The following is a 72,089-nucleotide window of genomic DNA, read 5'->3' on the forward strand; positions in this document are numbered from 1 at the left end:
GATTTATTAATAAAATTGTACAATTTGTTAATTTTAATTACCGTTATGGGCTCTAATTTTATTAAATTAATTAAGTAAGACTTAATTTTAGCCCTCAAAACCGACAAATTTTTATATGAATGTTAGAACTGATTCCATTTAATTTAAAATACCTAATCAATTTCCTTTAATTAAATAATTCGTTTCAATTTAACTAATTTTCTGAGAATTAAAGATAAAGAATCCGGAAAGACAACGGAAATGCAGATTTTACATTAAACTTCAAATAAAATAATTAAGTGCAATTATTGCCATTGGTTCTAATTTTACAAAAGTAATTAATTGCTACTTTATTCTAATAAATTCGTAAATTCTACAATCAATTAGATTTTACATTTTTTAAGTCTTTAATTCTTTTAGATTTGGTATTTAAATTTATTTAAGATCTTTCTTAGAATTTTTAAATTCTTTTTGAGGTATATTTTTTAAGATTTTTCTTAAATTCCCCCTCAATTCTGTTGGATTCAAAAATTTCTTTTTAAATTTTTCTTAGATTGTCTGCAGATTTGCTGAATTTCTTAAGATTTGGTCTAATTCTCCTTAGATTTTCTTCAATCTATTAAAATTTAGTAGGATTTTACATTAATTTTCTCTATCTTCCAATTCTTTTTAGATCTTCTTGAGTCTGTTTAGATTTTGATCTCTATTTTATTATTATTTTTAGATTATTTTTTAAGTCTCTATAATTTTTTTTACTTTGTAGATTCTGTTTGTATTGTCTTTAAATTCTTAGAGCTTTTTTAAATTTTCTTTCAATAATAATTGTTCTCAAATTCTATTTTTTCTTAATTTTTTTCTATATTCGTTCCAGATTGTCTAAATAAATAATCTTCCAATTGGTGTAAAAATTTTATAGATTTTGCTTGGATTTCCTAAATTTTTTTAGTTTTTAATGTTTTTTTAGAACCTCTTAAGTCTGCTTAGATTTTTCTAAACTTCTCAAATTGTGTGTATTTTTCGTCTTTTTGTGGTTTCTTTCTACGTAGATTTTTTTTAGATCTTCTACATTTCTTAGAATTTGTCCTGAAATTCTTCTTTAATTCTTCTTTATATTCTCTGCATTTTTTCTAGATCTTCTTTAGTTTTGGTAGATTTTTTTAAAACTTTTCTTATATTTTTTTTTATTCTTTTTTAATATTAAAATTCAAAATTTTAATAATTTTATTAAATTTTTTAATATTAAGTTTTGTAATTTCAGGTTTTACGTTTCTTCATTTTTGGTTTTTATTTCAAAATATTTAAGTAAAACTTTTGATTGATTTTAAAATTCTAACTTTCCAAATTCTTAGCTAATAACTTTCGAAGACAGAAAAATACTCCAAAAAACGAAGGGAAAATGAGTGAAAACAGAAAGATATAAGAAGAAAAAGAAAATTGCGCCAACATGTTTAAAGAAAAAATGAAAACCTCTTCATAAAGACAACCAGAAGCAGTATAGAAGCAAATAAAAGGACGTAATAGGAAAAATTGGAAAGAAAAGTTCTTCGTGTACTTAATTTTAAATTCTTTTTTGGAAGTCTTTTTAGATACTTTTTAAATTTTTTTAAATAGTTTTTTAGCTTCCTCTTTGTCTTCCTTTTTTATTTTCTTTTTTTTTTCGGAACTCTTTCAATTTATTAATTTTTGCTTAAATTTCTCTTTCAAGTCGTCAAAAAACTGCCAAAAAAAACTTAGAATTAGAAATAATTTGATTTGAATCACAAGGCATAAGTGTTGTCTCCGACTCAACGGATAAAATAAATCGCTTCTGCCTCTTGTTTCATAAATAACTATTTTAGATTATTCTTTAGATTTATTAGGTACGTTGGAGCGATGGGCAAAGGAGTGGCAGCGCCTCGACAAACTCTTCCTTTTTCAGTAGATCTCCAACCTCGAACTGTCAAAAGTGCACTGGTTTTCAAAGCCTACTTTGACGTCGTTTAACTTACCTTTGATCCTTCGCCAACTTTTGATTGTTTTTGGTAAAACGGTAAATGAAAGAAGACGTTCAAATTGCATGTTTTATTAATAATATAATTACATTTAAAAAAGTACAAATATACAGATTAAATATCATTGCATTACACCAAATTTATACACACCATTTCGTTGGCCCCAATATGTACAATTGTAACAAATTGACTAAAATGGCCGCTTCGTGCGAACAATTTCTCAAAAAACTTGGTAACCATCATTGACTAAAAACTCTAATTAAAAGAAAAACATTTCGTTAAAATTTATGGCTTATTACAGTTTGAACTCATTCAAGTCTTGTATAGAATTGTACAAAAAAAAAAAACAAATAATTTACAAATCGTTCGACTAAACTAGTTTACAACTAAAGGTAACTAAAACGCAATTGCACTTAAATAAAACTTCTCTATATAGGAACACAACAATAAAAAAAAATGCAGAAATAGGAAAAAATTAGTTTCAACTTATTCTTAGGTTAGGATCTGTGCAGTTACATTAGTTGGGTGCACACTAACGATGATACATTGCTACAAGAATAAAAGTAACATAAAAAGGAACAAATTGTTGTTAAATACTGATTCGAAAAACGAGAGATCACGACAATCACTGAAAATTTCCGCGAGGGAGCAACTCGTACGAAATAAACCCATAAAAATAATAATAAAGATAAATCTGGTACGTCGCAGCCATGTACGTCCGTTTCTCAGTAGGCGTGAATGTGTTTCCTTATGACCTTATTTGCATCACAAAAGCCGTGTTAAGAAAAATTGAGAAATTTGCGAGACGTTTCGACTCTCGCATGCGATCTTCATTTCGATAACTCGCCGCCGTCTAGATCACTGTTAAATAAAAGTTATTTAATCCGGTCGGCGCTTATCGCACCATCGCATTCTGCATTCGCCTACGAAGATTGATCTCGGTAGGCATGTGTTATCTGACATTTGCGCATCGGAGGCCCATCCCTCGCAGGAATGTGTAATTTTAAACGGTGGGCCTTCGAGTTCAAGGATTGACAACGCCTAAATGTCAAACGGGGATTCGTTGGCGCGTGCGGTACAACCAAAATGTCAACGACGTTGTTTATTCATGAAATCATCAATTAAATAAAAGTGTGATCGCACAGATTGAGGACGAATTCAGTATGCTAGTGCCGGCGCCGTCGTTTCACCGAATCTCCCCGGAGATTTTAACGGTAGATTAGACGGCGAAACGTCCAGGAACAAGATCGCAGATACCGCTGAAACAAATGGCAGATTAAATATTAATTCCGCGATAAGCTCTTAAAGTTAATCTGCGTGAAATAGCTACAACACATTTATGTTAATTCGAACCGAACATAACCATTGTTGAAGATTTATGAGCTCTTGTAGCACAAAAACTCGTTTAGGAGGAATTGAATTTCTCGACGTTAAAAGTGAAACTGTCACTTAATTACAAGAAAAATTCATAAAATTATTATTTATAGCGAAAGAAAGTCGCTCCAATTTGATGAAAGTGCGATCTCTAAACGGTCTAAAAAGACAAAAGATGGTTTCATGGGCGTCGCCCGCTATGCAAATCGCACCCGCTCGCGGCGATTTTTTTCAATTAATTTCGAATTCTTCAAGGACTACCGTGTTAGAACCAGTGGCGTGCCGTTACCGTTTTTCCCCGAAGATGAGTCCTGAGAGAAAGTGTGCTTTCACGACGAAATTTCATTAAAACAGGAAGCATCAATCAGGCACTTAACAAGTTTTCGGTGCAGTTCTTGTTGATGACCGCACGTCGAAACTTTATGGTAATGACAGATGATGCGGAGAAATCAAGTTAAAAGAACATTAGTGATGAATGATGGCATTGTGCGAAAACAACTTGGACAATTAGGATTTTTCGAAGCATCGATGGCATGTAATCGAAGATGACATGGATTGGTGTCGTGGGGAAAGGCTGAATAAATAATGGATTGTTATGTGGTGTCATTAGTAGCGTCTAGAAGCAATTACAGAGATGATGAGGTGTTGGGATACTGAAGAAGCGGATAATACGTTGATGAGGACATTAAAGTCGCAACTGAGGCTTATTATGCGCGTGTTTTAACGAGAGGGAAGATGAGAAGGCGGCGTACAAAGAGAAACTTATGAAATAAAACAGCAAGGAAAAATTGTTGAAAAACAGATCAGATATAGTTGAGGTTTGTCTTTAGGTTTGGCATCGAAGACTCCGTATTGCATACAGAACAAAAATCTTTAGGTTTACATTAGGTTTCTCACCTAGGTAGGTATTCAATTTTTTGAGTTGACTTTAGGTTTTTAAAATACTTCATTTTTACATTAGGCTTTCTAGGTTTGTCAAATTTCAAACACTTAAAATAAAATAGATGATCAAAGTTCTTGGCTTTTAGTTTGACGCGATGTCAGATACACAAAATCTCAAAACAAATTTCATAAAGTTTTACAGAAATTGGTCAATTTTTACAAGTTGGCTTTAAGTTTTCACCTTAATAATCCATTGTTCTTTATATTTACATTAGGCTTTTTAGGTTTGTCAAATTTCATACAGTAAAATAGTATTTTTAACAAAATTCTGGACTATAGTTTTGACATAATAACAGATTTACGAAATCTCAAAATAATTGTCAGGTTTACATTAGGTTTTGCAGTTATATTGATCAATTTCTTTGAGTTGGTTTAAGTTTTCACCATAGCTCTTCATTTTTACATTAGGTTTTCTAGGTTTGTGTAATTTCATACACCTATAATTAAATAGTACGTCAAACTTCTAGGTTTTTGGAGTCTCAGATTCACAAAATTTCAATACAAACATCAGGTTTACATTAGGTTGTGCAGTTATTTGTCAATACCTTTTAGTTGGAATTAGGTTTTTGCCATATTTACATTAGGTTTTCTGGGTTTGTCCAATTTTATACAATTTTAGTATTTTAGTGTCACGCAATGTCAGGTTTTCATTAGGTTTTCCAGTTTCGGTTTTAGGTGATCACACAGTTTTTGATTTTTTACATTAGACTTTCAAAGCTTGGCTAATTTTATTCATTTTTTATAATAATATGTTTAATTTCTAGGTTTTTGTATTTTCATATATTAGACTTCCATTTCTATCAAATTCAAGCAATGTCAGGTTTACATTAGGTTTTGCAACTACCAATTTCACCCAGTTTACTTCAAGTTTATGTTCAGTTAAATCATATTTCTTACATCAGGCTTTTAGGGTCGGTTCGATTTTATCAATTTTAAGATTCAGTTTGTGCACAACCCTAATGTAAAAAATGTGTTGAATGGAATGTAAACAAAAGCTGGTAGAAACTTCATTATAAGCCTGTAATTTTTGTAGAATGTCTGAAATTGCAAACCTAATGTAAAACACCTCAACCGACAACCTGAAACCTTTTGTAATAATTAATTAAATTAAAACTGGGAATTGACATTTTCCAAAAAGTTTGACATTACAAATTTAGTGCTTGAGGTTAACTTGACGAATTTTGGAATCCTAGTGTAAGCCTACTTGTTGTCTAATTCACTTTGTGGTTAATTTAAAATAACATTTCAAACCTAATAAGCCTTATTTCGTTGTACGATTTTTAGGTTTTGCTACTGCATTTTCAGGTATTCTAGGTTTTAATACGTAGCTCAATGCAAAATAAAAAGAAAATATTTAAGTCTGATAAAGTATAATTGAAGAAAAAAGGAAAAATAAGAATTAAAAGAAAGATACAGAAAAGAGTTAAGAAAAGATATATGAAGAAAAAGAATGAAAAGGAATAAATTGAAATTAAAATTGAAAAAAAACATCTAAAGAAAAAAGTAGAAAAGCTCTGAAATAAAGTGAAAAAAATAAGATAGAAGTAATAGAAAAATATGACAGTAAAGAAGAATTAAAAAAGAAAAAACTAAAAGGAAAGGAAAAAGTAGAAACAACAGATAAGAAAACAATAGCGGGTGCTTCTAGGTTTTCACTTTCTAGGCTTTAGGCTTATCATCCATTATAAGGCTTTATTTTTTCAATTTTTTATGGTTTAGAATTGTTATTTTTACTTTGTTTAAAATTCAATGGTTTTCAAAATTTTCTAGAATTTTTAGAAACTTTTTTTGTATTTAGATTTTGGAGTTTTCCATTGCTATTTTTGCGATTGCACCTTTAGATGAAGGTAATTGAAAAGAAATTGAAAGGAAAATAAAATAGAAGAAAGTAGAAAGGAAAAAATTGAAGTAGAAAGAGTAAATGAGTGAAATAAGAACACAAGAGAATCAAAATATGTGTAGAGAAAAAAAAAAGAAAAATTCTTAAAGAAAAGCGCATAGAGTTAAATAGAAAGAACAGAAACAAAAGGAAAATAGAAGTGTCTTGCTAAATAAGAATGAAAGAAGGAAAATAGAAAACTAAAGATAATAGTGCGTACATTGAAATGACAATAGGTACAGAATAAAGAAGGAACATGGTGAAAATAGCAATAGAAAGAACAGAAAGAAAAAAGTATAAAAAGAACAAGAATATTATGAATTCTAAGAACAGAGATGAAAATGTGTGGAAAAAAATGTGAGGTTGAAACAGGAAAAGAGAAATTATAAAAGAAGTTAAGAAATTTAAGTCAAATAGCTTCAAAATTGGTCTCTATTTAACTACTTTTCTAGGAAGAGAAGCTAAAAGTGAAAATGAGCGGATAAAAAGTGAAACAGAATGAAAAAGTTGCGATAAGAACTAGCATCGGGAAAGTGATGTGAGCGAACAGATAGAATAAGTAGAGATTAGAGAAAGTAATTAATATTAGGTGCAACTAGATAAAGATTACTAAAAAAACCGACACTTGACAAGAAGTAAACGAAAGTAATTACGCTCAAGCGAACTAAGAAAAGTGCAACCCGAAAAGCTTCTCCCATTTTTCCATTGAACCGTTCTTCGTTATTTATCGCCGAGTGTAAAGCAGCCTGTTATTCTTTCAAAATAGATTTATCTATGTGGAATCTCTGCAAGCGTATCGTTTACGAAGTGAGTTAAAGAGATGCCTGGAGGCTTGGACGCTGTTAGTTCCACCCACTTCCTCGCCGAGCAGAAACTGAACTAGTTTGAATTTTATTCCACTCATCTCGTGAGATGACCTCATGGAAAATGCAGAAGCAGATGGTCGCGAAAAACTATCGAAAGAGAGAAAGTTAAGACGAGAGGGTAACGATGCGGAAAATGAACAGGGCGTGACAACTTGAGGGAAAGAAAAATATTCAGAAAGAACGAAAAAATCAGCCCGAGGCAAGATCGGGCGAGCACCTTGCCCCCATTTTCCAGTTCCGCCACTGAGGGTTTGGAAGAAGAACCGTTGAAAGAACATGTTTTCGCTCAAAGCTATAAATATAGACATTTATTTGATTAAAGCCATTATCTCGATTCGGAATTGTTGTAGCAACACGAGGAACATGTCTTAGATTATTGGAGATTAGAGCCGCTCCAGGGCCGTATTAAAATGACCGTCATTGTAACGTTACTTCCATGGCTTGCCCATAACTCCATATTTTCCGAGTCATAAATCGACGCAAAAAAACTCAAAATTTATGGAATATATGAAACGCTTTTACATTGTGAAGCGTTCTTGACATCCGTTCCCATCCGATACGCATCTTTCCAATAACTGGTTTACGAAAAAAAAATTGAGCGCGACAGAACCGATTTTCCGCGTCAAAACTTTCTCGCTCGAATCAATCAATTAGGAAAATGACGTGATTTACTTTAAAATATTCAGAGAGTGGTAATTTGTGTCTCAACTATCGCGTTTAATTGCTTACGTTTATGGCTAATTCTCGTGTTAATTTCCGTTCTTAATTAAGACTGGTTGTGGATTGAAGGGACGTTTCCTGATGGCTTTTCCGAAAATCGAGGACGTCTGCCGCCTTCGGATATGCTTAGATTACATTAGGCTTTCTAGGCTTGTCCATGTTTATACAGTTTTAGTTTCACGCGATGTCAGGTTTACATTAGGTGTCGCTGTTTTACATTCAGGCTTTTACCATGGTAATACACAATTCCTGACATTTTACATTAGGTTTTCAAGGCTTGTCGAATTTCATTCGTGTTTCTAGGTTTGAGGTTTACTTATATTGGACTTCTACTTCCAAGAAGTCCAAACGATGTCGGATCTATACATTTGCAAAACAGGTTTACATTAGGTTTACCAACTATCAGATTTTCTCACTTTACTTTAAGTTTTCATTCAGTTAATTCAGGCTTTCTAGGTTTGTCAAATTTCTAGTACGTCAAACATACATTACATTAGGTTTTGCAGTTATTTGTCAACAGCGTTCAGTTGGCTTTAGGTTTTTGCCACTTTTACATTAGGCTTTCTAGGTTTGTCTAATATACAGTTTTAGTTTCAGTTTAGGTTTACATTACGTTTCGCAGTTTCGGATTTAGGTTTTCGCCATAGTAACGCACAGATTTAGGTTTTTACATTAGGCTTTCAAGATTCGTACAAATTTATTTTAATTTTCATTCGACAAGTTGTATGTAACGATGTACAGATTTTCAAAACAGGGCATTTTTACAGCTTTCTAAGCTTATCTAATTTGTTACAGTTGTAAGGAAATATACGTCAAATTTCTAGGTTTTGAATAAAAGGAAATGTCAGATTTACTTAACCACAAAATAAATTTTATTAGGTTTATGCTAGGTTGTACAGCTATTTGTCGATTTCTACAACTTTTCTTTAGGTTCTCACGATGGATTTTCATATTTACATTTGGCGGTTCAGATTTGTTTAAGTTCATACAATTATAATAAAATAGTAATTATATCAAACTTTCAGGCTTGTTAGGTTTGGCGCGATATCAGATTCATAGAATCTCAAAACAAGTGTCAGGTTTACGTTAGGTTTGACAGTTATTGATTGGTTTTAGGCTTTCACCTTAGTTATGTATCGTTCTTCATTTACATTAGGCCTTTTAGGTTTGTCTAATTTCATACAGTAAAATAGTAATTTAGTCAAACTTCTAGGCTTTAGGTTTGACACAAAAACAAATTTACAAAATCTCAAAATAAATAACAGGTTTACATTAGGTTTTGTAGTTATTGATCAATTTATATGAGTCGGCTTTAGGTTTTCACCATAACTCTTCATTTTTACATTAGGTTTTCTAGGTTTGTCTAATTTCATACACCTATAATAAAATAATAAGTCAAACTTTTACGTTTTTGGTTTGACTGGGTCATATATTAAAAAAATTTCAATACGAACATTAGGTTTTGCAGTTATTTGTCAAAAACTTTTAGTTAACTTTAGATTTTTGCCATTTTTACATTAGGTTTTCTGGGTTTGTCCAATTTTTTACAATTTTAGTGTCACGCAATGTCAGGTTTTTATTAGCACTCCCAGTTTCGGTTTTAGGTGATCTCACAGTTCTTGATTTTTTACATTAGGCTTTCAAAGCTTGCGTAATTTTATTCATTTTTTATAATAATATGTCAAATTTCTAGATTTTTTTTGATTTTCTTATATTAGACTTCTACTTTCAGCAAGTTCAAACGATAGCAGGTTTATATTAGGTTTTAAATCGTCCAATTTCTCCTAGTTTACTTTAAGGTTTTATTTAGTTAATTCACATTTCTTACATCAGGCTTTCAAGATTTGTTCCATTTTATCTATTTCAAGTTTTAGTTTGGGCGAAGCCTAATGTAAAGTCTAATGTAAAAAAGTGTTTAGCGGGATGTGACAAAAGCTTGTAGAAACTTCACTTTCGCCTGACATTTCTGCAGAATGCAAACCTAATGCAAAATACCTCAATTAGCATCCTAAAACCTCGTGTAAAAATTTTAAAACTTGAATTAAAAACCGGACATTTTTCTAAAGGTTTGACATTACAAAATTAGTGTTTTAGGTTAAATTGGCTAATTAAGGAAACCTAGTTTAAAGAACGGCCTTTATTGAAGCCTGGTTGATATACTTTACATTAGGTTTAGCAACTGCCAATTTCTCTGTTGTTTTCAATTCAGTTAATCAATATTTCTCACATTAGGCTTCCATGGTTTGTTTTATTTGTTCGGACCTGTCAGGTTTAAATTGTTTCAGGTTTCACACGCCTATTTTGTGCACAAGCCTAAAATAAAAATGCATTTTGTGGAATGTCTAAAATTGTAAACCTAATGTAAAGCCCGCAATTGCAACCTAAAACCTTTTGTAAGAAGTTTAGGTTGTGAATTGCGGGCCGTTCCCTCCTCGCTTTTCGGAAAATCGAGGACGTCTGCCGCCTTCGGGTCGACGAGTTTCGTGTTTCTGATGGATATCGCGTAGATTAATGGTTCGGTGAAGACAAGGACGAAAGAAAAATGGTTTGTTGGATGATTAATCGTTGATAGGAAAGATTAGCGAAGCGACGATCCAAGCCCACGAAGAAGCGGACGTAAGTCAACAACACCTTCAATAACGTCAATAATTTATTCGTTTCCCGAAACATTGTTGTGACACGCATTGCGTGTCCAACTTCTCCAATAAATTTCGAAACGTCCAAAGCTGCTCCCAAACAAATTAGGATATAAAAGTCCGCCTAAAATACGGCGTCATCTTTTGATTTAATTGGTCTCTCTGGCTAAATTGCGTCAGTGTGAGCAAGATGAACAACAATTTGGTTTTGTAACACGTATAATCACAATCTGAGTGGAGTACCACGTGAGCTTTCGATAAATAACAATCAGATTTGTACCAAGTTCACCACCTTTATCACAATTTACCTCAAGTGTTGTTGTTGGCGTCTTCATCCGTCTTACCACTCTCCTCGTTCTTCTCCTGGTTCTTCTCCTCCTCGTCCTTCTCCGAGCTGCTCGACGAGAAGTTGTCTTTGTCGGAGAAGTACGACGAGTCTCGTTTCGCGTCATCCGGAGTTTTGTCTTGGTTGGGACCGTCGAAGAGTTTCGGGAGATTAATTGGGAAGTTGGGCTTGGGAGGTTGGAGGTGCTGGAGCAGCCTCCCGTCGGTCACCTTCCCCATAAAGGAACGGATCTCCTCGAAGTAGGACTCTTCGCTCATGTTCCTGGGCATGGTGCGTCGCTGGAGGTTCCGTTCGTCGAGTATCGTCGGACCATCAGCCTCGTGCTTCTTCAGGTGTCTGTCTAGGTTGGTCTGTTGGCCGAAGCAGCGCTCGCACAATGGACATTTGAAGGGTTTTTCTTTGTTGTGGATGTTCCTCACGTGTCGCTGGAGGTTACTCGAGATGCTAAAGGAGCGTTCACAGTACCGGCACTTGTAGGGTTGTTCTCCCGTGTGTGTCCGCAAGTGTCTCGTCAAGTTCGCAGAGCGCGGAAACACTTTACCACAGAATTTACAAGCGTATCTATCCTTCATTTTACCACCGGCAGCGTCGAAGACTTTGGGAGTTTGCGGCGATTGGTTTCTCAACATGTCGAAAGGAACTTGAGGGATTGGAGGACTGAGGAAGGGGTACCGTTGCGGATACCCCGGAGGAGAACTGGGGTAAGGCAACGGCAACCTCACTTTATCCCCTTGTGCTCTGTACATCGCCTCCAACATCATGGGGTGGATGGGCTGCGGAGGAAACAACATCCCCGGATACCCCGGAATTTGCGGACTAAACCCTTTAGGTCCCTCATCAACCACCACATCATCCTTATCACTATTTACACTAACAGCAGGCGAGATCAAGTTCCTATTCTCATCCTCCACCTGTCGCCGGATGATCATCAACGACAACTTCTTATGCTCCACTCGCAGATCCAGCGGCTGCTCGTCCGCGTCTTGGGGTCCCGGAGGAGGGCGTCCGGCCGGAGACATATGGGGACCCGGAGAACGCGTGTTTCTGGATAAATCAAACGGCATCTCGTCACCTGGAGGAACTCGCACGGAAAGGGGATAAACGGCCGCTTGCTTCGGCGAACTGTGACCTCCAGATGCCACCAACATCTTGCGGGGGGATGAATCCTTTTCGCGCATGGTGAGGGGGAGGGTGAGGGGCAGCGGGGGCAAATACCGGAGCCAAGGGAGGCCCGTGTCTACCACACTCATGGGAAGTCGGGAGTTCGATCTGCAAAAAAACAGAGTAAAAATTGCGGACTTTTGCAGGGGCGCCGCCGGCGGCCATCACGTCCTCCGTCATAATTAATGGACGATGGGCATCGATACGAACGCCGCATCCATCAAGTTAGCGGTGCTACCAACGAGCGATCCATGTCTTTACTTATGGACGAGGAAATTTGAAGAGAACTTGTTCCCTGTTTATTTCTTCTTGTTGCGACTGATTATATCGTTAGCGCAAGTAATTATGCGGATAGAAAGCTCCAATTGACGGAAAAAAGAACGTAAATTAGTTCACATTTGTACGAAGATTAATTAATTCGAGAATTTTATGTTTTTTTTGATGGCCGTTGAAAACAAATCGCCGATGATTTATCGAAGGTTTGACAGTGAAATCGAGAACTGAAGAGATTTACGACCGCCATAAATTAACGAAATTCGAGCGGCCGTGAAGACTTTTCGGACTGTTCTAAAAAAACTGATGACTTTATCCAGCGTCTGTAAAAGACATGTAAACGCGCTGTTCCAGAGACACTATAGTGTTGTTATCTGGCACATTATGTCTTCTGTGTCACGTCCGAGAGATATGTTCGCCGCAAGAAGCTTTATTTTATTGTGCTGCCGCGACTAAATCTCTGATAATAACGGAAAAGTCTTGGGAACAAAGCTGTCAGATAACGTTTATTGTCTCTTCACACTAGTCGCAGTTTCCTCAAGAACAGCAATTTAAAAATTTTCAGTTTTTTCAACAAAATTTTACAACTTTCGTAATTTTTATCCTAAAGCAGTTACATTTAGAGTCGTTATTACTTTCGATTAGTTTAATAACCGTGCCAAATTACAAAATTTTAGAAAAATAAATGGAATTTTTAGAATTTTTTTTTTCGAAACGATCTAAACATTTTTAATGTTTGCATCAAAATTTCATAACTTTAGCAATTTTGATCTTAAAACAGTAAAATTTGCAGACGTTCAAGTAGTTACTCACTGTGCTTAATTACTAAATTTTAGAACAAGAATTCGAATTTTTTGCATTTTTTTCCTTTGAAACAATCTAAAAATTTTCAGTTTTTTTCACAAAACTATATACCTAACTTTGACAATGTTCTTCCTGAAACAATAAAAAATAAACAGAAGAATTTAGAGTTGTTATTACTTTCGAGTAGTTTAATAACTGTGCCAAATTACAAAATTTTAGAACAAGAAATGAAATTTTTAGATTTTTTTTTTCGGAACGATCTAAAAATTTTCAATTTTTGCATCAAAATTTCATAACTTTGGCAATTTTAATCCTAAAATGGTAAAATTGGCAGACCTTATTACTTTCAAGTAGAATACTCACTGTGCTTAATTAGAAAATTTTAGAAAAAGGAATTTGAATTTTTTGAATTTTTTTCTTTGAAACAATCTAAAAATTTACAGTTTTTTTCACAAAACTATATAACTTTGAGAATTTTCTTCCTAAAACAGTAAAATTCGGAGACGTTATTACTTTCGAGTAGTTTAATATCTGTGCTAAGTTGCAATATTTTAGAACACAAATGTCAATTTTTAGAAATTTTTTATTTGTTAAACGAACAAAAATGATCAACCATTGTATAATTAATTTTGTAACTTTGGCAGTTTCGGTTCTAAAACGGTAAAATTTGGTGGAATTGCTACTTTAGATTTGCTTATTTACTGTGCTAAATTACAAACTTAGCACCATTAGGAGGATTTTTATAATTTTATTTCAGAACCATCTACCTTATAACTTTAGTAATTTTTATCCTAAAACAATTGAATTTAGAGTTGATATTACTTTCGAGTAGTTTAATAACTGTGCCAAATTACAAAATTTTAGAACAAGAAATGGAATTTTTAGATTTTTTTTTCGGAACGATCTAAAAATTTTCAGTTATTTTCACAAAACTATACAACTTTGAGAATTTTCGTCCTAAAACAGTAAAATTCGGAGACGTTATTACTTCCGAGTAGTTTAATAACTGTGCCAAATTATAACATTTGAGAACAAGAAATCGAATTTTTAGAATTTTTTTTTTGAACGATCTAAAAATTTTTAATTTTTGCATCAAAATTTCATAACTTTGGCAATTTTAATCCTAAAACAGTAAAATTTGCAGACGTTATTACCTTCAAGTAGTATACTCACTGTGCTTAATTACAAAATTTTAGAAGAATTCGAATTTTTTGAATTTTTTCCTTTGAAACAATCTAAAAATTTTCAGTTTTTTTCACAAAACTATATAACTTTGACAATGTTCTTCCTGAAACAATAAAAAATAAACAGTTGAATTTAGAGTTGTTATTACTTTCGAGTAGTTTAATAACTGTGCCAAATTACAAAATTTTAGAACAAGAAATGGAATTTTTAGATTTTTTTTCGGAACGATCTAAAAATTTTCAATTTTTGCATCAAAATTTCATAACTTTGGCAATTTTAATCCTAAAACGGTAAAATTGGCAGACGTTATTTCTTTCAGGTAGAATACTCACTGTGCTTAATTAGAAAATTTTAGAAAAAGAAATTTGAATTTTTTGAATTTTTTTCTTTGGAACAATCTAAAAATTTTCAGTTTTTTTCACAAAACTATATAACATTGACAATTTTCTTCCTAAAACAGTAAAATTCGGAGACGTTATTACTTCCGAGTAGTTTAATATCTGTGCCAAGTTGCCGAACAAAAATCATCAACAACCCCATTGTCTAATTAATTTTGTAACTTTGGCAGTTTCGGTTCTAAAACGGTAAAATTTGGTGGAATTACTACTTTAGATTTGCTTATTTACTGTGCTAAATTACAAACTTAGCACCATTAGGAGGATTTTTATAATTTTATTTCAGAACCATCTACCTTATAACTTTAGTAATTTTTATCCTAAAACAATTGAATTTAGAGTTGTTATTACTTTCGAGTAGTTTAATAACTGTGCCAAATTACAAAATTTTAGAACAAGAAATGGAATTTTTAGAATTTTTTTTTCGGAACGATCTAAAAATTTTCAGTTTTTTTCACAAAACTATATAACTTTGAGAATTTTCGTCCTAAAACAGTAAAATTCGGAGACGTTACTACTTTCAGGTAGAATACTCACTGTGCTTAATTAGAAAATTTTAGAAAAAGAAATTTGAATTTTTTGAATTTATTTCTTTGAAACAATCTAAAAATTTTCAGCTTTTTATACAAAACTATATAACATTAACAATTTTCTTCCTAAAACAGTAAAATTCGGAGACGTTATTACTTCCGAGTAGTTTAATATCTGTGCCAAGTTGCAATATTTTAGAACACGAATGTTAATTATTAGAAATTTTTATTTGTTAAACGAACAAAAATCATCAACCATTGTCTAATTAATTTTGTAACTTTGGCAGTTTCGGTTCTAAAACGGTAAAATTTGGTGGAATTACTACTTTATATTTGCTTATTTACTGTGCTAAATTACAAACGTATGGCACCACTAGGAGGATTTTTATAATTTTATTTCAGAACCATCTAACTTCTCTAAAAGTTTTGGAAATTCTAAGATTTCTTGATATTGTCTACTTCGATTTTGTGAGGATTCCTTGATGTTCCTGCATGTCATCGGGATCTGTAAAAGACAAGTAAACGCGCTGTTCCAGAGACACTATAGTGTTGTTATCTGGCACATTATGTCTTCTGTGTCACGTCCGAGAAGAAGCTTTATTTTATTGTGCTGCCGCGACTAAATCTCTGATAATAACGGAAAAGTCTTGGGAACAAAGCTGTCAGATAACGTTTATTGTCTCTTCACACTAGTCGCAGTTTCCTTAAGAACTCATCATTTCTTTGTGTAACACACGGAAGTCCTCCATAAATCGTCTTGTCAAAGCACCCACACCCATCGCTGGTGGCTGAACGACCAATAGACCGAAGTCGTGACTACCACAGACCTACATAGACAAATTGTCGAGGCCCGTTATTATAGACGCGCGTCCCTGATCTTAAGATAACACCCAAAGACAAAAAACGCGAATCATATGTAAGCTACTGGAGATTTTTACTTTTTAGTCCGCTCGTCAATATAAATAACAATTTATCTCGGCGGTATTGTGATGGGAGATACGGGGAGCTTTCATGCGTGCCGCGAGAGATTTCAACGGTAGATCAAGCGGGTAACCCAGGGCGAAAAACTTTGATCTAAAGAGATAAATTGTGTCAATTTGCGCTTGATTTACAAAAAGCGTCAATTTGGGAAACACCACGTACGTGTCGGAATCGACTCCTGGCTCGGAATCTCATCCACTAATTGACGTGTTGTCCGTATAAGAACTGGCACTAAGTTATTGTCTCCTTGGTAGGAAACTAAAGTGGATACTAAATCTAAGGAAGAACCAATAAGCACAGTTACGCCTTCTAATTGCGCTTTTTTCCGCCGTCTGAGCAGAATGGCGATGGTAATCTAGTTTACGCGTTACATGGACTTTCGCAAAGAAAAAATTTAACGAAGTCCACACTACGCTAGGAGATTATAAATGTGCGTTTATAGCGTTGTTTACGATATTGTTATAATCTGAAAAACGCTAAACGAACGCTTAAACTTAATTGTTCTTAATACTCCCGTTTTTGCGTGAAAGCACTTCCATGTGAAAAAAAAATTAATTCCACAGGAATGTCACCGAATTCTTTCCCACGTCTTGGAAATTCCATAATTTAGTCGAAATTAATAATCCCCGAATCAATTTGTCGGCTTTGGGCATTGTGATGTAAATCGGTGCCATAAATTCCCGGAGTCCGAAAAACCGTTTTATCGCCCATCTCTTTCGTACACGCTTCGTTCTGTAAAAGGCGAGAGTGAAAGGATTTGTTTGGATCGCCCACAGTCTTCGGCACGTGGAATAAACGTATAAGATGTCATTATTACAGTGATCGAAATCGTAGTTTATCACATAATTATTAGAGTGGCATAACTTTCTTTGCCGGGAGCGATGTGAATTCTTTTACACATTGGACGAAATAGAGCAAATAGAATCGATTTTTGTCGCCGGAACGAAATTCCGTTGGATTAAGACCATTGAAATTGAGTTTTTGTGCTGCCATTGCTGCTGAAGAATGACAATCGTTGGTTTGTCGACGAGGGTTTAATAACTGGGCTAATTGGAAAATTTTAAAACGAAGGTATTTGAGACGGACAAAAAATCTACCGCTCTGTATTAAATTCCGTAACTTGGGGACGATATTACTTTAGATCTGTTTATTTAGTGTGCTTAATTGCAGCATTTTTGGACAAAAAACACAAAATTTAGAATTTTTGCTTTGGAACGATGTTAAAATTTGCAGTTTTTTTCTACTTAATTTCATAACTTTGACAGTTTTAATCCCAAAACAATAGAATTTAGAAGAGTTATTACTTACAAATACTTTAATAACTGCGCCAAGTTACAAAATTTTCGAACAAAAATAAAAAAAAAAAAAAAATTTTAACGAATAATCTAAAAAATTTCAGTGTTTATAACAAAATTTTATAACTTTGGCAATTTTGATCCTAAATCAGTAGAATTTGGAGGCGTTATTGCTTTCGAGCAGTTTAATAACTGCTAAATTACAAAATTTTAGAACAAGAAATAGAGTTTTTAGAAAATTTTTTTTGAAGCGATCTAAAAACTTTGATTTTATATCAGCAGAATTTGGAGTGAAGATCGCTTCCGAGTGGTTTAAAAACTGAGTCAACTTACAAAATTTTAGAACAAAAATGTAAATTTTTAGAATTTTTTTTTCTTCGGAACGATCTAAAATTTTTTAGTTAGTTCAACAAAAATTCGTAACTTTGGCAATTTTAATCCTTAATCAGTATAATTTGGAGTGGTGATTACTTCCGAGTAGTTTAATAACTGTGCCAAACTACAAAATTTTAGAACGAGAAATAGAGTTTTTAGAAATTTTTTTCTTCGGATCGATCAGAAAATTTCATTTTTTTTCTAAAAAATTTCAATTCTTTGATACTTTTGATTCCACAACAGTAAAATTTGGAGACTTTATTAATTTTGAGTAGTTTAATAACTGTGCCAAGTTACAAAATTTTAGAACAAAAATGTAAAATTTTATAAAATTTTTAGTTTTTTCATCAAAATTTCGTAACTTGCAATTTTGATCTTAAAACATTAAAATTTGAAAACATTATTACTTCCAAGCAGTTTAATAACTGTGCTAAATTACAAAATTTTAGGTCAGGAAATAAAGTTTTTACATTTTTTTTTCTTTGGAACGATATAAAAATTTTCAATTTCGTTAACAAAATTTTATAAATTTGGCAATTTTCACTCTAAATCAGTAGAATTTGGAGTGAATACTACTAATGATAGTTTAATAACCAAATTTTAAAACAAGAAATAAAGTTCTTAGAATTTTTTTCTTTGGAACGATTTAAAAATTTCAGTTTTTTTAAGAAAATTTCGTAACTTTTGATTCTAAAACAGTAGAATTTGGACGCCTTAGTATTTCCAAGTAGTTTAATAACTGTGCTAAATTACAAAATTTTGGAACAAGAAATAGAATTTGTAGAATTTTTTTCTTTGAAAAAATCTAAAATTTTTTAGTTTTTTCAACAAAATTTCATTACTTTGGTACTTTTAATCCCACAACAGTAAAATTTAGAGACGTTATTACTTTCGAGTAATTTAATAACTGTGTCAAGTTACAAAATTTTAAAACAAAAATGTGAAATTTTAGAATTTTTTTTTCTTCAGAATGATCTAAAAATTTTTAGTTTTTTCACCAAAATTTCATAACTTTTGCAATTTTGATCTTAAAACACTAAAATTTGAAGACATTATTACTTTCAAGCAGTTTAGTAACTGTGCTAAATTACAAAATTTTTGGTCAAGAAACAAAGTTTTTACATTTTTTTTCTTTGGAACAAAAATTTTTAATTTTTTTAACAAAATTTTATAAATTTGGCATTGACCTTAAATCAGTAGAATTTGGAGTGAATACTACTTATGAGTAGTTTAATAACATTTTAGAACAAAAAATAAAGTTTTTAGAATTTTTTTTCTTTGGAACGATCTAAAAATTTCAGTTTTTTCAAAAAAATTTCGTAACTTTTGATTCTAAAACAGTAGAATTTAGACGCCTTAGTACTTCCACGTACTTTATAACTGTGCTAAATTACAAAATTTTAGAACAAGAAATAGAATTTGTAGAAAAGTTTCAGTTTTCTCAACAAAATTTCATTACTTTAGTACTTTTGATTTCTTAACAGTAAAATTTAGAGACGTTATTACTTTTGAGTAGCTTAATATCTGAACCAAGTTGCAAAATTTTAGAACAAAAATGTGAATTTAAAAAAAAAATTCGGAACGATCTAAACATTTTCAGTTTTTTCAACAAAATTTTATAACTTTGGTAATTTTGTTCCTATATTAGTAAAATTTAGAGGCGTTATTACTTCCGAATAGTTTCATAACTGTGCTAAATTACAAAATTTTCGTACAAGAAATGGAATTAATAGAATTTTTTTTCTTTGGAGCGATCTAAAAATTTTATAACGTTGGCAACTTTGAACCTAGAACAGTTGAATTTGAAGACGTTATTACTTATCTTATTAAAAATGGTAGAAAGCCGAGTTTTCAACTTACTTAAAGTGAAAAAATGACGAGAACATAAATAATATTAAATTAACAGTTTTGTATATTCAGATTATAATTTTGCTTGTTTTCGGCAGTGTTGAGATGCCCAATATTTTCTCATGCGAGTGTAATAGCGAGTTTATTAAAATTTTTTGCCTCGTCACAAATCCCGTGAGACAGATCGACAAAAAACTGTCAACAAAACGCTCTTAGAACTTCATTAAAACTAACAACCTGGGAAGTACTCATCCGGCAAAAAGTGCGCACTATCCGAAGTGAGAATATTCCCATTCTAGAGGATTTGATTAAAAATAATGAAAGCTTATTTACGTTGCGTTTTTCTTCCATGTAACGAGCCCGTAATAAACTAGACCTTAATGCGCTGCACGACATCGTTAGATCACTTCTTTGCCTCTTAAAAGCGTAACCGGTGATTAATTCGTGATTATTAGACTCTCATAACGAAATTAGACGTCTTCATTCCCAAGTGATTCAATTTTTTCTCAATGGGAGCGGCCACCGGACACGACAGAATTTTCGTAACAGACTACCATGAATAATTAGGATTTGTGAAAAGTGGGTTGACGTGGTGGAAAGAGGAAAGAAATGATTATTACGCATGCAAGATGCCACGAGTCGTTGACTGGAAAAAAGCTTTTGCTGGGTCCCGTGGTGGTGTTTTTTGTTCCATTCCGTCATCCGTGGGTGATACAATGGCGAAATCCCATCATATTACCAACAACAAAATGTAAATAATAACACATCTCGGATTTTTAGGTCATTAAATTACATGTAATTACATCTAGATATTCACGGAACTCGACCCTATGCAAATGCTAATTCGTAATAAAGCTGTTCTTTATAAAACGTCCCACGCTGAGCAGATGGGACGACAAATACTCCAAGAGTGAGAATAATTAAATTAAACAACCACGTGCTGAATTCATTTAAATGGATGATGTTGATTCATCATCATATTCATTGCGTGTTTACAAAAGATTTATTGATGACACGAAATTGGTATTTATCCTACAAGCGCTGAAAGGACAAAAGCGCGAGCTAAGCTATGAGGTTTTGGCGAGAGTGATGTACATAATTATAATTAGTCGCTCTACATTTTTCAGCATATCTAATTCTGTGAATTCCAACTGTAAACAATCCTTGACGATCTCGATGACATGCCGGAACATTCAGGAATCTTCACAAAATCGAAGTAGTCAATATCAAGAAATCTTAGAATTTTCAAAACTTTTAGAGAAGTTAGATGGTTCTGAAATAAAATTATAAAAATCCTCTTAACTGGTCCTAAAAGTTTGTAATTTAGCACGGTAAATAAACAAATATAAAGTAGCAATTCCACCAAATTTTACTGTTTTAGAACCAAAAGTGACAAAGTTACAAAATTTAATAGACAATGGTGTTAATATTTTTTGTTCGTGTAAAAAATAAAAATTTCTTAAAATTGACATTCGTGTTCTAAAATATTGCAACTTGACACAGATGTTAAACTACTCGAAAGTAATAACGTCTCCAAATTTTACTGTTTTAGGAAAAAAATTGTCAAAGTTATAGAATTTTGTGGGAAAAACTGAATATTTTTAGATAGCTCCGAAGAAAAAATTTCTAAAAATTCCATATCTTGTTCTAAAATTTTGTAATTTAGCACAGTCAGTACACTACTTGAAAGCAATTACGTCTCCAAATTCTTCTGTTTTAGGAGCAAAATTGTCAGTTATGAAAATTTTGTAGAAAAAAACAAAAATTTTAGATCGATCCGAAGGAAAAAATTTCTAAAAAATCCATTTCTTGTTCTAAAATTTTGTAACTTGGCATAGTTATTAAACAACTCGAAAGTAATAACGTCTCTCAATTTTACAGTTGTGGCATCAAAAGTACAAAAGTAATAAAATTTTGAAGAAAAAACAAAAATTTTTTGATAAATCCGAAAAAAATTTTTAAAAATTTCATTTCTTATTCTAAAATTTTGCAATTTGGCACAGTTATTAAACTGCTCGAAAATAATAACATCTCCAAATCCTACTGTTGTGAGATTAAAATCGTCAAAGTTATAAAATTTTGATCAAAGATCTGAAAAGTTTTCAATCGTTTCAATAAAAACAATTTCTACAAATTCTATTTCTTGTCCTAAAATTTTGTAAATTAGTACAGTTATTAAGCTACTCGTAAATAATTACCACTTCACATTCTAGTGTTTTAGAATTAAAATTGTCGACGTTATGAAATTTAATACAAAAAAACTGCAAATTTTTAGATCGATCCGAAGAAAAAAAATCTAAAAACTCTATTTCTTGTTCTAAAATTTTGCAATTTAGCGAATTTTTGTAACTACTCAAAAGTACTAACGTCACCAAATTCTACTGTTTTAGAAACAAAATTGCGAAAGTTATTATAGTTATAACATAATATAACAATTTTAAATCGATCCAAAAAATTCTAAAAATTTTATTTTTTGTTTTAATTTTTTGCAATTTGGCAGAGTTATTAAACTACTTTAAAGGGAAAACGTCTTTGAATTTTACTGTCGTGAAATCAAAAGTACCAAAGCAATGACATTTTGTAGAAAAAAATTAAAATTTTTATATCGGTCCGAAAAAAAAATCAAAAAATTTCATTTCTTGTTCTAAGCTTTTGCAATTTGGCGCAGTCATTAAACTACTCGAAAGTAATAACTTCTACAAATTTCATTGTTGTGGGATCAAAAGTACTAAAGTCATTAAATTTTGAAAAAAATAAATACAATTTTTAGATAGATCCAAAGAAAAAAATTTCTAAAAATTATATTTTTTGTTTTAAAATTTTGCAATTTGGCACAGTTATTACACTACTCGACAGTAATAACGTCTCAAATTCAACTGTTGTGGGATGAAAAGTACCAAAGTAATGAAATTTTGTAGAAAAAAATAGAAATTTTTAGATCAATCCGAAGAAAAAAAATTCTAAAAATTTCATTTCTTCAAAACTGCTTAAGTTATAAATTTTTGTTGAAAAAACTGTTGAAAATGATTAGATTTTCCTGTTTTTGTGCAGATTTTCCTTAAAATCTCTGAATATCCTTTCTTGCCTATAAGCTCGAATTTTCCGGACCATCTGTCTTCGCAGGAATTCTCCGTTTCGCTGCTGGGTCACGACAGCGAATTATCAATAACGGACTCGCGCGCGTGGTAAACGCTTTCCTAAATTCGCTCCTCGGAAACGAAGCGCACGTTTAGAATGAAGAGATCCATCTCTTCAAATAGACCCATCCTTCCATAATGCGCAGTTACCATCGTCCGCTTCTCTCCATTTTAATTACTATCATTAAACGTAATCGTCCGCAGTTTATTATATCTGATCATAGAGCGAACCCATTACGGCATTGTTGCCGCTGCTTCTGAAAACTGATTAGCAGGTGTGGTCAAAAGACGCATTCCTTCGGTTTCCTGATTTTCCGATGCGCCTTTTTTCGCGAACGTTAATTGTACTCATGCTTAAGGAGCTAGCAATTATTCTGTTAATAACACGGTACCGGATCGATTTTATTATTGATTTCATGTCGGCATCTGCGTTTTTATCAGTCGCTGAAATCGTGGATGCACAGAGCGCTCCTTCTCTGAAATCGTAACATTTAAAGTTGGATTCCCGAATTTCAATTAACTATTTCTCAGAGATCACCGGCGACCGGTTCGCAGACAGTTTGCATTTTTCGCGAGCTGGAGCTCGCACGGCTTTGTCAAACGAAAATTTTCAATTTCTACAAGCAATAACTCTATTAACGCCGAGTTCTTAGAAGACGCGGTCCAACGGCGAACTTCTCGGATTTCTCAAAAAACTCCTCGTGAATAAACAATACTGTTACGGAGGAACGGATGCGGAAATTTTGAAGAATCTGATGAGTCAATTTCGGACATCATTTCTTTGTTGATAGAAGAGAACAATGGTCGGTTTCAGAGCGCATACTTAACTGTAAAATGCTCGTGGTCACAAATCAGTGTTTGGTTCGAGTTAATGGTCAACAGATACAACTCGGGACTTGTTATATATTGGAGAGAAAGTGCTTCCATTTACATCAACGGTCGCATCATATGTTATAGATACATGTGCGGATTTTAACAATGAGAAAGTGGAGCTGTTACAATCGCTGCGTAAACGCATCGGGTTTCGTTTTGCTGCTTGAACGCGAAAAAAATTAGTGAGAGTGAAGGTTTTTCTTGCTTGTCCTCCAGCACCAACACCACAAAACCGCAGGAAAGATTTAATGCCGAATTTTGCGACAAGAAGTAATTATTTTGCACTGAGAGGAAAATTAATATTGCAAACTAATAACTTTGTTGTGGGCGATCAGTGCAGTTCAATTTAAATTGAAGGTTTCTCTCTATTTCTTTCGTTTAGTTAGAAACGTTTTACGAGAGAGATTTTTTTGGCCCGATTTCCGCAAATTTAAACGCTTCTAATTCGGTTATTCATTGACGTACAAAAATATATCGCCCAGTTTTGGATTCTGCGTAAAATTCTGCGCAAAATGAGCACCAATACGTCAAGATTGCTTCATAAATAACCGAGATAGCGACCGAGTTTGAATTAGAGACTGAAAGACAGCTAACTTTTACATTGAAAAAATGAAAATTTTGGATTCGAACTATCTAAGGTCGATTTTTAAGGTGAAAAATTGCGACAACGCAAAATTTCAAACGTCTCTAGCTCAGTTATTTGTTGACGTACGAGAAAAATTAGGATGTTCTTGGACTCAGCGCAAAATTCTGCATTAAATGAGCCTATATAGCTCCTCAACAAATAACCGAAATATCGACCGAATAACATTTTTAGAGGGTGATTTTAGAGTCATTTTCAACACGCTGTTTCGGAGCGAAAACTGCGTTTAATATTATTGAATTATATATAGATCGAAAGAGCTGCTTGAGATCCATCCACTGATCAAATCTCAGAGCGATCGAGCAAATAGTTTACGGGGGGCGATCAAAAAACAAAAAATTGAAAATTTTTTATCGATTGAGTGGCAATTTTTTTTTGCCCAAAAAATTGACTATAGAATTCTCGACTTTTGAGGGTTTCTTCTAAAGTAGAATGAACCAAAAAACGCAAACCGTTTCTCAAAATGTTTTTTATGTTTCGGAGATATCGAGCTTTGAAATTTTTCCTACTCAAAATTCAATATCCGAAATTTTGATTCCTCATAACTCAGTTATTTCTATACCGATCTTAACAAATCTTACATTTTTGGATTCTACGCGAAATTCTGCGCAAAATGAGCATCAATACATTAAGATTGCTTCATAGATAAGCGACATATCGACCGAGTCTGAATTAGAGACTGAAAGGCAGGTAACCACTAGATTGAAAAAAATTAAATTTGTCAGTTATTTGTTGACGTACTAGAAAAATAAGGATATTTTTGAATTCAGCGTGAAATTCTGCGTTAAATGAGCCCATATAACTCAAATTTGCTTAACAAATTAATGAGATATCGACTGAATTATATTTTCAGAGGGTGATTTAGGGTTATTTTCAAGATTCTGTTTCGGGGCGAAAACTGGGCTTAATAATATTGAATTATATATCGATTGAAAAAGCAGCTCGAAATCTATCAACTGACCAAATCTCAGAGCGATTGAGCCAGTAGTTTACAAGGGGCGATCAAATAACAAAAAATTGAAAATTTTTCATCGATTGTCTCGTAAATTTTTTTTACCCAAAAAATTGACTATCGAATTTTTGACTTTTTAGGGCTTATTTTAAAGAAGAATGAACAGAAAAAAACGATGGCGCAAACGGTTTCTCAAAATCTCTTTTAGTTTCGGAGATATCGAGCTTTGAAATTTTTCCTACTCAAAATTCAATATCCGAAATTTTGATTCCTCATTACTCAGTTATTTCTAAACCGATCTGAACGAATCTTAGATTTTTGGATTCTACGCAAAATTCTGCGTAAAATGAGCATCAATACATTAAGATTGCTTCATAGATAAGCGAGATATCGACCGAGTCTGAATTAGAGACTGAAAGGCAGGTAACCTCTAGATTGAAAAAAATTAAATTTGTCAGTTATTTGTTGACGTACGAGAAAAATAAGAATATTTTTGAATTCATCGTGAAATTCTGCGTTAAATGAGCCCATACAACTTAAATTTGCTTAACAAATTAACGAAATATCGACCGAATTACATTTTCAGAGGGTGATTTTAGGGTAATTGTCAAGAGGCTGTTTCGAGGGAAAAACTGTTTTTAATATTATTGAATTATATATCGATCGAAAGAGCAGAGATCTATCAACTGCCCAAATCTCAGATCGATCAAGCAAATAGTTTGCGAGAGGCGATCAAAAAACAAAAAATTAAAAAAATTTTATCGATTGAGTCGCAAAATTTTTTTGCCCAAAACATTGATTATCGAATATTCGACTTTTGAAGGCTTTTTCTAAAGTAAAATGAGCCGATGGTGCAAACCGTTTTTCAAAATCTTTTTTAGTTTTGGAGATATCGAGCTTTAAAAATTCTTCAACTAAAAATCCAATATCCTAAGCTTTGATCGCTCGTAACTCAGTTATTTTTGGACCGATCTTAACAAATCTTGCCTTTTTAGATTCTACGCGAAATTCTGCGTAAAATGAGTACCAATACTTTAAGCAAGCGACCGAGTCTGCATTTAAGACTGAAGACATTCAAAAAAATAAAATTTCAAATTCGAACTCAAGTTCTTTCCTCACCACCAGAAACTAGCTTTTCCACTGATCCGGCGTGGAGCCAAGATAATGATCTCGTTCTCCGCGAATTTTTCTCTCGGCGCGGTCACAAATCTCTTGAATTAACGATTTCCTCTCGTCCGTCTAATGATACACTTTCTCGCCGATCTCTGAATCGTTAATTTCGATTTTTGGTCAATTATCCTCCGCCATCCACTTGTCATGCGTTTATAAAGAAAGTGTGTCCAAATCTCGCACACACGTCCGTTTTTTCCCCGCGATCGCGGAAGTTTCTAAAGTGATTTGCTATCTAGCTATCCGAGCGAGCGCAGGACTTACGACGTTAATAAAGTAAAGAAACAGTTGCACATGACAGGAAGGCGAGCAAATAGAATGGCTATGCAGTCCGCCCAGTTTTAATCACGAATAACAACAAATTCCTCGTATTCAGTGGAGCAAATAGCATCCGAGACGTCGAAGAAAACTCTTCCTCGAAACGGTACAAGAGGCGCGGATTTTTTTCTGAAGCTGAGGCTACTGCAACCTTTAGATGATATTCGGTTAATTGCTATTTTTAAATGCCAGATATAATGGCAGGAAGGAGGGGTCACGTAATGAATTAGCTTGTTAGACGTTGAGGAAGTCGAAGCTTTTGATCAACGAGAGGTGATATTTAGTCGCGCCGCCGTGGAGGAGACTATTATGAAGATATGCAAACGGAAACACCCAGTAAGAGACAATACAGTTAGCTTATTAAAGGAGTCGTTGCTTTTCTTGCTGGAGGAGAACAAACATTTTCTAAGTCTCTTTCTTACTCGAAGAAGCGCTCCGGGCTCGCAAATACCTGCAACAAACAAAAATGGGGCATTAAAACGGCGTCTTTCAAGCCAGTGTGCATTTTTCCTGCAGAGGACTTATAAACGATTTATCAAAGTAGTGACGACATGTCTATTTTGATTAATAGATGGCACCACACAACTGTCACGTTGTATAAATCACACTGTTGAACGCCCAGTCACAGAGCCGCATGTTAAATTCGGCGCGCACAAAAATTCTCTGCAGGAAAAATGAAGTTTAGTATTATTTCCACTACAATTTTTGACGAAATGATATTAAAGTAGACTATAATTGGCTTTGGATTGTGAATCCGAAGTCCACTGTGCTCCTCAGGTCAGGACTCAAAGGTATTTGTAAAATTAAGAAAAGATCTCCAAACGTTTTTGTATTTATTATTCTGGCCTGTGTTAGCATTAAAGTCACCTTAAAACTGAATATGTGTCTAGAAATAATAATAATAATAATAATAATTTTAAAGCTAGGATAACGAAATTTTGGGAATTTATTACTTTTGTCTATTTAATGACATGTACTAAATTAGAAAATTCTAGAGCCAAAACGACAAATTTTTGAAATTTTTATTTTTACGACCAACTCGAAACTTCTAAATTTTGTAATTCTGAGAGTTTCAAAGGTATGACAATGAAATCTAGAAAATTTATTGGTTTTAAACAGCTAATAAAATGCACCAGAGTTTAAAATTGTAGAGCCAAAACGACAGATTTTTAAAATTTTTATTTTGAGGCTCAGTTAGAAACTCCTAAATTTCGTAGTAAAAACTGTAATTTCAAGAATTTCAAAGCTAGGACAACGAAATTTTGGGAATTTATTACTTTTGTCTATATAAAGCCATGTATAAAATTTGGAAATTCTAGAACCAAAACGACAAATTTTAGAAATTTTAATTTTCATAATATATTCGCAACTTCAAAATTTTAAAAACTTTGAGAGTTTCAAAGCTATGACAATAAAATCTAAAAAATTTATTGCTTTTGAACAGCCAAGAAAATGTACTAAATTGTAGAGCCAAAAAGACAGATTTTTGAAATTTTTATTTTGAGGTTCAGTCAGAAGCTCCCAAATGTCATAGTAAAGGCTGTAATTTCAACAATTTTAAAGCTAGGACAACACAGTTTTGGCAATTTATTACTTTTGTCCATTTAATTACATGTACTAAATTAAAAAATTGTAGAGCCAAAACGACAAATTTTAGAAATTTTTATTTTTACGACCAACTCGAAACTTCCAAATTTTGTAATTCTGGGAGTTTGAAAGGTATGACAATGAAATCTAGGAAATGTATTGGTTTTGACAAGACAATCTAATGTACCAAATTGCAAAATTGTAGAGCCTAAAAGACAGATTTTTGAAATTTTTATTTTGAGGTTCAGTCAGAAACACCCAAATTTCGTAGTAAAGATAGTAATTTCAACAATTTCAAAGCTAGGACAATGAAATTTTGGGAATTTATTACTTCTGTTTATTTTATGACATGTACTAAATTTGAAAATTGTAGAGCCGAAACGACAAATTTTAGAAATTTTTATTTTAGGGTCATTCCGAAACTCCAAAATTTTTTATAAACGACTATAATTCCAGCAGTTTCAAAGCTAGGACAACGAAATTTTGGGAATTTATTAATTTTATCTATTTAGTGACTTTTACAAAATTAGAAAATTCTAAAGCCAACAGTTTTAGAAATTAGAAATTTTTACTTCCAACTCGAAACTCATAAGTTTCGTAAATCTGAAACTTTGTCCTGCAACTTATAAAAGATAAGAGATAGCATTGCCTTTGTTACTGCGTTAAAAAGCCAAGATTTCAGTCTTTGCAATGAGACATTACAATGAAAAATCGATGTAATAATTCTTGAGTTATGTAATATATAAATTGGGACCGAGAAGCCAGAGGGTTTTTTTTTTTTTAAATTAATTGACAACCCTCCGTATTGCGAAACTAAAGTATTCTCGTAGTCTTCTTAAAGATAGCAAAGTTTCGTTGAAACCGGAGAAAAAAAATGACTATGTAAAGCAACGGTCCTTTTGTAGGCCCTTGCGGCGCCCGCACTCGTCCCTCAGAGCACATCTAAGTGTCAATTGGAGTTCAGTGAACTTCAATTAAGCCCATCGACTTTGTCACTTGTTCCTGCAAGAAAATCGCTTAATATGTCAGTCACTCGCGGCCGGCATTTAATTGCAGATGACAGCTGCATATCTCTGGATCTGAGACGACTTTGATGTTAATATATGCAAGGTACATGGACATTGGTAGAAAGAGACCAATTTGTATGCGACTTTTGTCTTTCTGCGAACTTTTCGCGGTGTTAACGCCGAAACGAATCGATGTACCATGATGGATTCGCTAAATGCGACCATGGTGGTTAATTGCTCGCTTTATGGGCGATAATTGCCGGCTGAAGAGTTGAATTCACCTGCTCGCTGCCGCGTAATTAATTTAATAAGTGTTTGATGGTATGTTAATTGTTTGAGAAGCTTTGGGAAAAATGAATGAAAGCGATCGAGTTTGGCTAAATTTCTCCCGTTTTTTGCTCCTTCTTCCAAAAGCGGGCAAAATCCATCAGAGAAACGAGATGGCAGCCGACGCCAAGTGATAGTACCATAAAACTAGATCAGAGATTTAGCGATGAACGAACTTAGCCATCGTCCAGTTTCTCTTTCCGATCAGGATGTATGCATGCGTACGAAAGTGGATCACGCACGTAAGAGCTTATTTTGTTCTTATTGATGTGACTGCGTTTTAGTCCGCTCTTATTAATGTAACGAGCCATAAAAGTCGAAGCAGTAGCGCGGCGGTAAATCCATTCGGTAAACAGCGCATTTACGACTTTGATTGGCACCCATGAGCGCGATTGATGGATGATCAAAACGGAACTCCGAGATTTGGTAATTGTACTAATTTGAATAATGGGGCCCGAGTTGCATACAAACAAATTCAACGTCTCACTTAACTTTTACCGAATCGTGACGCCAGAGGGAGTCATTCATCTCCTTCTTATCTCGCTTTATCAATGTGTGCATTGTTCATTTTTACCGTGAGGCGTGCTTAACATTCAACTGATGATCCAAACTTTCATTGGCGAATTTTTTTCTTTCGGTATAAAATTCGACGTTGCATAACGTTACATTATCATATGAACAATGATTTTCGTTCAGCCCATGAACGAGTCGACGCCTAAATCAAATGTTAATTTAAACAGTCTAGGATGTCACATTTCAAACGCCGTATGGATTACATTAACATATAATATGTTATTATTCTTATTTAATAACAATACTAGGTGTGATTCAGCCCTAACCTCGTCATGGCCTACGAGACGCACATTTACATCCTCCGATGACATTCACTCAATTGTCGTAATTAATGCAATTTGTATGCGCGATTGTTCTGGAAAACCAAATGTCACAGGGATTTACACCACGCGGGTTGTGCTGTGAGGTTTCGGCGGGAGTGATGTACATTTTTATACTGTTTTTTTGTTAATTGCACGACGGAAGTTTCTTCTTATTGTTCATCAGGACCAGATTTAAAAATAATTTGAAAAATGATTTTTTTAGGTTCTGTTGTAGAAACATTTGTTTTCTTTGTTTTTTTTTTGGAAACTCGCAGTTATGAAGTTGCTCGACAGTGTTTTGAAAAGCTCATTTAATAAGCTTAATTGTGAAATACAAATGACAAGTTTTGGAATTTTTATTTTGAGGATAGGAACCAAAAATTTACAAAAAAATATGTTTACGGCTGTAACTTTGGCAATTTTAACGCCATGAAATGGAATTTTATAAACGTACACACTTCGACCTGTTCATTAACTGTGCCAAATTGCAAAAAGTACAAGAGACATATTTAAATTTTTTATTTGGAACCTAAACAAAAAAAACTGTTTTTTTATTAAAAAGCGCGTAGCTCTGACAGTTTTACTTTCAAAATCATGAAATTTGGGCAAGGTTACTAATTTGGATTTACTTATTAGTTGTGCTTAATTGCAAATTTAAGCAGTAAAAAAAACAATTTTTGGAATTTTTTATTTTGCGTATGAACCAAAAATTTCTAAAAAATATGTTAGGGCCTGTAGCTCTGGTAATTTTTACGTCATAGCAATCAAATTTGGTAAGAATACTAATTTAGGCTTTGTTATTAAATGAGTCAAATTGCAAAATTGTAGAAAAAAAAGACAAATTTTGAAAATAAACCAAAAATTTTCTAAAACGATGTTTAGGGTTGTGACTCCGGTAATTTCAACGCCATAGCAATGAAATTTGGTGAGGTTACTAATTTTGATGTGGTTTTTAACTGGGCCAAATAGCAAAATTATAGAGCAAACGAGACAAATTTTGGAATTTTTTATTTGGAGCCTGAACAAAAAAAACGTTTTTTATTATAAAGCCTATAACTTTGATAATTTTAATGCCAGAACTATCAATTTTGGAGAAAGTACTAATTTAGACCTGCTTATTAATCGTGCTTAATTTAAAAATTATAGAGTTAAAGAGACAAATTTTGGAATTTTTTTATTTGGAAGATTAACGAAACAAAAAAATTTTTGTAATTAAAAAGCTTGTAGCTCTGGCAAAGTAAACGCCAAAACTATCAAATATAGAAAAGTTATTACTTTGTATCCGCTTATTAACTGTGTAAAATTGCAAAATTATAGAGACAAAGAGACAAATATCAAAAATTTTTATTTTGAGGACAAACCAAACATTTTCAAAAAAATTTCAAATAATATGTTTAGAGCTGTAACTCCGGTAATTTCAACGCCATAATAATGACATTTAGTGAGCTTACTAATTTAGATGTGGTTTTTGACTAGATCAAATAACAAATTTATGGAGCAAACGAGACAAATTTTGGAATTTTTTATTTGGAGCCTTAACAAAAAAAACTTTTTTTTACTAAAAAGCATGTAGCTCTGGCAATTTTATATAATTTTATATTACTAATTTAGACTAGCTTATTCATTGTGCTGAATTTCAAAATTATGTAGAAAGAGAAACTAATTTTAGAATTTTTTTATTTTGAGCGTAAGTAAACAAAAAATTTAAAAGTAATATGTTTATGAGTGTAACTCCGGTAATTTTAACGCCATAGTAATAAAATTCGGTGAGGTTATTAATTTAAATGTGGTTTTTAACTGTGCTAAATAGCAAAATTATAGAGCATTTAAAAAAAATTTTGGAATTTTTTTTTGGATGATTAACAGAAAAACACATCTTTTGGATTAAAAAGCATGTCCCTGTGACAAATTTTACCCCAAAACTATCAAATTTAGAGCGATTACTAATTTATACTTGCTTATTAATCGTGCTAAAATTCTAAATTCTAAAAAAAATATGTTTAGGTCTGTAACTCAATCAAACTTGGTGAGATCACTAATTTAGACTTGGCTACTATTTGTGTCAAATTCCAAATTTGTAGAGAAAAAGAGACAAACTTTGAAAATTTTTATTTAGAACATGAACAAAAAAAAACTGTTTTTTTATAAAAAAAAGCGTGCAGCTCTAGCAAAACTATCAAATTTGAAGATATTAATATAGTTTAGAGTTGCTTATTTATCGTGATAAATTTCAAAATTATATAGCAAAAGAGATAAATTTTAGAATTTTTTATTTTGAGGATAAACCAAAAATGTCCAAACAAATATTAAGAGCTGTAGTTTTGGTAATTTTCATGTAAAACCGTTCAGCTAAAATTAAAAAAAAAATAAAAAGTGTATAATTAGCTGGTTTATCCCACCAATATAATTTCTATAGGTAGGTAATAAATAAGTCTAAAGCATTCTGGGCAGAATAATTGAATGGGTGTATTAGTTGTTGCGTTTATGTTTACGTTTCCGACTAATAGTTCTTCACCTAATAAGTGTCACGCAGTGATTTTTACCATGGCTAAAGGTGGATTTACATATGCCACCCAGATAGCCTTACGCCGCTATTAGGATTAATTAGGGAAGGCGCAGAAGCGATTACCATTAGTTAGGAGAGTTTAACGAGGCGATTAAAGTGATACCAACCTAATTAAGTTCCGTTATTGGCAATCGTCGCGACTACCCTGACAGAGATGCGTCAATCAGAAATTTTTCGTGCGCCACCCAGAGTCGGTGTTAACGTATAATTTACGGCGCTCATCTCTTTGATTATCCGTGCAACATTTTAGTACATCAACAATGACAACATAAAACTTTACGGTCGCCATTATTGTCGCTTTTCTCGCAAGATAAATTGAATAAGTTCCTGACATTTATTGATACTCTTCTTGCATACTCAAACACATAATAACGTCCACATCAAAACGGCCATCTTATTACGTTCTATTAAATCCGAGTCTTGCGACACTCCATCACTGCCATCCGACTTGTTTAATTGCGATTTATTAAGAAGAGCGCCTTTTTTCCTCTCCGCGAAACTATGTAGAACGTAATTAAGAAATTCTTTCGATCGACAACGACAACAATAATTGTCACCATTACAACTTCCTCTCTTACAACAGAAACGATCAAATTTCTACTCAGCGACACCTAGCGGACGGCTGCTGCGTTCAGAACGTGCACTTATGTAATAAATAGTGACAGGTGTACGTGGGTCATAGGTTACTAGATCTAGATATGGCGTACCAGCAGTATTTATATCCTAGCAAGGATTATACAGCGTTAATATCTAGCACTGCAATACATCTTTGTGCACGAACGTGTTTTACATGCTATCCACATATCTGAGACGTGTTCGTAATTCCGTTCCAAATTGGATGGATGAAGCGGAATGGTGAACTCGATTTGCATAAGGACGGACGCAAGTGCAGGAAGGCAACACATGGAGCCGACTTTCAACTTTTTCCCGGTTGGAGAAATACGTTTTTTTCGTTTGCGAGTTGGTAGACCTGCCATCCGCCTGTCAAAACCATGATATGAAGGAGCCTATCGGATGACCAGTCAGAAAAATCAAACAGGCTATGACTTTCAACGAGGTTTTGGCAGCACTGAATGTCAATCGACGTTCTAGGTGTCAGTTTTCGATTGTTTTGCAGTGTTACCATTTTTTTTTTTTTGGAAACTCCTAACTATGTCTAGTATGGCAAGAAGAGCGCAGCCTAACGACGCCTAGAATAAGAAAACAAAAAAAAATAGAAAATTTTCATTTAATGAGTCGGAAATTTTTTTCGCGAAATAATCGACCATCGAAAACGCCCATAACTCGGTTATTTGCTGTCATGTGTAAATTTCGAACCCAGATTTAGAATCTGCGTGAAATTCTGCATTAAATGAGCTTTACTAACTCAAATTTACTTTAAAAATAAATGAGATATCGACCGAAGAAAGGACCAATCACCAGTTTGACTTTAGTTGTCATTATAATCGCACATATTCTCGGATATGCGGGATGTACGCAAATTCTGACTACAGCATTGAAATCCTCGGGAAATTCTGATTAAGTTAATTTGAAATTTGTGGGTACCAAGTCTAAATTCGTCGATTTATAGCATTTTAAATTTTCGCCAGTTTTTTTGAGTCCTCCAATTTGAAAAAGTTCTGTGTGTCTCAAAAGTGGTCAAAATTGGTTAAATTTGGTATAGTAAAAAAAGCGCTTCAAAATCTTTCTTTCTTAAAAATTTTATTACAATCGAAAGAAAATTTCACATTAAAATAAATACATTTTGAAAAAGTCACAAATTTTGAGCAGTTTGTAGTCAAAAATATTGTCGGAGGTGAGGAGTGTAGGCAAATTCTGACTACATCATTTTAATCCTTAAGAAATTTGGAGTAAAATAAGACTAAAATTGTGTCAACTGGGCCTAAATTCATCAACTTTTCATGACTTTTTAAATTTTTGGTCAGATTTTTTTAGTCTTCTAATTTGAGATGAATGACTGAAAATTGGTCAAAACTGGTTAAAACTAATATAGTTAGAAAGAATAGTTCAGAATCTTTGACTAATGAAAATTTTATCGCAATCGGAAAAAAAAATATGGCACTCAGATAAATACATTTTTAAAAAGTCAAAAATTTTGATCAATCCCACTTCAAATATTGCCAGAGACGAGCAGTGTAGCCAAATTTTGACTACATTATCGAAATCGTCAAGAAATTTCGAGTAAAATAAAATGAAACTTGTGGCAATTGGGTCTAAATTCGTCAATTTATGGCTATTTAAATTTTTGATCAGATTTTTTGAGCCTCCAGTTTAAGAAGGATTTAAATTTCTCAAAATTGGTCTAAACTGGTTAATTCTGATCTTAAATCAAAATCTTGATCAAAATCTTGATCAGGTTGCCAAATTTTTTAGTTCTTCAATTTGAGAAGGAGCTGTATGACTGAAAATTGATGAAAACTGGTTGAAACTAGTATGACTAAAAAGAACACTCCAAAATCTATGACTAATGAAACTTTTATTGCAATCGGAAAAAAATTTGGCACTAAAAGTACGTTTTAAAAAAGTCATAAAATTTAGTTAGACTCTATCTAACTGTATCAAATATAACATAAAAAGCTCAGCCAAAGGCTGAGCTTCTTTTTCGAAAACTCAGCCTAACTATATCAAGCATGACATGAAAAGCTCAGCTTAACTATATCTAGTATGACAAGAGAAGCTCAGCCTCTGGCTTAAAGAACAGTGTTTATTGAAGATAAGTGATGCCACCTTAAAAATACCAAACCTTAAGATCAAGATTCCAACTTCAAATTGATAAATAGCTAGAAGTTTGATTTTATCTTATATTACTTAGAATTTCTTGAGGATTTCAATGTCAAAATTTGCCTCAAACTGACAAAATATGTGACTTTTCTCAGATTTCCTTATATTAGATCAATTTCGATTATTTATGGAGGCCAAAAATGTAAAATGAAATAAAAAAAAAATAAAAAAAAATGAAACTTAATTTCTCAGACTGAGCTGGAAAAAAGTTTTAGAAATTCTTGTCCGAGTGTCAACTAACACCTTTGAAGCAGGAAGCATTTTAGGTAAAACCGCGCGCCATAAATCCCCTTTCTCTGAAAATTTTCGGCATGATTCACGCCTCAAAAGTGCAATAAATCATGGTCCAGATGTCGCCGGTTGCGATTTATTTGCATCGTTAAGCTAGAAACACACGAGATAAATCGTGCACACCATTAAACAAAAATGTTACATTAGCAGACCTTTCACATTTCCAAAAAGCGGAACCACCCTATATATCACTCCCGTCGTCGTCTTTGGAAGATTTTGTCTTGGTCGAGTCATAATTAGCCTCAATTTTTGGTACAGTATGATAATGGGATTCTTTCACGTGATGGGCGTTTCTTTTACCAAGGACGATTACGTGTTGGAGGCTCTTGATTTTTTGCGATTTTCTCTAGGTCAGTTGGTCAGAGCATGTTTTCCACAAGAGTGAGTCTAGAAGGCACACCTACTTTGTTTTCAGATAAATGTTAAAGTCTACAAGATTTACTTTCTTCGGATCGTTTAATCTCTTTGACAGGTATGAAGTATGGAAACTGGTATCATCGATTGTGTTTTTATTGTAAAACCAAGGAGAGAGAAAACGTTTTTTTCTTAGACTTTTCGCGTGATTGCCCCATTCTTCGGGTTATCTCCAACACGAAATTTTTACGATATCATTTATGCTAACATGTCCATTCATCCTCTGGGAATATGAAAAGTGAATTACTTAACACTCTTGGGAACTAGACTGCCATCTGCCATTGTCCTCTGGACAAAAGGAGTCGCAGTTTCATTTTTACGGCACGATTCGGCTCGAAATTGAACTTTTCAGCGTAAAATGAACAAAAGCGACGACATCCGTCTCTTTTTCATCAAATAACATGGTAACTTTCGCTAAATGGTCGAGATAGGCAATTTTTGACGGTAAACACGACATGTCAACACGTAATTATTTAGAAAGTGTAACAGGTTCGGATCTAAGCATTTTGTCACAGATCAAGAGGTCTTAAAAGTTCATTTTTTCAACAACATTGTGAACATCAGTAGCGAAAGTGCCTCTTAATTAATCGATCAGTTTATTAGTTCGGCGGTGATAAAATCGATAGAAAGTTCTTCTGCATGCGTAAACCGGAGGAATTTCGGGACCTAATCACTCACGATCTCGTATTGTTGTGAAATCGACGAGTTTTTTACCCGGTTTATGCCATTTTTCTCAACTGAAAGCGAGTTGGAACCGGTTAATTGAGACTATCGGACTTGAAAGGAAGAGGATTTTTCAGCGTAAATTACAGTTAATGTCCGATGGTAAAATCGGCCGCGTGCACGACTACAATGTTGCCAATGGAATGAAATTATATGGACAGGATGTGCTCATTGGAAATTTTTAAATCGCTGCCAAGAGACTTACACATTTTCAACCATTTCTATGGCTGCTTCAAACTGTATTTGCCATCAAATTGTTACTTCAGGTCGCAATTTGACAGTTAGTTATTTATTTATAAAAGGTTGGATTCTTGATCTTGAGCTTTGGTACTTTCAAGGCGGCAAGATTGGCATCACTGTCTTTCAAAACACTCTTCTCCAAGCCAAAGAGGCTGAGAATTGGTCAAAACTGATGGTTAAATTTGGTATTGTTAGAATGAACGCTCACAAATCTATGACTATGAAAACATTTATTACAATCGCGAAAATATTAGACATAAATGTAAGGTTATTAAAAAGAAAGTCAAATTTTGAGCAGTTCGACTCTAAACGCATTTTTTTTAGATTTTTGTCGCAAATATCTTCGGAGTTGGGGAGAGTAGTCAAATTCTGACCACATCACTAAAATCCTCAAAAAATTCTGAGTAAGTTGAGTTTAAAATTGTAGGTACTGAGCCTAAATTCGCCGATTTATAGCATTTTAAAATTTCGCCAGTTTTTTTGAGTACTCCAATTTGAGAAAGATCTGTGTGTCTCAAAAGTGGTCAAAACTAGTTAAATTTGGTATAGTTAGAAAAAACACCTCAAGATCTTTCTTTATTAAAAATTTTATTACAATCGAAAGAAAATTTAACACTAAAATAAATACATTTTAAAAAAGTCACAAATTTAGAACAGTTTGCTCCAAAGGCAGTTTGTTCAGGACTTGTGTTACAAATATTGTCGGAGATGAGGAGTGTAGGCAAATTTTAACTACATCGTTAAAATCCTTAAGAAATTCGAAGTAAAGTAGGACCAAACTTGTGGTAATTGGGTTTAAATTCATCAACTTATGACTTTTTAAATTTTTGGTCAGATTTTCTTATTTTTCGATTTTAAGAAGATTTTGTACGTCTTAAAATTGATCAAAACTGGCTAAATCTGGTACGTTTGAAAAAAACACTTCATAATCTTTAACTAATAAAAATTTTATTGCAATCGGAAAAAAATTTACACTCAGATAAATAAATTTTTAAAAAGTAATTAAAAAGCAAATTCTGACTACATCATTCAAATTCTCAAAAAATTTTGAGTAAAACAAAACCAAACTTGTGGCATTTGGGCCAAAATTTGTCAACCTTATGGCTATTTAAATTTTTGGTCAAATTTGTTGAGCCTTTCAGTTTAAGAAGGATTTATATTTGTCAAAATTGGTCTAAACTGGTTAATTCTGGTATGGTTAGAAAGAACGCTTAAAAATCTTTGACCACTGAAATTTTTTTTGCAATCGGAAAAAAATTGGCACTAATATAAGTACATTTAAAAAAAATCGCAAGTTTGATTAGTACCGACTTCAAGCGCAATTTTTTTCGCAAATATTTTTGGAAATGAGAAGTGTAGTCCAATTCTGACTACATAATCAAAAACCTCAAGAAATTTTGAGTGGGGTAAAACCAAATATGCGGTATCCGAGCTTAATTCGTCAGTTGAGGACTACTTAAATTTTTGGTCAAATTTTTTGAGTCCTCCAATTTGAGAAGGATCTGTATGACTCAAAAATGGTCAAAACTAGTTGAAACTAATAAATACAACTAGATAAAACTATTCACAATCTTTGCCTCATGAAAATTTTTATCAAATCGAAACAAATTTGTTATTTTTAAGACCTTTTAAACAAGTCTCAAAATTTGATCATGTTGCTAAATTTGTTAGTCTTTCAATTTGAGAAGGAGCTGTATGACTAAAAATTAGCTAAAACTGGTTGAAACTAGTATGACTAGATGGAACGCTTCAAAATCTTTGACTAATGTCAATTTTATTGGAATTGTAAAAAAATTTGGCACTAAAAGTCCGTTTTAAAAAAATTCCAAAATTTTATCAGTTTGACTCCAAATGCATTTTATTTTGCGGCTTTAATCGCACATATCTTCGGAGATGAGAAAAGTAGTCAAATTCTGACTCTATCATTAAAATCTCCAAGAAAATCAAAGTAAGATAAGGTCAAATTTATGGCGCTTTAACAAAAATTGAACAATTTTAAAGCGCGTTTTCTTCACTTTATTGCCTGCATTTCCCAGCAGTTTCTCTTCCCAATCTGTAATGTCCATCAAATTCCTGAAAAAGTTGCGTCTGTTCCTCCACCATATCAGATCGATCCTTCATCTAAAGAAACGTTATTGTTTGTCGTTTATCCGATGTCGTAACGTCTTTATAACTATGAGAAATGCGTTCTTTTCATGTAAATTTCGCCGTATTTGCACGGTGGTATTGAAACGGTTACAAAACTACGTTCCAGCTTTTCGAATAGACCACTAATGATGACTGATGGCTTTCGATTTGATGCAATTTTTTCCGTGGCGGATTGCGGGCGGACGTATCAGAGACGGCTGTGACATCGGCCTACTTGATTAGAGGATACTCGCTTTCTACGCTAATCGTGCAAGCGGAAAATCGACGAAAAGCTCCACCTTGATGACGGTGACGAAACTCGGCGATTTTTCGCGAAAGTGCTCTCTTATCGCGCTTCTTCATCTCGGAAGCACTTTTCCAAATCGGTTAATTAGAAAGTGTGCTGGACACCACCCCGGGCCGACCCTGAATATCGAATATTAATAGTAATTAAGTCGAGACAATGCGATTTGCGCAATCCTGCTTCTGTTATCTCTTCAGAACCCATCGGATTTTTCCCGCTATTGTTACGTAACGCAACATTAACCCAACAATACCACTAACGAGGCTCTAGACTTGGACTTTGTGGAGCAAGGTTAAGACCTCACTGGCGGGGTGTGATTGCAACAGGTGATTGAAAGGGGTTGGTGACGTCACAGGTCACAGGTCGCACGTGACCGGGATAATGAACGGGTGATGGACACGCGCTCATTCAAACCATAGACAGACAGAAACGTGCGAGATTCCGATTAAAAGGACACGAAAGGACCGTTGCAGGATTGCAGGATTTGGCAACGCTTAATTGCGGGCACGACCAAACACTGGCGCAATTATAGCCGATTTTTTCAGGGGGCTGAAAGTGCGAAATTGCGCGTGTAATGAAGAAATTTGCCGCGAGATTATTAGGTAGTTGTAAAAGCAATTAAAAACTCTTTAAGTGGTTGTTAGACGGCAATTTACGACACTTTGATTGTGCGAGAGGATAATAGATCGGTGACTCGTCCTGCAATAATTCTCTCGGTGTCATCACATGGGAATCAGCGCGAAGGTTGCGGTACTGACCTTATAATTATGATTTTTGAGCTCACGATCACTGTCGAAAATTTTCCACAATTTTCATTTCCACTCACTGAAAAATCCGAACAGGCACAAGTTTTTCGCACAAAGCACTAAGACTTCATGGTAGTGGTCGCCACACACGTGTGCAGGATCGCGAAAAGCGCTAAGCGTGCGTTCCCACCGACGTCTGACAGAGCACTGGTCCGCAGCTCTCGATATCTAGCGGGCTTATACAAGATATTGCTCTAGTTCTGCTGTCTCGAGATCGAAAGTGTTTTGCGGATGGACCTCACTTGATACCGTTTTCTTGGGTGGACTGACCAGTTCCTGGTTCGCCGCAGCGGTCGCAGGAGCCCAAACTCGGGAGACTTCGACGCGGGATCAAGCGACGAACGGATTTTTGCAAGACGATAGTAAAAGTGGACACGCCCTGCTGCAGCAGGAATTGCGTACCGTTTTAATTATTCTCAATAATTATTTGATTTATCATTAGAGAGACATTTCTTCCTGGGTTTTGCACCAAAGGTGACCTAATAAAGTTCGCACCTCCCGTGACTTACTGCAAATGGGCAAGTTGGCGTTTTCGCCCATAAATGCGAACGACCCCCGCTGGGTGCTATGGTAGCTCGCGTAACCACACCCAGCACACCCAGCGGCTTCCGAAGTAAAGATCTCTTTCGCAACGAACGATTTACAAGAGATGACACTGTTTGATTTCGCAACGAGGACCTGTTTCGTCCACAGGTGGTACCATAATGGCGCTATTATGCTCATTAGACGATCTAACATTCAAATTACAATTCACGTAACACATGCCTAAGAGAAATTTATTTACGGTGGTATAATCTGATTATTTCCTTTACGGTTGCATTTATTGAATACTAAGTAGACGGAAAATCACAGCTTGTTACGAATTTAGAGCGCAACCGTAAATTACCGTCAACGAGGTTTTACACTTTTTGTGCGTCGGACATCGTCAAATTACACTTCTTCTGTTGCAACGAGAAATAATAAAACTTCCACTTTTCTATCAACGCAATTATTATTTCTTCAAACTGATCGAATTTCTCCGACGCTCACTTCTTGTTTTTCTGTGGATATTTTTGATTTATTTGCAGCAAAATGTTCGGTCCGCACTAATTAAACCATAAAATCGTGAATAGCGCAGGAAAAAATATCGTCCAACATTGGATCTTTTTCTTGATCAATAGAAAGCAAAGCAATCAACCAAAAACGAAGGAAGTTCAATTTTCAATAAACGTACACCCACCCAAAAAATTTAATTGTTTTCCGTTTTCACCAATCGGACATTAACACTGAATTAAGTCATTAACTGGAGTAGGTGGGAAAAAACGAATTTTAATAATCGCCATGGGTCGATAATATCGGGATTTGGCGATTAATCATCTCGTCTGTCAATCGGAGGATTGATATGCCCTAATTCGTTGCGTCTTTTTTGGGCGGTGAGGCGTTGGATGATGACATTTTGGAGGCGTGAAAGTGAGAAGTGCTCTTTGTTTCGACTGATCGGAATCTTCAAAACGGAATAAGCGAGGCTTTCCAATCTTCCAATATTGACGATTTTGAGACGGAAATTTGGAAAGCTCGAAATATTGATTGATTTTTAAGAAGTTTTTGGACCTTTTTGTTTTAGAAAATTTGACATTTCTTGCAAATCAGCTGTTGGATCTTGATAAAAATTGATGGTTTTGTAGATTTAGAACTCTTCTTTGCAAATTCAAGCCATGAAACGGCGAAAATCAGCGAAAAATCGTCGTTTTGCATCGAAATAAGCGGATTTCTCTAAGAAATTTGAGGATTTCGTGCAGATTTCTGCTGTTTTGTTTCAAAATTTGGCTTTTTATATTTTTTTTCAAATTTAGGAAGTTTTCGTAATTCTTAGTGACGTTGAATGTTCATTAAATGCCAATTTAAATCTACGAAATTTTGAATTTTACATTTTTGAATAAACAACAAAAATGCAATTTCGAAGAAGTCAAAATATTTGTAGCAAAACTCGTAGTTTAACTAGATATATTAGTCTGAGCCTTCGTCTGAGCCTTTGTCGGATCCTTCGTCTGAGCTTTGTAATTCGACATACCCACTCAGTCTGAGCTTAATTAACATAAGCTGATCCAAAGACTGAGCTTTGTAGAAAAATTGCATGAAATTGATCTGAGCGCTTTAAAGTTTAAGTTATAGTACTAAATATAGTCTGAGGCTTTAAAACATAAGCTCAGCCGAAGGTTTTCAATTCTCGTCTCAAAAATGACAAATTATTTGGAGTTTTCAAAAGTTTTGCTCCAAATTTGGAAAGTTCAAAATATTGATTGGATTTTAGAATTTTCTTTTTCAAATTTGCGAAGTTTCTATTTTTGAAATTATTAGTGACGTAGAATGTTTATTAAATGTCATTTTAAATCCACAAAATTTTGAATTTTATATTTTTTAATAAATGCCAAAAATGCAATTTTGAAAATTTCGAAATATTCTTAGTCTGAGCCTTTAAAACATAGGCTCAGCTAAAACCTGAGCCTCGTTGTCTTATACCACTGGATGTTTATCAAACTTAAGCTCAGCCAGAGGCTGAGCTTTATAATTGTACTAAATACACTTAGTGTGAGTTTTCTCAGTCAGAGTCTATAAAATATAAGCTCAGCCTTCGGCTGAGCTTTATAATGGTACTAAATAAGTGTATTTAGTTCGTGTCATTTAAACACAAGCTCAGCCTTCGGCTGAGCTTCATAATCGTACCAAATAAAGTGTATTTAGTTCGAGTCTGTTAATCATAAGCTCAGCCGGAGGCTGAGCTTCATTATCGCTTTCTCAGTCAGAGTCTTTGAAACAAGCTCAGCCGAAGGCTGAGCTTTATAATGGTACTAAATAAGTGTATTTAGTTTGAGTCATTTAAACACAAGCTCAGCCGAAGGCTGAGCTTCATAATCGTACCAAATAAAGTGTATTTAGTTTGAGTCTATTAATCATAAGCTCAGCCGGAGGCTGAGCTTCATAATCGCACCAAATTAATGTAATAAGTCTGAGTATACCAGTAAATGTTTATTAAAGTTAAGCTCAGCCAAATTGTCGTACACTACTAGATGTGTAAACTTCTTCGGCTGAGCTTCATCATTTTACTCAGTCTAAGCGTTGTTGTCGTACACCACAATTATGATTATTCAAATTAAGCGCAGCCTCAGGCTGAGTTTTGTATGTTGTTAGTCTGATCCTTTTATGTATCTGGGGATGATAATGCCCGATGATCAAAGGTCAAGAATTGATTCATTTAAATTAATAATCATAATAAAATTTAACATAAAAATAATAAAACTCAGAGGTCAGAGATTTGCGTTAGATCAATTTCAGGTGTCTAAAATTATCAAAATTTGAGTTTTTAAAATGGAAAAATAAATCTAAAAACGCGATTTATTTTGCCATTCTTCGCAAGCATCTAGGGCGTGATGGGATGTCCGCCATCCTCCGCAAAACAACAACCTAGGATTTCCTACGATTCAGGATGAGAAAAGATCGCATTGCCTTATTTTCCTCTTCAACAGGAAGCGCGCGACTATCATAAGTTTCTCCCTGGCAGGAAACTCTCTTAATTTACCTCGGCGATAACATCACCAATTTCGGAGTTAACGATGTGCACACGCCATGAAAAGTGCCGAAATAAATACGACTTTTAAAAATCCGGGAAAAGCGTTCATTAGAAACACCGTTTTGACGCAATTAAAATAAAACGCTCGACGGACACATCCACCATCTGTCTCATTACATTCGTGTACTTCCCTACTATCATTTGTATGGCCTATGCCTCCCACACACGTCCATTTCAGCGAATACAGCACCTATGGGTGTCCCCTCCTCGTAAATCCGAAGCCACTCCATCTTCATAGACCAATCCGGACTATGACGGAGCTGAAATAGAAAGTCATTAGCAAACGTCGGTACGATGTTTCGCAAGGATTTTCGCGCGGTGGTGGAGATTTATCGGTTTTTTGCCAAAGAGGCGAAATTCGAAATTGGCGGCGCCGGCCCTGTCGCCAATTCTCCTCGCTACATTTGCTCCTCGCGGTGTAAAAACTCATAAGGATATCCTACCCGCATCAGGATGTCCTCCGGCTCTCGATAAATCTCCAGCGATAAAAATCCGCGTGTGTCAAAGGACATTACCGTCTCTCCGATTCTGCGATTATCCTGCCGTAGCAGCGTTTGCTTTCTAACGGGCGGGGTCGACCTACGCAATAAACTACTTGTTACCTTTTTGTTCGCTACCATTGTAAAGTGCTACCATTTAATAACAATAGCCTTCGAAGCGATTATCCGCTCCCATTTTTTTCGGTTGCCAAAGCTCCTGCAAAGACCCACTTTCGGCCCGGAAAATCGATGAAAACCATTGCGTAATTTGCGCTTTTAGGCGGTTCATTCAATCTTCTTATCTCAAACATCTTGTTCTTCTAGATTCTTTCGCAACGGCTTGATTTCTCTTAATGTATGCAAAAAATCACAGATTACAACTAATGGACGCGTGTTCGACAACCTGCAAAAATCCCAAAGATTCTGTCGGCGCTAGATGTCTTCATACCGGAGGAATGCGCCGTGCCAACGGAAAACACTCATTTCCCACCGATTTTTGATGAGTAAGTGGCCTTGACTGTGCGGTTTTATCGGGAGAATCAATAATGAAACTGCATTTTCAGTTCCCGGAATCGAACTGGAGAAAGAATAGTAAAATGCGTTTAACCGAACGTGTTTCTCCATCAGGCTGCGGGCGAAAAAAAAACTTGACAAGCAGACAAATTATAGATATTAAGTTGCAATTAAATCAGACACTGATTTTGTTTAAATTTAGAGACTTGTTAAAGCTGTCAAAAGTCTTGATCCTTTTGGGCGAGCTGAAACGTTGAGTGCTAAGCGATCAACACTGTTACAATGAGCAACGATTAAAAATTCCGCAAGTTTGCGTTTGCTGGCGAGCCGAAATTATCTCTTGCATAAATTTATGACAATTGGCTCAGATTCTTCGCGTTTGCGGCTTTTTTAGACTAACTTTTGAAAATTTCAAGCTTGCAACTTTTAAACTAACCTATTTATGACAGTTAAATTTTGGACAAAAAATATAATTTTTTAGGCTAAAATTCCTAAGATATTTTCCAGAACAGCTATTGTCTTGTGATTTGGTGAGCTCAAAAGTGAAACTTAAATTAGTAATTCCTGAAAATTTCAAGTTTATAACTCTGAAACTAAACAATTTATGACAGTTAAATATTGAATGAAATTGCACTTTTTAATTTCTCAAGCAAAATTTTCTAAAATCTTTTCCAGAAGAGCTATGCTTATGTTATTTTGTAAGCTCAAAAATAAAGCTCAAAGTAGTAACACCTAAAAATTTTAAGCTTATCCAACGAAAATTTCCATTTTTTTAATTTACAAACGATTTTTTTTTAAATCTATGCCAAAGCAGCTATCGTTTTGTAATTTTGTCAGCTCAAAAGTGAAACTAAAGTTAGTAATTCCTGCAAAATTCAACCTTATAATTCTTAAAATAACCGATTTATGACACTTAAATATCGAACAAAAATTTTTATTTTTTTAAATTTTTCTAGCAAAAATTTCTAAAATTTCTTTTAAAGCAGCTATCGTTTTGTAAATTCGTGTGCTTAAAAATAAAACTTAAAGTAGTAACTTCTAAAATTTTCAACCTTATAACTCGCAAACTAACCAATTTATGGCAGTTAATAATCGAAAAAAAACTGTGTTTTTTCTAGTTTTTTAGAGAAAAAATTCTAAAATCTCTTTCAGAGCAGCTATCGTTTTGTAAGTTGATGTGCTTAGAAATAAAACGTAATGTAGCAACTCCTAAAAATTTTAACCATAAACTATCAAACTAACCAATTTATGACAGTCAAAATCGAACAAAAATTGCAATTTATAATTTTTCAAGAAAAAATTTCTAAAATCGCTTTCAAAGCAGCTATCGTTTTGTAAATTCGTGTGCTCAAAAATGAAACATAAATTAGTAATTTCTGAAATTTTCAACCTTATAACTGGCAAACTAACCAATTTATGGCAGTTAATAATCGAAAAAAAACTGTGTTTTTTCTAATTTTTTAGAAAAAAAATTCTAAAATCTCTTTCAGGGCAGCTATCGTTTTGTAAGTTGATGTGCTTAGAAATAAAACGTAATGTAGCAACTCCTAAAAATTTTAACCATATAACTATCAAACTAACCAATTAATGACAGTCAAAATCGAACAAAAATTGCAATTTATAATTTTTCAAGCAAAAATTTCTAAAATCTCTTTCAGAGCATAAAGCATAAAAGGTTTTGTAAATTGGTGTGCTTAGAAACAAAACTTAATAAAGTAACTTCTAAAAATTTCAACTTTCAAACTAACCAATTCATGACAGTTAAAATATGTTTGAAAAACCGCAATTTTTTTAATGTTTCAAGCAAATTCTCTAAAATGTTTTTCACTGCCGCTTTCGTTTCTATGCATAAAAATGAATCTTGCATAAAAATCTGTAGTTTTTATACGACAATAAAAACTTTAAGTGTTAAAAGACGAAAACGTTGAAGTTAAATTTTACGGCAAAGGCGGCATTTGCTGGCAAGCCGAAATTCTCTCTTGCACATATTTTTGTGACAGTTATTGACTCAGATTCTTCGCGTTTGCGATTTTTTAGATATTTATGCAAATTAGAAAATTCCTCGAATTTTTTGATAGAAGAGAACATGACCACAGCTCCCCTTCTAATTTAATAACTGCAAGCAGGCTGTCATTAAAACTGAGCTCGCAGCTCTGCGGAATTATTCCGCTAATAAGCACTTCCCACTTAACACTTCTTCGTGTCACAAGTGTCTGGAAGCCCCTGGACAGTATCTATAATGAAGCGATCTCTGTGGGTTGTTGTAGTTAGTAGCTGGAGGTGCTCATTTTAAGATTCCATAAACGGTTCACGACACTTTGACTAATGTTGAGTTTACACCGTTTGACTCAGGGCTGTGCAAAAATTACAGAGGAAGATAGAATTGTTCTTGGAAATATTTACATTGTGCATGGAGAATAAGATTGGCGATGATAAATGTGTCGTTTTAATAACTTCACTTTCGTTTTATGTAATTCGTTGCACTTCTGTACTTTAGTTTTTGTCCGCTACTCATACATTTTGCATAAGACATGTCAACTATCGACCGATAATTTATGTGCGATTTTTTGTTTTTAGTCTAACAAAGTCACTCCTTTCATTTCCTCGTTATAATTCGTAAATGTGTTTATTCTCCTCTTTGGAGTCATATCAATGCTCGGTTTCACTTACCTTAATTAATGATAATTATTTAGATAAGTTTATCGAGCAGAACACACAATGAAGAAAGAAAAACACATGTTACAACCAATTAGCTATTATTATTGTTTCAGACATTATAATTAACTGATTTGCATATCTGAGCGCGGTTCGGCTCATTAAATTACTATGATTCGGCTGTTTATTTATCGCGCGACACTGGTAGTGGTCGCTTGCTCTAGCGTTGAAGTCTCCGCGCGAAATTTCGACCGCCTTTACTATCCAAGGTGAAGAAGCAAAAAATTGACAACCCCCGGCGATGGGTGGTACTGCCACCTTGATCAAACTTATCGAAGAATGAACTAGCTTCTATTATTATCGAGGCTCTTGCCAGGGCGTGCCAGGGTCGCCGAATTCACCATTATTAACCCAATTGTGCGATTTTCGCAAAGGTCGCAACATCACTAAAAAGTAAAAGTCGTAAATAATATCCGAAAGCATCTAATTAAAACAAGCGGCGACATAATGTTTTGAACGGACCAGTTTTGACAAGTCGCATTAATAATTCATGAGTTTCCGAATTTTACAACGCAGAAATCTCCAGCTGTTTGTTATTGTTGATTGCCATTGGCGATGCTGGAATGAAGCGTTAATTGCCGATGTTTCGATCCGATGGATATTTAACATGTTTTTATTGATTAGTAATGGTAACGACTCTAATCCACACTCCCAATTATAAAGGCAACACTCGTAAATATTGTCGATGACGTGGTTTTTGGGACGTCTGCACTTTAATGCGACCTTAACTGCGACAATTTCGCTGAAATGGTCATAAACATCGCTAAGAAAGAGGTGAAAAATCGAGGCGTGGCTAGGTCATGTAAATGTTAACTGCTGCGACAAGTTAAAACATCAATACAACCTTTATGACGGAATAAACAATCTCTCGGGTTTCAAAAGTCAAAGAACACGGGCGCGATATTGGAAAAATGAGAAAATGTCACAACGTTTTATGACAGTTAACAGAAAAGTCAATATTTGTATTCACGTTCAGCCAAAAATTCTCTAATCTCTTTTAGTGAAGGTATCGCCTTGGAAATGTGTGTGGTCAAAAAAGAAACTTCAAATAACCTATTTATGACAGTTAAATTTTGAACAAAAATTGACATTTTTTTTTATTTTTCAAGCTAAAATTCCTAAAATCTTCTCCAGAGCAGCTATTGTTTTGTAATTTGATAAGTTCAAAAATTAAACTTAAAAGAGTAACTCCTAAAAATTTCAAGCTTATCACTCTTAAATTAAACAATTTACCACGGTTAAAACCAACAAAAATTGCAATTTATTAATTTTTTAAGAAAAAAATTGTAAAATATTTTTCAGAGCATCTATGGTTTTGTAATTTTGTGAGGTCAAAAATAAAACTTTAAGTAGCAACTCCTAAAAATTTTAACCTTACAACTCTCAAAATATCCGCTTTATGGCATTAAAACATAGAACAAAAATTGCCAGTTTTTTAGTTTTCCAAGCAAAAATTTCTAAAATTTCTTTTAAGGCAGCTAACGTTTTGTAAATTGATGCGCTTAAAAATAAAACTTAAAGTTGTAATTTATAAAAATTTTAACCTTATAACTTTCAAACTAACCAATTTATGACAGTTAAATATCTAACAAAAATTTCAATTTTTCTAATTTTCTAGTCAAATATTTCTAAAATCTCTTTCAGGGCAGCTATCATTTTGTACTTTGGTGTACTCAGACATAAAACTTAAAGTAGTAAATTCTGAAAATTTCAACTTCATAACCTTCAAAGTAACTAATTTATGACAGTTAAATTTCGAACCAAAATTGCAAATTTTTTAGTTTTTCAAGCAAAAATTTCTAAAATTTCTTTCAGGGAAGCTATCGTTTAGTAAATTGGTGTACTCAAAAATGAAACTTAAAGTTGTAATTCCTAAAAATTTCAACCTTATGACTTTCAAACTAACCAATTTATGATTGTTATATATCGAACAAAAATTTCACTTTTTCTAATTTTCTAGTCAAATATTTCTAAAATCTCTTCCAGGACAGCTATCGTGTTGTAACTTGGTGTGCTCAGGAATAAAACTTAAAGTAGCAACTCCTGAGAATATTAACTAAATAACTCTTGAACTAACCAATTTATGACAGATAAAGATCAAACAAAAATTGCAATTTTAAAATTTTTCAAGCAAAAATTTCTAAAATTTCTATCATTTTGTAAATTGGTGTGCCCAAAAATGAAACTTAAGGTAGTAAGTTCTGAACATTTTAAGGTTATAACTCTGAAATTAACCAATTTATGACAGCTAAATATCTAACAAAAATTTCAATTTTTCTAATTTTCTATTCAAATATTTCTAAAATCTCTTTCAGGGCAGCTATCATTTTGTACTTTGGTGTACTCAGACATAAAACTTAAAGTAGTAACTCCTGAAAATTTCAACCTCATAACCCTCATAGTAACTAATTTATGACAGTTAAATTTCGAACCAAAATTGCAAAATTTTTTAGTTTTTCAAGCAAAAATTTCTAAAATTTCTTTCAGGGAAGCTAACGTTTAGTAAATTGGTGTACTCAAAAATGAAACGTAAAGTTGTAATTCCTAAAAATTTCAACCTTATAACTTTCAAACTAACCAATTTATGATTGTTAAATATCGAACAAAAATTTCAATTTTTCTAATTTTCTAGTCAAATATTTCTAAAATCTCTTCCAGGACAGCTATCGTGTTGTAACTTGGTGGGCTCAGGAATACAACTTAAAGTAGCAACTCCTGAGAATTTTAACTAAATAACTCTTGAACTAACCAATTTATGACAGTCAAAATCGAACAAAAATTGCAATTTATAATTTTTCAAGAAAAAATTTCTAAAATCGCTTTCAAAGCAGCTATCGTTTTGTAAATTCGTGTGCTCAAAAATAAAACATAAATTAATAATTTCTGAAATTTTCAACCTTATAACTGGCAAACTAACCAATTTATGGCAGTTAATAATCGAAAAAAAAACTGTGTTTTTTCTAATTTTTTAGAGAAAAAATTTTAAAATTTTTTTCAGAGCAGCTATCATTTTGTAAATTGGTGTGCCCAAAAATGAAACTTAAGGTAGTAAGTTCTGAAAATTTTAAACTCTGAAACTAACCAATTTATGACAGTTAAATATCGAAGAAAACAAGCATTTTTTACATTTTTCAAGCAAAAATTTCTAAATTCTCTTTCCGGGCAGCTAACGTTTTGTAAATTTTTCTGTTTAAACATAAAGCGTAAATTAGTAACTCCTGAAAATTTTAGGCTTATAACTCCTAAACTAACCAATTTATGACAGTTAAATATCGAAGAATTTGTAATTTTTTTGTGTTTTTCAATAAAAAATTTCTAACTTCTCTTTTAGAGCAACTATCGTTTTGTAAATTAGGGTGCTTAAAAATAACTCTCAAAGTAGTAACTCCTAAAAATTTCAACCTTATAACACTCAAACTAACTAAATTATGACAGTTAAACATCGAACAAAAATTTTTTAAGTAAAAACTTCTTTAAGGGCAGCTATTAATCTGTAAATTTGGGTGCTTAAAAATGAAATTTACGGCGGTAATTTCTGAAAATTTTAAGCTCATAACTCAAACTAAATAACTTATGACATTCATTTCTTACAACTTTTTTCTGTACCTACTTTATAGAACACAGCAGTTTGTTAAAATGAAGAAACTACACTGTTCTCTTGGGTGTTAAAAAAAGTTAGATAATAAAATTTGTCGAAAATTCTGTGCTCTGCTCGGTACCAGGAAGTAAAATATCGCATAATAAACTGCAAAATAACCCAAAATTTTTTTTTATTTCTGAAAGTTTTTTTTGCACCTCAACTTTGCGAATTTTCTACGTTTCGGTTTGGATAAATATTAGAGATTCGCTGTGATTCTCGTTTCGCATGTAATTAAATAAGTTGTTAACCAGGTCTTGCAGCAGGAAAATGCCAGTTATCAGTCTTCCAGCAGCTGCGCATTCTTGGCTAGAACCAGAGTAGGCTAACGTGACCCTGCGGTGTATGTGTGAATATTTGACCCCTGTAGGGTTCATCATGGGCGTAAACCCAAGACCTCAATCTAAGTAATCGGATTACAATGATTGTTGTTATGGTGCCTCCAGCTTTGCAATAACTTATTACCTGCCGTAACGTAAAAGTTCATTCTGCCTAACGCCCATTCATTTCGAGCCATCGATGACGCAACGCAAATGAAGAGCTGATTGATTTCGTCGCATTGAAACAATACTGGAGATCGTGCAAAGCGACACCAGAGAGAGGACGCCGATCGAGTTACATAAGGACTATTAAAAATAATTAGTCCTTTCTTGTGAACGCGTGCCACTATTTCTGTTATAAATAACCTAACGGTGAAAGTGGCTGCGTACGTTTTATGGAGTGGATCTCCCGACTTGGCTCAAAAAGTTTCATGCTTGGATGACGCCGGTCCTGCTTTTCATGCAACGGACACGTTTACAATTGATAATTTCGAAGCTCGCCGACAATTGATACTTTGACACCGCACGAAGCCACCAAACAAGGAAACCGAAACCAAATCGCACTGTTTTATCGCTTTTTTAATTACAAGACCCCGAAACACAAATACGAAAGGTCATCAAGTGGTTTAAAGTTCACAGTGTGAGTCAGGATCTTCTTAAACGGACACAATGGTAGATGGGGCTTACGTAAGACCATCGAGCTGCACTGGGTTAAATTAGTCACGCGTAACCATGGGCTTTTGTGCATTTTGACGGGGCTGCGCACGAACCGGCGAAAGCACAAGTGTGCTCACTGGAAGCTTTTTTGTTGCAGGACTTGCGCAACTACGCTGGAGGACTAGGCGGGAAGGAAGGCCGTTTTTCGTTCTTTATACTTCTTATTCGCGTGTTATATCATAAGCGTAAGTGACAGTAATTAGCGGTTACGTGGCGAGAGCAAATCATGCTAATTTTAATCAATCAACCAAAATTCCTGCTGATTTTTTTTACAACGCGATTTAAAATGTTAAGTGACAGTAACACGTTCCTGCTGACCTTGCGATAATTACTGAAAATGACAACTAAAGTTCAGTGGTTGATGGATGTACAATAACTTTCATTATAAACTTTCCAATTCCTGCTGAAAAATTCGTATGCTAATTCCAAGCGTTTACCACAGGTTTGGTTCTTTTATTCTTAGTTTGTGGGTTAATGAGGATTTCAAGATTGTAGTTGAGTCTTTCTGTACTCTTTGGAAGTCATGGCATTTCTAGCAGTTTACGGTCAAGCTTATAACTCCCAAAGTAATCAATTTATGACAGTTAAAATCGAACAAAAACTGCAATTATTTAGTTTTCTAATCAAAAATTTCTAAAATCTGTTTCAGAGCAGCTATGGTTTTGTAAATTATTGTGCGTAAAACTATAGTTCAGACTAATAACTCATCGAAATTTCAGCCTTATAACTTTTAAACTAACCAATTTATGGCAGTTAAAATTGAAAAATTGCGATTAGGTATTTAGTTTTTTACGCAAAAAATTCTAAAATCTGTTTCAGGGCAACTATGGTTTTGTAAATTTTTGTGCTCGAAACTATGACTCAAGTTAGTAACTCCTCAAAATTTCAGCCTTATAACTGTCAAACTAACTAATTTATCACGATTATTCAACAAAAATTGCAATTTTTGAATTTTCCAAGCTAAAATTGCTAAAAATCTGTTTCAGGACAGCCATAGTCTTATAAAGATTTGTGCTTAAAACTGAAACTTAAATTAATGACTTCTGAAAATTTCAAGCTTAGAACTCTTAAGCTAACTAATTTATCACGGTTAAATATCCAACAAAAATTGCAATTTTTGAGTTTTCCGGACTAAAATTTCTAAAAATCTGTTTAAGGGCAGCTAGCGTTTTGTTAATTTTTGTACTAAAATTGAATCTTAAATTAGTAGCCTCTCAAAATTTTAAGCTTATAACTCTCAATCTAACGAATTTTTGATGGTTAAATATCCAACAAAAATTGTTTTTTTTTATTTACACACAAATGTCTAAAATTATTTTCAGGGCAGTTATCATTTTGCAAATTTATGTAATTAAAAGTGGAACTTAAAGTAGTAACTCCTAAAAATTTCAAGGTTATAACTCTCAAGCTAACCAACTTATAACAGTTAAAAATTAGCAGTTTTTTAAATTTTCAAGCAAAAATTTCTAAAATTTCTTTCAGGGCAGCTACCATTTTGAAAATTAGTGTGCTTAACTATGAAACTTGCAGTATTAACCTTTAAAAATTTTAAGCTTATAACTCCTAAACTTACCAATTTATGGCAGTTAAAATCGAACATTGTAACTACAATCACTTTCAATTTTTTTCAAACTTTCATATCACGCAGAAATTGCAGGTGTTTTACTTCAACAATGTGCAAATCAAACTGGTGGATGACCAATCACAGAGCGTTTAAAATTTGGCGTCTATAAACATGGCACAACCGATAGTTTAATTCTGTAGGTTCGTCGCTTACTAATTATTTCGAGGCGTTGAAGTCTCCAGCAAAATTAATGTAAAAGCCGCTTTTAAAATTATTCGTACCTCTCTACTAGCGTCTCTTTTATCCGTAGCAAAGAAACACGTCAGATGGTATGGCAGAAGTTGCAAAGAATCGTAATGATAACTTTATCAATCATTAGAACTACTTCACTAACACTACTGTTAGTCAAACAAGATTTCTAAAATCTCTTACATTGTAGCTATCGTCTCATAAATACATATATGTGCATATAAATGAGTTTTAAGACAGTAAACTCTGAAATTTTCATACCGATAACTCCCAAACTAACCAAGTTAGAACGTCTTGAAAAATTTTTTTACCCTTTGAATTTAGCTGAAATTTTAATTCTTGGCAATTACCAGCCATCGCCCGCAAATGCAGGAAATCCGACCTCTTGCGCACATTTTAATGTAGTTGTAAATTATGCAAATTCCTGCAACAGCATTCAATTCCTGCAAAACCTTCCAAATTAAGCGATTCAAAGCGAGTTACCCTCTCCTTCGTTTTAATCGATCTTTAATTGGCTGTCTGTTAGGCAACATTTAATATCAGTATTTAGTCTAGTCGCTCCCGAGGCAAAATTTCACGACCAATTACTACAAGAAGTCTTTACTTATTCAAATGATTTGAGATAAAATGATCGGGAAAAAATCGTCCAGAGAACGGGAATTACATAAAGCGGGATGAAAAGGAGGCTTTGTTTTCTACTATTCTTATTCTGTCTAGTTCGTTTCCGTTTCGCCCGATAAATTTATCAGACTTATGCGTCCGTCGTTTCGCCATTGTAAGCAATTAAATGGTAATTGTCGTTATAAATAATGTCCTGTAATAACACGAAACAATGTGCGTCCTACACATAGTCGTCGGTAGCGTTATGTAGGAAACGAATAAATAACGAAATATCGGCAGAAATTGCATTCCGAGCATTCTGAACGGAAAGGTTATGTTGTAACGCCGCATATTTACCGACTGAGCCTTGTTAACGACTACTGGAAGATCTTTATAAGTTCGATTTTTAATTACTTTACGAGGTGTCTGCGTTTGCATTTTGAAAGAAGCAGCGGAGGAGCTCAACACGCATTTCTTCGTCAATCTGCAGGGGTTCATCACGACTTTCCTTTCGTTGTCTCGCGATATTTCATCAGACGGAACGGGAGTCATTACTGCCAGTTATTTGAATACAATTTGTTGGCAATAATCCTTTTTGTGCCAGAGACACTCCTGCTGCCCACCGTTGAGTTTTCTCGCAGGATTGCAATAATAGTTGTGATAACGACTCCACCCGACACTCGCTAGGCTAGTTTGGAATTTCTAAAGGTCAATTTTATTTATAGAGACGTAGTGATATATGGAGGTTACGCAAGAGAATCCCTTTTAATCGAACCAGCAGGATCTCCTCCGAAATCCTGCCTCGACAATTAATTAGAGGAGAGCGCGAGGGCGTCGGATCCATTAGCATTCATTATTCGGAATTGAGCCGTTTAACTGAGATTTATAGCCGTTGCAAAAGCGACTTTTCTAAATCTGTTATTAATTACTCGGCGGAGACTCCGACGGTGCGTCACGATGCGAACTCCTCGAAAACGGTTGTTACATGAAAATCGAAAGTTTGCATTATAAAAGTGCCAATTAAACGGAAAAACTTCATTTAGTATGCGCATGAATAATACATTCATCGATCGATCTCTAATTTATGGACCGGTTTCGCAAATTCACTCGGTTACGGGAGCACAAAGGTCCTAAGATAACGGAAAACTTTATTCGCCATTAAATTTTTACGAGCGGTTTACATAAGCTACCGGTGACACGGAAGCGAAAAAATTCTTCTCAATTAAATCCCACAAATATGAAGAGATCCTTTTTAAAGCTTAATTGGACTTGCAAAGTGCGTTTAACATTGCAGTATGAAAATCAGATCTTATTAAGTGGCAAAATGGTAATTAATAACGTGAGAAACTGAAGAGACGGCGATGAGAACCGTCAAACTAACTTAATTTATTGCAGTTTTGTTCTAATAACTGCCAGCAGATTTTTTATGACCATTTGCATAGTGGTTGAACTAAACACGACTTCATGTCCAGATCGAGCCAAGATTGCACAGGAAACTTCTTGGAATTTCTGTTATTCCATAAATTTGAGTTTTTTCAATTTTTTTTTTCAAAATTGCAACAGTAGGCAAATCAAACTAGTGGATGACCAATCAGAGAGCGTTTAGAAAATTGTAGACATGGCAGATCCGTGGGTTCGTCGCTTACTAATCCATTTGAGGGGTTGAAGTCTCCAGCAAAATTGTAAGACTAATGCTCAAGCGGTTTTTGAAATTGTTACAATGGCGTAGCGGAGGAAGATGTTGGATGGTATGGCAGAATGTGCAAAAAATTGTACTAAAAATTTTGATCATGGTTAGATGTGATCAGTTTTTAATTAATAAATCTATAAAACACAAGCTTTTGTTCTTTCTTGAGCACACTAATTTCCAAAACGATAGTTGCCCTAAAATAAATTAAAAAAAAATTGAAAAATTAAGAAATTGGAATTTTTTTCGATATCCCTAACTGTCATAAATTGGTTAATTTGAGAATTAAAAACTTGAAATTTTTAGGAGTTACTACTTTAAGTTTCGTTGTTTAACACACAAATTTGCAAAACCATAGCTGTCCTGAAACAGATTCTAAAAAGTTTTGCCTGCAAAACTAAAAAATTTCGCTGGAGATTTCAACGTCTCGAATTGATTGGTAAGCGACGAACCTACAGAATAAAACATCGGTTGTGCCCTCTCAATAGCCGCCAAATTTAAAACGCTCTGTGATTGGTCATTTACCAGTTTGATTTGCACATTAATGAAGTAAAACTCCTGCAATTCCTGCGTCATTTAAAGGTTTGAAAAAATTGAAATTAATTGTTTCACTGTTCGAGTTTAACTGCTATAATTTAGTAAGTTTAAGAGTTATAAGCTTAAAATTTTTAAGGGTTAATACTGCAAGTTTCATAGTTAAGCACACTAATTTTCAAAATGGTAGCTGCCCTAAAAGAGATTTTAGAAATTTTTGCTTGAAAATTAAAATAAACTGCTAATTTTTGTTTGAATTATATTAACTGTTATAAGTTGGTTAGCTTGAGCGTTATAAGTCTGAAATTTTTAGGAGTTACTACTTTAAGTTTTACTTTTAATTACATAAATTTGCAAAATGATAGCTGCCTTGAAAATGATTTTAGACATTTTTATGGGCAAATAAAAAAAAATCAAAATTTTTGTTGGATATTTAATCATCATAAATTCGTTAGTTTGAGAGTTATACCTACGCATAAAATTTTTAGAGGCTACTAATTTAAGATTCAATTATATGTAGTTCAAAAATTTACAAAACGCTAGCTGTCCTGAAACAGATTTTTTAAAATTTTAGCTTGAAAAACTCAAAAATTGCAATTTTTGTTGGATATTTAATTATCATAAATTAGTTAGAGTTGTAAGCCTGAATTTTCCAGGAGTTACTAATTTGAGTTTCAGTTTTAAGCACAAAAATTTACAAGATCATAGCTGCCCTGAAACAGATTTTAGAAATTTTTGCTTGGAAATTTAATAAATCTGCTAATTTTTGTTCGATTTTAACTGTTGTAAGTTGGTTAGATTGAGAGTTATGAGCTTGAAATTTTCAGGGGTTGCTACCCCAAGTTTCATTGTTGAGCACACAAGTTTTCAAGACCATAGCTGCTCTAAAAGAGATTTTAAAAAGTTTTGTTTAGAAAATTAAAAAAACTGCTAATTTTTGTTCAATTTTTAACTGTTATAAATTGGTTAGTTTGAGAGTTATAAGCTTGAAATTTTCAGGGGCTACTAATTTTAGTTTCGTTTTTAAAAACAAAAATTTACAAAAGGCTAACTGCTCTGAAACAGATTTTTAGCAATTTTAACTTAAAAAACTCAAAAATTGCAATTTTTGTTGGATATTTAACCGTCATAAATTAGTTAGTTTGACAGTTATAAGGCTAAAATTTTGAGGAGTCACTAATTTGAATTATAGTTTTAAGCACAAAAATTTACAAAACCATAGTTGCCCTGAAACAGATTTTAGAAATTTTTGCTTAAATAATTAAAAAAAAATGCAAATTTGGTTAATTTGAGAGTTATGAACTTGAAATTTTTAGAAGTTACTACCTTAAGCTTCTTTTTGCGCACACCAATTAACAAAACGATTGTTGCTTTATAGTTGAAATTACTGAGGATTTTAAACGAAAGCGAATTAGTCTGAGGCGTTTAAACGCATCCTAGTTAACACCCTGTAGAGTCGATTCAGGTTCCAAATCGAACTTTGAACAAGCAATCGCAGATCTGCATTGAAAATTCCGCGTCAATACCAACACAAAAATTCCAATTTAACTGTCTTCTTTTAGTGTTTTTTATTGTCTTTAGCTTCCAGCAAGGTGAAGCTCCGTCCGTCTCTCGGTAAAAATCGAAAGCTCCTTCAGCAATGCCCGCGCTTAGATATCCGCATCGGGGCATAAAACCTCGTCAGTCCAGAAAAATGGCAATCTTGTAGGTCGGTAGTCGGGCGTGGTCTTGCTCCATCTCTGCATGTGTGTGTGGAAACGAAGCCGAAGAGCCCAAGGCAGGCGCGGCTCTCCAGCTGCCATCATCAACTGGGGCACATTCATCCTACGCTCTAATCCACAACACCATCGATTCGAAACCTAGCAAGCAAGCGTGTTACTTTTACTTGTGATCCAGAGGAAAATTGCCTGTCCAAAAAAGACGCTCGTTTGCGGTTTGGTCCTTTTAATTCCTCTTGCGGTTGACTACTGTTGACTCCATAACTCTTCTGGTTAGTTAGAAATGAATATATTAATGGTCACCTCCTGCTGTTTTCGATGACACACCGTTAACCCTCAACCTCCAATAAAAGCGAATTTACGACATCACCGCGACCTTCCGCTTATTGGTTTTATCCATCCGAAAGAAAAGTAAGTGGCTCGGACGTACGCAAGTCGTGGGTATCAGAGGGACGAAGAGGAGGTCTGGTAGTAGCTCTCTGCGGGGGCCGCCGCCCGGGGGCTAGGCGGGGCCCCATAGGAGATGCTGCCCTTCCTTTCACCATGTTACACAACAATATCGAGATTGTACGTGTATGTGTCTCTTTAGCGGTCCAGCGGCGCCGACACGAGCGAAAACGACGCTGGAGATTTCAACACGAGGTTAGACGCGTTGCGCTATTACAAAACCATCGTGGACCTAATATTTGCGACGATTTACATATTATGTGGAGCGATAGACACGACTGCTTGGGTGTAATGTGGTTTCTTGAAATGGAAAGGACGATTTTTGATGCCGTGATTACCATTTCAAGGTGTGAAAACAATTTTATGGACTCGTAAATTTTTATTGTTTGCGAAAATCGAACGATAAACTATGCTAAATTAACCGGTTTGAATTAGTCGCTTTAATTCTTACAAGTTACAGAGTTTCTGGAAAGGTTATTGAATCGGGAATTAATGAGTTTTTTACGCCGGTTTTATCTACAAAAATTTTAATACCATCGACGAGTTTCAAATTTCTTACATACACTAGGAGGACCAATATTTTCATTCAACTATAAATCACAGTTTAAATGTTAAGCGTGTTTTTCTTATTCTGTTTAGACCAGTTTCTGAATTACAATAAGCTGAAATGTCTCTAATTATCCACTTTTAGTAGAGCACTGAAAGTTGACACCCCGAATTCCACTTGTAACTCTTGTAATTTGAACACCACTGCAACAACATTTGTAGAGGTTATTATTTTAGATCTTGTTACCAACTGTGTAAAATTTCAAAAATTTAGAGCCGTAGCTACTAAGTTTAAAAATTTTACTTTATGAACAAAAGTTTCAAAAAAAAAGTTATTAATTGATCTAGCTCTGGTTATTTTAACCCCAATGCAATCAAATTAAGGGAGATTACTAATATAAATCTGTTTGTTAACCCTGCAAATTACAAAATTATACACAAATCGAGAAAAAAATTATTTTTTTTTAGTTTGGGGTTGAACCAAAAAAACAAAATTAAGAGCTGAAACTCTAGTAATTTTATTTTAACAACAATCAAATTTAGGGAAGTTAGTAACTTGAAGTTCTTTATTAACTGTACCAAATTACAAAATCGTAGGTCAAACTAGATCAATTTTAGAATTTTTTATACTAAAGATGAATAGAAAAATTCAAAAAAAAAGTTAAAGCTTGTAAATCTGGTAGTTTTAGCGTTACAGCACTAAAATTTTTGGAGGTTAATGATTTTGACTAAGTAACTAACTGAACCAAATTTCAAAATTTTACAGCCAAAACGCCTGATTTTAAAAATTTCAATTTTTTGAGTAGACGAAATCTGTGAAAAAAATATTTTTAAGAGGTGTAAATTTAACTTCTTAAATGAAATTAAAGATGGTTACTAATTTAAGTCTTTTTATTAATTCTGCAAAATTTTAAAACTGTACAAACCGGGAGAAAATTTAAAATTTTTGATTTTGGAGATGAATCAAAAAATTAAAAAAAAATGAAATGAAAAAGAAAATCAAATTTAGTAGGGCTAGTAATTTGAAGTTGCTTCTTTTAACTGTGCCAAATTTCAAAATTTTAGAGCCAAAGCGGTTAATTTAATTTTTTTTATATTTTGGGTAAACGAAATCTGCGAAAATAATACAATTAAGGCATGTAACTCAGGTAATATAATACTCAGGTAAAAAAAAAATCAAATTAAGGGAGGTTACTAACTTAAATCTGTTAATTGACTCTGCAAAATTTGAAAATTATACACAAACTAGGAGAAAATTTAAAATTTTTGATTTTGTGGATGAACTAAAAAATTCTTGAAAAATGTATTAAGGCCTGGAACTACGGTAATTCTAATCTCAGAACAATGAAATTTATTGAAGTTAGTAATTTAAGGGTACTTATTAACTGTACCAAATTACAAAATTGTAGGTCAAACTAGATCAATTTTAGAATTTTTTCTTCTGCAGATGAACAGAAAATTTCAAAAAAAAAGTTAAAGCTTGTAACTCTAGTAGTTTTAGTGTTACAGCACTAAAATTTGTGGAGGTTAATGATTTTGACTAAGTAACTAACTGAACCAAATTTCAAAATTTTACAGCCAAAACGACTGATTTTAAAAATTTCAATTTTTTGAGTAGACGAAATCTGTGAAAAAAATATTTTTAAGAGGTGTAAATTTAACTTCTTAAATGAAATTAAAGATGGTTACTAATTTAAGTCTTTTTATTAATTCTGCAAAATTTTAAAACTGTACAAACCGGGAGAAAATTTAAAATTTTTGATTTTGGAGATGAATCAAAAAATTAAAAAAAAATGAAATGAAAAAGAAAATCAAATTTAGTAGGGCTAGTAATTTGAAGTTGCTTCTTTTAACTGTGCCAAATTTCAAAATTTTAGAGCCAAAGCGGTTAATTTAATTTTTTTTATATTTTGGGTAAACGAAATCTGCGAAAATAATACAATTAAGGCATGTAACTCAGGTAATATAATACTCAGGTAAAAAAAAAATCAAATTAAGGGAGGTTACTAACTTAAATCTGTTAATTGACTCTGCAAAATTTGAAAATTATACACAAACTAGGAGAAAATTTAAAATTTTTGATTTTGTGGATGAACTAAAAAATTCTTGAAAAATGTATTAAGGCCTGGAACTACGGTAATTCTAATCTCAGAACAATGAAATTTATTGAAGTTAGTAATTTAAGGGTACTTATTAACTGTACCAAATTACAAAATTGTAGGTCAAACTAGATCAATTTTAGAATTTTTTCTTCTGCAGATGAACAGAAAATTTCAAAAAAAAAGTTAAAGCTTGTAACTCTAGTAGTTTTAGTGTTACAGCACTAAAATTTGTGGAGGTTAATGATTTTGACTAAGTAACTAACTGAACCAAATTTCAAAATTTTACAGCCAAAACGACTGATTTTAAAAATTTCAATTTTTTGAGTAGACGAAATCTGTGAAAAAAATATTTTTAAGAGGTGTAAATTTAACTTCTTAAATGAAATTAAAGATGGTTACTAATTTAAGTCTTTTTATTAATTCTGCAAAATTTTAAAACTGTACAAACCGGGAGAAAATTTAAAATTTTTGATTTTGGAGATGAATCAAAAAATTAAAAAAAAATGAAATGAAAAAGAAAATCAAATTTAGTAGGGCTAGTAATTTGAAGTTGCTTCTTTTAACTGTGCCAAATTTCAAAATTTTAGAGCCAAAGCGGTTAATTTAATTTTTTTTATATTTTGGGTAAACGAAATCTGCGAAAATAATACAATTAAGGCATGTAACTCAGGTAATATAATACTCAGGTAAAAAAAAAATCAAATTAAGGGAGGTTACTAACTTAAATCTGTTAATTGACTGCAAAATTTGAAAATTATACACAAACTAGGAGAAAATTTAAAATTTTTGATTTTGTGGATGAACTAAAAAATTCTTGAAAAATGTATTAAGGCCTGGAACTACGGTAATTCTAATCTCAGAACAATGAAATTTATTGAAGTTAGTAATTTAAGGGTACTTATTAACTGTAGCAAATTACAAAATTGTAGGTCAAACTAGATCAATTTTAGAATTTTTTATTCTGTAGATGAACAGAAAATTTCAAAAAAAAAGTTAAAGCTTGTAACTCTAGTAGTTTTAGTGTTACAGCACTAAAATTTGTGGAGGTTAATGATTTTGACTAAGTAACTAACTGAACCAAATTTCAAAATTTTACAGCCAAAACGACTGATTTTAAAAATTTCAATTTTTTGAGTAGACGAAATCTGTGAAAAAAATATTTTTAAGAGGTGTAAATTTAACTTCTTGAAAATGAAATTAAAGATGGTTACTAATTTAAGTCTTTTTATTAATTCTGCAAAATTTTAAAACTGTACACAAACCGGGAGAAAATTTAAAATTTTTGATTTTGGAGATAAATCAAAAAATTTAAAAAAAATGTGTTCAGAGCTGTAACTCTAGTAATTTTAATCTAACAGCAATCAAATTTAGTGAAGCTAGTAATTTAAAGTTGCTAATTAACTGTGCCAAATTTCAAAATTTTAGAGTCAAAGCGGCTAACTTAAAAAAAAATATATTTTGAGTAAACGAAATCTCCGAAAATAATATGATTAAAGGATGTAACCCCGGTAATTTTAACATCCCAAAAATCAAATTAAGGGAGGTCATTAATTTAAATCTGTTAATTAACCCTGCAGAATTTGAAAATTATACACAAACTAGAAAAAAAATTAAATTTTTGGTTTTGTGGATAAACTAAAAAAATTTTTGAAAAATGTTTTAAAGGTTGTAACTCCGGTAATTTTAATCCCAGAACAATAAAATTTAGGGAAGTTAGTAATTTAAGGATACTTATTAACTGTACCAAATTACAGACGAAAAAGATGAACAAGAAATTTCAAAAAAAACGTTAAAACTTGTAACTCAGGTAGTTTTAGCATTACAGCACTCAAATTTGAGGAGGTTAATGATTTTGACTAAGTGACTAACTGTACCAAATTTCAAAATTTTACAGCCAAAACGCCTGATTTTAAAAATTTCAATGTTCTGAGTAGACGAAATCTGTGAAAATTTTTTTTTTAAAGGGGTGTAACCGTAGTAAGTTTAACGTCCCGAAAATAAAATTAAGGGAGGTTACTAATTGTGGTTTTTTTATTAATTCTGGAGAAATTCAAAATTGTACACAAACCGGGAAAAAAGTGTGTTAAGGGCTGTAATTCTAGTAATTTTAATTTCACAGCATTCAAATTTAGTGAGGCTAGTAATTTGAAATTGCTAATTAATTGTGCCAAATTTCAAAATTTTAGGACCAAAGCTGCTAATTAAAAAAATAATATTTTGGGTAAACAAAATCTTCGAAAATAATATGATTAATAAGGAATGTAACTCTGGTAATTTTAATCCCAGAACAATAAAATTTAGGGAAGTTAGTAATTTAAGGGACTTATTAACTATTGTATCGGAAATTAATGAGTTATACGCCGGTTTTATCTACAAAAATTTTCTTACACACCGAGGACCAATATTTTCATTCAACTATAAATCACAGTTTAAATGTTAAGCGCGTTTTTCTTATTCTGATTGGACCAGTTTCTGAATTACAATAAGCTGAAATGTCTCCAATTATCCACTTTTAGTAGAGCACTGAAAGTTGACACTTATGTAAAAAACGATTTGATACACCCCGAATTCCACAGAAGCTGGAGGATCATCGAATTTTCACAACGACTTAATCAGTTTTTTCTCCGAAAAATGACGATGCTTGAAAGACGAGAAGGTCGTTAATGTAGCCATAAACTATACAAACTGCTGGGAACTAGGAAGACTTCTCTTCACATCTTCATTCTCAAACTCGTTTCGTAAATAATTTTTTGTCGCGTTTTCTTGATTCAGCCGACGCCCACTAGACCAAGATCTCAATCTAATTAGAAAATTATGAAATGTCGCTTTGACGAGATTATGTAGATTTCAAATTGGCGTAACCTCAATGATGGCCTCTTGTTACCACGCCACGCCTCGGATTGCCTAAGAAAACTAATCCATCGACTAAATTAATGAGGATTTTTCAAACCTCTGGAAGAAGGAAACTGTCCTATCGTCTAGTAGTGAAGATCGTGGGCAGGAACAAGATAGGTTATAAAGTACGTAGGTTGGCAAGACTGCAATATAAATGTCTCATAAGTTGCAATTATCCTCGCTTTATATCCGTCCTCCCATTGTGCACTGTCGCCAACCTTGCGAGGTCCATAACTAATGTTCCGATTTTTGCCAACTTTGAGTTATTGGTATTTTGACTTTGGATGTGTCGGGATTAGGTAACCGCAGATAATTAACATTCTTTGGATGGATGGTGCATGGGAGGAAAGGAAGTTGCACACTCTATGCTAATTTAAAGGTTAATTGGGTTTGGGGTTTCGGTTGACTAATTATCGGTGCTACCACTAGAAACTAAAATAAAACACAAATTTCCCTGCTCAACTCCTAATAAATAAATTTTTATCTCCCTTTGATTAAGAGATAATTTAGCAACACATATGCAAATTTGAGCACGCGCTCTTGCGCTCAATAAATTAGAATGTCATAATCTCCCTCGTCCAAAAACAAGTTATTGATGTTATTAATCTGTTTTTGCCCCACTTTCCTCTACCACCGAACCAGTTTTTGTTAATCGTTTATTAATTATTGTTATAACATCGTGGAATTATAAAATTGCGTAGATTAACATCTCGAGCCATTTGTGATTTTTTGTTATCAAACTTGTTTGAAATTATAGTTCTGCTTCCATCGACAGAAGCGATTTATGGTTTTCTTGAAGAATGTCGGTTGTTGGTATTTATATCGTAGGTTTTTTAACAGTTTTGGGAAAAATGCACGTGGGCTGATATCGGATTGTTCGCATTCTTTTTTACCGATAATTGTAGTTTCAACTATTGCGGACACTGATTGGATTTTAATAACACCCGATTAGAATTTTTTCTCTTGTGTCAACAATAAAAAACTTTTTAGAAGCAATTTTTTTTATTTGAGAAAAAACTAAGAGCTTTAATTCTGGTAATTTTAAGGCCCCAGCAATGAAATTTGGGGACGTTACTAAATTGGACTTGGTCATTTACTGTGCCAAATTTCAAAATTATTGAATAAAAATCGACTGATTTGTAAAATTTTTATTGTATAAAAAATCCGGAAAATGCGAGAAATTTGTGTTAAGGGATGTAACTTTAGTAATTTTAACCCCAATGCAACTAAATTTGGAGAGGTTAGTACTTTAGGTCTGAGTAGTCTAATTATTAGATAAGTCTAATTAGACCAATTTTAGTTTTTTTTTTCTGAAGTTGTATCAAAATTTAACAAAACATTTTCTTCATGCTTGTAACTCTTGTAGTTTTAACACCACAGCAATAACATTTGTGGTGGTTATTTTTTTAGATCTTGTTACCAATTGTACAAAATTTCAAAAAATTACAACCGTAGCTACTGATATTAGAAATTTTAATTTTTGGATAAACGAAAGCTCCAAAAAAAAATTATTAATTAATCTAGCTCTGGTAATTTTAACGCCAAAGCAATCAAATTAAGGAAGGTTACTAATTTAAATTGTTTGTTAACCTTGTAAAATTGAAAATTTTATACAAACCGAGAGAAAATTTAAAATTTTTGAGTTTGGGGATGAACCAAAAAATTCGAAAAAAATGTGTTAAAGGCTATAACTCTAGTAATTTTAATCCGACAACAATCAAACTAAAGGGGGTTAGTAATTTGAAGATCTTTATTAACTGTACCAAACTGCAAAATCGTAAGTCAAACTAGATCAATTTTAGAATTTTTTATTCTAATGAACAGAAAATTAAAAAAAAAAATTAAAGCTTGTAACTTTAGTAGTTTTAGCGTTACAGCACTGAAATTTGAGGATGTTACTGGTTTAGACTAAGTTACCAACTGTGCCAAATTTCAAAATTTTAGAGCCAAAACGACTAATTTAAAAAAAATTAATATTTTGGGTAAACGAAATCTGCGAAAAAATTATGATTAAGGGATGATACTCGGGTAAGTTTAACGTCCAGAAAATCAAATTAAGGGAGGTTGTTAATTTAAATTTGTTAATTAACCCTGCAGAATTTGAAAATTATACACAAACCAGGAGAAAATTTAAAAATTTTTATTTTGTGGATGAACTAAAAAAATTTTGTAAAATGTATTAAGGGCTGTAACTCAAGTAATTTTAATCCCAGAGCAATGAAATTTAGGGAAGCTAGTAACTAAAAGGTACTTATTAACTTAAAAAAATTACAAAATTGTAAGTCAAACTAGCTCAATTTTGGAATTTTTTATTCTGAAGAAGAACCAATAATTTTCAAAAAAATACTAAAGTTTGTAACTCTGGTAATTTTGACGCCACAACAATCAAATTTTGAGAGGTTGCTAATTTAAATCTATTTTTTAATCCTGCAAAATTGAAAAAAATTTTACACAAACCGAGAAAAAATTTAAAATTTTTGAGTTTGGGGATGAACCAAAAAATTCGGAAAAAATGTGTTAAGGGCTATAACTCTAGTAATTTAAATCCGACAACAATAAAATTTAGGGAGGTTAGTAATTTAAAGATCTTTATTAACTGTACCAAATTGCAAAATCGTAACTCAAACTAGATCAATTTTAGAATTTTTTATTCTAAAGATAAACAGAAATTTTCAAAAAAAAAGTTGAAGCTTGTAACTTTAGCGTTACAGCACTAAAATTTCTGGAGGTTACTGGTCTAAGTTACCAACTGTGCCAAAGTTCCAAATTTTAGAGCCAAAGCGACTAATTTAAAAAAAATTAAAATTTTGGGTAAACAAAATCTGCGAAAAAATTATTATTAAGGATGTAACTCGGGTAAGTTTAACGTCCCGAAAATTAAATTAAGGGAGGTTATTAATTTGAATTTGTTAATTAACCCTGCAAAATTTGAAAGTTATACACAAACCAGGAGAAAATTTAAAATTTTTGATTCTGTGGATAAGCTGAAAAATTTTTGCAAAATGTATTAAGGGCTGCAACTCCAGTAATTTTAATCCTAGAACAATGAAATTTAGGGAAGCTAGTAACTTAAAGGTACTTATTAACTGTACCAAATTACAAAATTGTAAGTTAAACTAGCACAATTTTGGAATTTTTTATTCTGAAGAAGAACCAATAATTTTCAAAAAAATACTAAAGTTTGTAACTCTGGTAATTTTAACGCCACAACAATAAAATTTTGGGAGGTTGCTACTTTGGACTTGCTTATTCAGCCTGCTTTATTTCAAAACTATAGACCAAAAGAGAAAAATTTTGGAAATTTTTATTTTATGGTCGAAACAAAAACTTCCACTGCAATCAAATTTAAAGATTTCTTTTATTTTTTTTCTTTCTTATAAATAAACAAAATGCAAATTTGGAGAATTCTTTTAACGTCGTTGGTGGCGCTGCGAATGAAAAGCAATTTTCGCTGAAGACAGACAGCTATTAAAAGCACTTTAAGTAAATTCTATATAATTATGACACGGCTGCCCAAGAAGCTTCGAAATTTTATCGGCGAAAACCGTCGGAAATCACACTCATTCTATATTTGGCCACTGAAAGCTATGTAAATTGGCCTCTGATTGATAGCAACCTTGGACTCGTCTTGCATTAATTAATCTAATTAAACTTCAAAAAGCGCCGTAATAACAATTAAATTGTCGAAAATACAAAACGTGTCCCCTTTAACAACCAATAAAGCCTTCTTTATGATCCCACCTAAAAGTCAAGGCGACTTCGTCTCGATCAAAAGAAGAAGAACAAAGTCATAGTTGCACAATTGTTCAATTAAGAAGTAGCTTAATTTGATTTTAGGTAAGAGATCGTGACGTGTGGGAGGGTCTCTTGCACAATCGCAATGTCCAAATTAACTTTTGAACTTGCAGCCTTGACACTCTAAAAATCGAGCGAAAATCGAAATTCTTGCATAATCGGCGGTTGCTTCACTTCCTCAGATCCACACCCAGAATTGTGCATTTTGTTCAAAACGAGTCGTTGCAAAATTCGGGATTTTCGGTGAAGAAAGTTGGACTTAATGAGGAGAGTCGAACACAATTAATTAGACTGTCACTGAGCGCTTATCTTTTCAGGCTAATTATGAAAACATCTCGTAGTTTATTGCTATCTTGATTGGAATTGTTCAAATTAATATATTATAAAATTTTATTGCTGCATAAAACTGTCGGCGTTTATTCTATCGGGGCAATTATCTGGTCTTGCGCTAGCGGTTTTCATTTCTCTAATATTGCGGCATGCAATTCGCGCTTTTTCGGACTAGGCGAAGTGAACAAAATTTAAAAAAAATGTACTCTACAAGTGAAATTCACAATTTTTTAAATTTCTCATCCTGTTCAAGATAAAAATTTCTAAAATTTCATCCACTGCAGCCACTATTGTGCAATTTTTAGTGTGTTTAATAAAGAAACTAATAGTGACTAATCCTGAAAATTTCAAGCTGATAACCCGAAAAATTCTTAATTTTTAAGGATAAATAGGAAGTTTCATTGAACAAAATTGTAAATTCTCGTCCTGATCAACACAGAAATTTTTAAAACTTCTTACACTGCAGCCAACATTGTGCAATTACTGCGTTTAATAAAGAAACCAATAGCGACTAGTTCTAAAAATTTCATGTCGATAACTCGAAAAATTCTCCGTTTTTTAAGGATGAATAAAGTTTTCTTGGTCAAAATTGCAATTCTTCGTCCTGTTCAAAGCAAAAATTTCTAAAACTTTTCGCTCTGCGGCCACCATTTTGCAATTTAATGTGTTTAATAATGATATCAAAAGTGACTAGTCCGGAAAAATTCAAGTCAATAACCCGAAAAATTCCCGATTTTTAGGGAGGAATGGTAAATTTTTTTCGTCAAAATTGTAATTCCTCGTCCTGTTCAAAACAAAAATTTCTAAAACTTTTTCCATTGCAGTTAATGGTGTACAATTTAAAGTGTTTAATAAGAACACCAAAAGTGACTAGTCCTAAAAATTTCAAGTCAATAAATTGAAAAATGCTTGATTTTTAGGGACTAATAGGAAATTTTTTTGTTAAAATTACAATTACTCGTTCTCTTTAAGTCAAAAATTTCTAAAATTTTCTTCAGTGAACCCAATATTGTGTAATTTAATGTGTTTAATAAAATAGGCAAAAGTAACTAGTCCCAAAAATTTCAATTCGATAATCTAAATAATTCCCAATTTTTAGAGATGAATAAGAAGCTTTTTTAGTCAAAATTGTTCAAAGCAAAAATTTCTAAAACTTTTCCCACTGCAGCCAACATTGTGCAATTTAGTGTGTGTAGTAAAGAAACTCAAAGTCGCTAGTCCTGAAAATTTCAGGTCGGCAACTCAAAAAATTTCCCGATTTTTAGGAATAAACAGGAAGTTTTCTTGTACAAATTGCAACTTCTCGTCCTGTTCAACACAAAAATTTCTAAAATTTCTCGCACTGCAGCTAAGATTGTGCAATTTAGTGTGTTTGATAAAGACATCAAAAGCGACTACTTCTGAAAATTTCAAGTTGATAACCCAAAAAATTCCCGATTTTTTGGGATAGACAGCAAGTTTTCTTGGTCAAAATTGCAAATTCTTCGTCCTGTTCAACATAAAAATTTCTACAATTTTTTCCATTGCAGCCAACATTGTACAATTTAGTGTGTTTAATAAAGCAACCAAAAGTAATTAGTCCTGAAAATTTCAAGTCGGTAACCTTAAAAATTACCTATTTTTGAGAATGAATAAACAGATTTCTTCAAAAAATTGCAATTTCTCTCTCTTTTCTAAACACAAACTTCTTAAACTTATCCTAATTTATTTTAGTTTTAGTGCAATTTCTTAGATTATCTGCGTTTAGATTGATATTTAGCTTTTCCCCATTTTTTAAAATTTTCCTTTCATTTTCTTTGACTATTCTTTTCAACTAATACCTAAAATCGCCTCTGCAAAGTCCACCAAAACCGGACTGAGCTTGAAATTTTCCTCCAAGATTTATGAATAGCAAAAAGACGACTCCACTAATTAAAACCCAATTAATTATTAAATATCCATAAATAGCTTTATTATGTAAGTGTCCGCTTTAGCGCTGCTTTTCGTGCTGTTTTTTTTCACGAATTCAATTTAAAAACCGGACGCATGTATTAATCAGCGTGTAACACATTCTTATATAAATATTTTGCAACCACATTGTACCGGCGTAAAAAATTCGCCTCTGGACCTCTGTATTTGTTTAGGCTTCGTGAAGGACTCTCATTCTAAATTGGAGCTGTCGGAGCCAACAGAAGCAATTTTTTCCGTCCGACAAATTAGCCCATTGCTAGCCAATTCGAGGTGTCAACAATGTAAAATAAATTTACATGAAAATAGCTCGCTTTAATCCGAAAAAAGATTTATTGCTCGTATTTCGCCCATTACTTTCATCGATAAATTACTGCAAGCCAATTAAATGGTAGCGATTAGAAAAGTCGAACGAAACAATTAAACTCGAATAACAATAAATATCAGTAGAAAAAACACAATAAACACACATCATTGATAGAAATCAGTGCATAATCTCCCAATTTCGACCCACACGACCATCGTGGGCGTTTTTTTTCACCAGAAAATCTTGACATGTCGATCTTCCAATTATGTTGTTAGAATTGTCAATTTCAAACATACAAATCCACTCAGCGATCGGATTATTGATGAATTTTTTATTCATGAGGTTGCAACGACCTCCAGTCTGAAAATTCTTGTAATTAGTGCTTCCGGCAATGTAAGGACTCGGTAATTACAAGGATAATTCGGTGTAAAAAGTGTCGCCTTTGAGACTAATTACAGCAGTTGACAAATTTTGTCTCCTGATTCTGAATCAGGTCAGGACTTTTTTTCTATTCTTTTTTCCTTTTTTTATTAAACACACTAAATTGTACAATGTTGACTGAACTGGCAGAAGTTTTAGAAATTTTTGTCTTGAACAGGACGAGAAATTGCAATTTTGACGAGTTATCGACATGAAATTTTCAGAACTAGTGACTTTTA

General features: G+C 33.2%; 1 protein-coding gene across 1 annotated transcript; it reads right to left on the bottom strand.

Annotated features, from left to right (window-relative positions):
- Nucleotides 1-6,515: 6,515 nt before the first annotated feature.
- LOC148171015 (histone-lysine N-methyltransferase PRDM16-like) lies at nt 6,516-40,942 on the bottom strand. The gene is made up of 2 exons (XM_088040670.1): nt 40,674-40,942; nt 6,516-12,002 (listed from the first exon to the last, which is right to left on the bottom strand). Exon 2 carries the CDS (start codon nt 11,981-11,983, stop codon nt 10,697-10,699), a length of 1,287 nt encoding a protein of 428 aa, XP_087896796.1. The 5' UTR covers nt 11,984-12,002; nt 40,674-40,942; the 3' UTR covers nt 6,516-10,696.
- Between the last annotated feature and the right edge of the window lie 31,147 nt (nt 40,943-72,089).

Source organism: Gnatocerus cornutus, chromosome 7, assembly GCF_029298725.1.
Source record: "Gnatocerus cornutus isolate USDA-ARS CGAHR chromosome 7, icGnaCorn1.1, whole genome shotgun sequence".
Classification (NCBI taxonomy): Eukaryota; Metazoa; Arthropoda; class Insecta; order Coleoptera; family Tenebrionidae; genus Gnatocerus; species Gnatocerus cornutus.

What these genes read in the sequence shown, in the direction of transcription:
- LOC148171015 (XM_088040670.1), bottom strand. Translation starts at nt 11,983, where the DNA reads ATGAGTGTGGTAGACACGGGCCTCCCTTGGCTCCGGTATTTGCCCCCG.